The 72,089-nt window shown below is 43.4% G+C and overlaps 2 protein-coding genes and 3 pseudogenes across 7 annotated transcripts; 2 read left to right on the top strand and 3 right to left on the bottom strand.

Moving 5' to 3' along the window:
• Positions 1-24,933: 24,933 nt before the first annotated feature.
• On the top strand, positions 24,934-26,299 carry LOC109776671 (uncharacterized; annotated as a pseudogene).
• A 507-nt stretch (positions 26,300-26,806) lies between these two features.
• On the bottom strand, positions 26,807-28,217 carry LOC109776672 (uncharacterized; annotated as a pseudogene).
• A 2,549-nt stretch (positions 28,218-30,766) lies between these two features.
• On the bottom strand, positions 30,767-32,759 carry LOC109776667 (uncharacterized; annotated as a pseudogene).
• A 9,424-nt stretch (positions 32,760-42,183) lies between these two features.
• On the bottom strand, positions 42,184-51,771 carry LOC109776668 (uncharacterized). Of its 4 annotated transcripts, none has more exons than XM_045232401.2 (15): positions 51,474-51,563; positions 51,160-51,368; positions 50,774-51,029; positions 50,203-50,422; positions 49,918-50,074; positions 49,085-49,249; positions 48,558-48,596; positions 48,417-48,481; positions 47,643-47,697; positions 47,519-47,555; positions 47,070-47,416; positions 46,816-46,974; positions 46,551-46,729; positions 44,260-44,322; positions 42,184-43,688 (listed from the first exon to the last, which is right to left on the bottom strand). In XM_045232401.2, the coding sequence occupies exons 1-15, from the start codon at positions 51,520-51,522 to the stop codon at positions 43,628-43,630; spliced, it is 2,061 nt and encodes a 686-aa protein (XP_045088336.1). In that variant the 5' UTR covers positions 51,523-51,563; the 3' UTR covers positions 42,184-43,627. The 4 variants fall into 4 exon arrangements, with proteins under 4 accessions (XP_045088336.1, XP_020190918.1, XP_020190917.1 ...); XM_020335329.4 differs by lacking the exon at positions 51,474-51,563 and adding an exon at positions 51,570-51,771 and having other exon boundaries at positions 42,185-43,688; XM_020335328.4 differs by lacking the exon at positions 51,474-51,563 and adding an exon at positions 51,570-51,771 and having other exon boundaries at positions 42,186-43,688; positions 51,160-51,365.
• Positions 51,772-55,711: 3,940 nt separating this feature from the next.
• Positions 55,712-63,523, top strand: LOC109776670 (cysteine-rich receptor-like protein kinase 25). 3 transcript variants are annotated; one of them, XM_020335334.4, is made up of 9 exons: positions 55,712-55,847; positions 55,978-56,025; positions 56,161-56,291; positions 58,214-58,300; positions 58,385-58,475; positions 59,284-59,512; positions 59,634-59,784; positions 59,898-60,083; positions 63,168-63,519. In XM_020335334.4, the coding sequence occupies exons 2-8, from the start codon at positions 55,995-55,997 to the stop codon at positions 60,078-60,080; spliced, it is 903 nt and encodes a 300-aa protein (XP_020190923.1). In that variant the 5' UTR covers positions 55,712-55,847; positions 55,978-55,994; the 3' UTR covers positions 60,081-60,083; positions 63,168-63,519. The 3 variants fall into 3 exon arrangements, with proteins under 3 accessions (XP_020190923.1, XP_020190922.1, XP_020190921.1); XM_020335333.4 differs by having other exon boundaries at positions 58,214-58,475; positions 63,173-63,523; XM_020335332.4 differs by having other exon boundaries at positions 58,214-58,475; positions 63,168-63,518.
• Positions 63,524-72,089: the final 8,566 nt, after the last annotated feature.

The raw sequence follows: 72,089 nt of genomic DNA, 5'->3' as shown, positions 1-72,089 counted from the left end.
TTATGCTCGTCTATTGATTCTCTGGTGCTACTTTGTTATTCAGCCGAGTCATGCTCTGATGAACATTTCTCAGTAGGGTGTATTTAGTATCGTGATCTGTTTTGTCATATTGTCCTCCATGCTGTTTGTGTTGTTTCCTTTCTATGTTACCATTGTTTTCGCGAAAGTTCTCTGCCGCTATACTACATGGTCTCTATTTTTTATATGCACTCGGTTTAGGTGGCCTTCACTGAGCGCTCGAAGGTATGCACTCTCCCTTCATATAATTATTTCCCGGTAGTGATTTATAGGGAAAAAATCTATTGCCCATCATGGCGTCTCTGAACCTTGGCAATATTGGAGCTGAGTTTCTCAGCTCTCTCAATTCATTTTCACCCGCAAAAATAAAAAATCATTTCACCAGTCAAAACACAAGTACACAAAAGAGGACATACGGTTTTGCTTTTCTTCTTTCTATTATCTTTTTCTGAGCCAAAAAAAAAGGAATGCTTGTAACCTCCCTAAATAGCCATGCAACATGAGAACACATGGTTTTGTGCCACTCGCGCACTAAGAAATTCTGCCAACATGCAAACACATCTAGCAAGCAAAATGTCACGTGAGGTTGGAGATCATCCAAAAATTATTTACTACTCTTTCTTTATTGGTTTTCCAAGATCAGCAGCAACAGAATGAATGTTTTTTTTGCCAAAACAAACAAACAAAATGAATGTTAAAAAAAAAGAAGCACCAACAAGAAATGAGATGAAACATGAATGAAAAGGAATGCATGCATGCATGCATTTTCAAGCGGACAGAATCTTGAGGATGCATACTTTACGGCACTCTCCACTTTTGTTATTCTTTGCGCAACAGCTCTTGAAGCAATCCAAGTTTTGCTCTTGTTGGCGGGGGTGGCCTCCCTTGATGTAGCAAAATCTCTCTGGCTGTACGGTAGCATTTGATGTATGCACCCTTGCATGCCGCGTCGAGGTCCCTGATGCAGTTCTCGCCAGCAAGTTGTCCGACCATCTTCTTGCCGGGGCAGGCCCCATGCTTGTCCACGGCCGCACGGAGGGCCTCGTGCCCCCACGGCCATGCCGCGGAAGCGAAATCATTGTTGTCTCCACCGACCTTGGCGAGCTCGTCGAACATGCCCTTGATGGCCTTGACGCTGTCGCCTGTCGGCATCATCGCGACATGTCTTCTCCACCATGGCGGTGCACGCGGGGTCCTTGCCGCACAGCTTGGAGTACTCACCCACGCAAGCAGACTTGTCATCCCCCCTCACCACCGGCATGGATGATGCGGCCACCACCACCACCACCACCACGAGGGTGACGGCGAAGACAACACTAGCCTCCTTGCGCTCACCGGCCATCGATCTATCTTGTTGTCGATTTCTTCTACCTTTCTAGACTAGATGATGGCTTGGCACTGGTACGGTATTGATCGAGATGCTAGCTAGCTAGAGCTGCACTAATATCTTCTCTCCTCATATAAGTCGGGTGATGTGATTGTGAGGCCATGAGCCATTAGATAGAGCTCCATACATGCATGCCAAATTTAAATTGGTGCATGCACTTGTACTACTAGACCTTGCAAAACGCTCGCCCACCACATTTGTTGGGTGCAGATCGATGATACCAACAACAACTTTTGCAGAATCCTTTTCTCTAGCTAAAAAAAAAGAAAATGAAAATGCAATGAATGGTTCAAAGGAACCAAGGCTGATTACCCTATAGGCTTGAACAAAGAGCTCGAGCAGAAAAGCTATACTAGTTCGACGAATCAAAACGTTAGTGCAGCAAGGGCAATGTCAAGAATGGCAGCAATGGCGTTGGCAAAGACAATGACAACTACAATAGTGACACCAAATGCTCCGGCAACAAGAATGGCAACAATGGCGGCCACGGCAGCAAAGTCGAAGGGATGATGCGTGGCCTGCGTATGGTTAAGCACAAATCAAAACGTTACATGTTTAACGTGCCACAGAGTACCGATGTGGTGCTATAAATGCATGATGATGATTCAATAAGGCACGGACTGGATCCTCCGATGCATCTGTCCGTCCGTGCGTACCAAGCAAGACTCGATTGCTCACAACTGCTGCTGCAAGACAAGGCCCAAAGCCCACAATAGACCCATCCAGATCCAGCTAGGTCACAGTCAAACAACCCAGGCGCGCCCGAGATCTGCCTAGAATCCGCCTACATCTAGTCTAGGTAGAAGATGGCAAAATCTTGTGAAAATTTTGATGAAAATTTTCAAATTTGATGATTTTTTAAAGCCAATGAACGTTTTTCAAATTTGACAAACATTTTTTTCAAATTCGATGAACTTTTTTCCAATTTGATGAAAATTTTGAAGTTTGTGAACTTCTTTTAAATCCATGTACATTCTTGAATTCATGATTTTCTTGATTATTATGTGACTTTTTTTGGGGGATTTTGGATCTCTCTATTTTTTAAAGTCAACAGTTGACCGGTCAACGATTGACCGGTCAAACCGTGAACACAGACGGGTTCTACCATCATCATGGTTGCAGCATCCTCGCGTCACCGTCTCCGGCTCGTCGCCGTCATCGACTTGCACCACCATGTCCGGAAGAAAATATCTAAAGCAACAAAAACCTCCAGAGTACTCGGTTGAAACAAAAAGATTTACTGTTTCCAGCAAAACTCGATGGTGTTTCCACCAAAAATCTAAAACAACAACAGTACTCGATTGAAGCAAAAGGATTTGCCGGTTCCAACAAAACTTAATGATGGTTCCAGCAAAAATCTCAACATAGAAAATGAATTATCCAGCTCCAGCAAAAAATAACGCTGGTTCCAGCAAAACGACCTCACAACAAAAAACACCAATGCCAATTGTAGCAACAAAGAAAGCCAGTTCCAGCAAAAATAAAGGCCGGTTCCAACAAAAAATGCGTCGCGTCGCGAGGGCGGGTCCGGTTCTAGGACCAGGGAACACTGGTTCCAGCATCAGGGAAATCTGATTGCCGCTTCCTAGTCGGCCGGTTCCAGCATCGCTGCCCGAGCAGGCACCGGTCACCGCCGTCGTGTACCATGGTGACCCAGCGGGTGCGCGAGCTGGCAGCCCGGTCATCTTCGAGCACCACTGGTTATTTCTACTCCACTACAGTTATTTCAGTAGTTCATTTTCTATGCGCTTTGCCCCGATAGATAATTGTGATCATATATCTTCCTCTGTTTATTATGTGTACCATGACTATGTTGCTCGGTGTATTTCAATGTGTCGTGCTTAAGATAGTTTGTCTATATGCTTGTCTATTGATTCTCTGGCGCTGCTTTGTTATCCAACTAAGTTATGCCGTGATGAACATATGTCGGTAGGGTGTATTTAGTATTGTGATATGTTTCGTCATATTGTCCCTCCATGGTGTTTGTGTTGTTTTCTTTCTGTGTTACCATTGTTGTCGCGAAAGTTCCCTGTACTATTCTAGGAAGATTATCATCGCTTTCATCGAAAGTTTTGCCTAGTCCTACTGGTTTACCTTATTTGTCTTCATGTGCCTGTACTTACTTTTGTTTCAGTGTTCCTATTGTAGTATTACTTCCGCTGTTTTGTCCCGAGAGATTGAAATTTTGAAAAGAAATTTAAAATCTTCCATTCACCCCCGCCCCAAAATTTTGTTCAAGTTTATATGAAACCTATCAACAAACACAATACCAAATTAGTTATCCTTAAATACATCATAGAATGTAGTTTCTAAATTATATCAAATTAGCATTGTAATTTTTGGTAGTTTTTCTGCAAACATGGTCTATATTTTTTATATGCACTTGGTTTAGGTGGCCTTCACCGAGTGCTCGAAGGTATGCACTTACCCGTCATATAATCTTTCCCCGGTAGTGATTTATCTCGGAAAACAATCTATTGCCGGTCATGGCGTCTTTGAACCTTGGCAATATTGGAGCTGAGTCTCTCATGTCTCAGCTCTCTCAATTAATTTTCACCCACAAAAAAATTAAATAAACAAACCATTTCACAGGTCACAAGACAAGTACACAAAATAGGTTCAAAACGCTAATAAGGATGGGAGCGTATGTCTTAATTTGATCGCTTTGGCTATGTAGAAACGATTTGATTTTTAATGACAAAAATGCTTCTCCTCTACACGTTATTTTCCGGTGTACACACTCACTACGTACATGGTCTATGCTACAACGACCGGAGTACCAACCACTGTTCAAGGCAGTGTGTACGCGATTGGAGCAGGTGGCTACGGAGGTTTTTTCGCGACATGGATGGCAGCATAACCTACGGATTGGTCCACCACCTTCTTCGACATAGGCATAGTGTCAGTCTATAGGACTCTACTGTTGCCGATTTGTCGGTTTGTATTTCATGATTTTTTTGTCAGACTTTTGGTTTTGGCTGTGTGCATCTTAGTTATGCAGAGGCCGGGTGTTACTCATATTGTTTTGTATCCGGTTGATGCTACATTTTAAGATAATAAAATTGCCCTTTATCGAAAAAATTATCTTCTTCTGACCCCCCAAAGAAACCATGATTGTAACCTCCCTACATAGCGCGCATGCAGCAAGAGAAAACAGGCGTGCCCTGATTTTGTGCCACTCGCGCATGCACGAAGGTAAGAAACTCTGCCAACATGCAAACACATCTATAGTACGAGTAGCTAGCTAGCAAAATGTAACGTGTGAGGTTAGAGATCATCCAAAAGTTATATACCACTCTTTCTTTATTGCTTCTCCAAGAACAGCAACAACAAAATGAATTTTATTTTCGCAACAAAAAAAAAACAGACAAAATAAATGTTCAACAAAAAAACAACAACAAAATGAGATGAATACATGCGCATGTGAAACATGCATGAATGAGGCACTCTGAAATGAAGGAAACACCCTCAAGTATTTTCATTTTCATTTTTCATTTTTGAATGAGGCACTCTGAAAACGTGGAAGGAAGGAAGGAATGCATGCATTTTCATTTTTCAAGCGGCCGGACTACTCTTGTTGAGGATGCATTGATTACGGCAGTCTTCACTCTTCTTCTGTGCGCAACAGCTCTTGAAGCAATCCAAGTTTTGCTGTATGGCTTTCTTGTTGGCGGGGGTGGCCTTAATGTAGCAGAATCTCGACGCCGCACTGCCGCATTCGATGTAAGCACCGTCGCTGCAGCTGGGATCCTTGCATGCCGCGTCGAGGTCCGGGATGCAGTGCTCGCCAGCAAATTCACTCACCGTCTTGTTGCCGGGGCAGGCCCCATGCTCGTCGACGGCATCGCCGAGGGCCACGTGCCCCCACGGCCTTGCCGTAGAAGCCAAACCATAATCGTCTCCACCGACCTTGGCGAGCTCGTCGAACATGCCCTTGATGGCCTTGACGCTGTCGGCATCATCGTGGCAGGTCGTCTCGACCATGGCGGTGCACGCGGGGTCCTTCTTGCCGCAGAGCTTGGAGTACTCGCCGACGCAAGCAGACTTGTCATCCCCCTTCACCACCGGCATGGATGATGCGGCCACCACCACCACCACGAGGGTGACGGCGAGGGACGACCCGCCAGCGTTAGCCTCTTTGCGCTCACCGGCCATCGATCTTGTGGTCGATTTCTACTTTTCTAGACTAGATGATGGCTTGGCACTGGTACGTACGGATGACAAGTCTGCATTATCTTCTCTCCTCATATATAGGCGATGGATGGCCCAGAGTCGGGAGATGTGATTGTGAGGCCATGAGCCATTAGAGCTCCATACATGCATGCCAAATTTAAATTGGTGCATGCACTTCTACTACTAGACCTTGCAATACGCCCACCCACACATGTGTTGGGTGCAGATGATACCAACAACAACTTTTGCTTGAGCCTTTTCTCTATCTAAAAAAAATGGAAGGGGCAAATTTCGTTTTCTTCCTTCTTGTCTCTTTTTAATGGTCAGAAAACAAGTTGTACGTACTACTAGTTTCAGTTTCAGTTTCAAGTATTTTGTGCCGCTACATCTTTTTAGACAAATATAGAATATGATGAGTTTAATTATAGAACAAGATGGATAGACATCTACTACTAGTTTTAAGCTGACATTACACTACATTGTACTGTTGGGGGCACGGGTTGGCAGCACCTTGGCATGCGCGGCCGCCTCTTGTGCCGTCGGGTTAAAAAAAATACATGCGTCCTTTGCTGTGCATCGTACGTCCTTGATCAGATGGCGTACCACCATAGTTTTCAGTTTTTACTGAATAGGTGTTTTCACTTGATACTTTGCCCTTTTTAGAAACCCAAGTCTACGATGTTCCTTTGTATTGTCTTCCATGATGCAATTTGAGAAACCCAACAGATTTTTTTTGATATGTTCCGTTGTACTGACGTCCATGATGCATTTACTACTGTTGATCTGATCTAAAGGACTACTATTCTAGTTTTTTGGCAAAATAAAAACAAATGATTTTCTGGCACGAACCACATCTTCCTCTTGGATGCTGATGCCGGCTCCTGCCCCATGGTCACCGTGATATTTATTTGGATCTCGGGCATCTAATAGTTTCGTCATTACTTATTTGGATTTTGTTTCACAATGTTTTTCACACCAGTTGCTTGGCGTGCCACATGATATAATTAGTTGGAAAAAGTCTAAAATAAGCCTTGAATTCATGCTCTAAGTCTCAATCAAAACTCGACCTCAAAATCCCTAAAACTGGCACCTCTTGTACTATCTAATCCCGGTTGATATCTGTTAAATGCTCATTGGCGCACTGGGAAAAAGGATGATCATCACTGAGTTATGGGTCAGGAGTGTAATATACTGTACGTACGTTCATGAAATGGTTAAATGCTCGTTAAGGAAAGAAAGAAGAGTAGTCGCCACTTGCCACGGGAATCAAGAACACAACGTTTTTTACCAACACATGAACACATTCCAGGAAACAACGGGCGATTTGATTCCCACGGAAACATCTCCAAATTACTGGAAAATATTGTCACGCTAGTACATAGTACAGAATACTGCACACATCGATCAGAAATTCGGAAGCAACAGTGAGGATCCCGGTCAGACGGCTCGAAGAACCAGGCGGCCACGACGTCCATGGCCTAGTCGCTGCCACCCGTTTGCTCCCCACATCGCACATGAAGCAGCCGTTGGCACCTATGTCGCCGGGACCTGATGCGCGAACCACGACGCCGTGGCCAGGTACTTTTTTTTGAGCATCAGTACAGACACAAGTGTTCATATACATGCACATACACTCATCCGTGGCCAGGCACTGCGACAGAACAACCATGTAGGTCCCGGCCGTCGCACGCCACGACATCTACCGAGTACTCATCTCCAAGTACGTACACCGGCGCATGCACCAGGATACATGCACCGACCGCGCCCGAGTCGCTGCATGCGGCATGTAACGGCGGACGAGCACTGCCGTGACGCGCTGGTGCTGCATGCCGGATACCATCACGTCGCCCGACTTGGTCAGAAAATAGACCATCCGGTCGCCGTCGCTGTGCAATGCCTGCGCGTCGGCGGGAGAGGCCTGAGGCCCGTGGCGCCCTTCGCGGCAGCGCCACAACATCCGGGAGACAACAATATTTGATGCAATATTGCAAGACGTCTATGTATGTCTCTTGTAATGACCACATATGTACTATTTGTAACATGTTTGTTTAATCAAATATATGTGGTTATTTCCCCCTAAAAAAACATCCGGGAAACACCGGTGAGCAGGTTGATGACCCTGAGCGTGCCTGTTTCAAGAGGACTATGACATGTGGATCCACAGATCAGTGAGGGTAGTGTGTGATTACGGCGGGATCGTCCCTTTCTTGGTGCGCCAAACAAACATTTAGCAAAAATCAACCGGGATTAGATAGTAGCTGGCTTTCGGCCCCATGGTCACCGGGTTGCGGACGGCGTGCTGGCGGGTGTGGCATGTCGGCAACTGGGCGGATCTTGATGCGTCCTTCGGATCTCGCCGAGATTCAACCCTTGTCTGAGTCCTTCAGCACCGAGGGCAACTCCGGGGGAAACCCTAGATCTCGTTGGGATCGAGCGATGACGGTGCTTTTGTGTCCTAATCCCTCTTGAGGGCATCGTTTATGCAGTTTGCTCAGGTTGAAGGGACCAGCGATGCCGGCGGCGCACGGCCTGGTGGCGTGACTACCGATGAAAATCGAGCCGACTTCGGTCATGGCAGACGATGGCGGCGTCTCAGATGTCGTTTCCTTGTTGAGGCATCGTCGTTGCAGTCTGCGTCATCATGCTCAGGATGCTCCGGGGGAAACCCTAGATCTGGGTCTCCCGGATCGGACGATGACGACGCTTTTGGTGTCGTTCTCCCTCCTGGGGGCAACGTTTTGGAGCAAGTGCTAACTAGAGGGGACTAGGGGAGGAGCGGTGTCACATCTACCGCAAGGCCGAAGGCGGATCCCGGCGGCATGGCGCTGCGGAGTTTCGTCGATGGGCGCGTGTGGATGGACACGTGCAGGATGATGGCGTTGTCTGGCGCCATGGTGGCGTTGACGGCAGGCCTGGCAAGGTCGGTGCATCAGTACCTGCTCTGGAGATGGATCGGTGGAAGACGGTGACAACGGCTTCTGAGAGTGCGCCCGACCGGTGTGTGACATAGTCCCAGTATGTGGCAGGGCTGTGGCATCCGTCTTTAGATGTTAGGCCTTGATGCGATGTCTGTTTGGTATTCGGGTCGGACATTCGGCACCCCTTCATCAAGAGGATAGGAGTAGCGACAGTTGTTGCCAAGATGGTGGCTTCAGGCTTACTGATGTATTATCTTGTAAGGTCATTGTGAATAATTAATAATATGACCGCATGCATCGTACAGATGCAGAGACCGGGGGTATATCCTTCTTTTCAAAAAAAAAAGAAACAAACATTTAGCAAAAATCAACTGGAATAGACCGGGATTAGAGAGTATAGGGTGCCAGTTTCAGGAATTTTGAGTTCAGGGTTTAATTCTCAGCGCTCTCGTCGGCGGCGACACCATCTGCTTCTTAGCGCCGGCACCTACTGCTTCCACATTGCGACTCGCGAGTGGAGTGGTTGCGGGCAAGCAATTTGCCCTCTTTACCGGTATGGAGGTAGCGTACGATAACGACCGCAGCAAGGGCAATGCCAAGAATGGCAGCAATGGTGCTGGCAAAGACAATGACAACTACACTAGTGGCACCAATGACTCCGGCAACGAGAATGGCAACAACAACAACAAAGTCAAAGGGATGATGCGTGGCCTGTCGTATGGTTACACACAAATCCAAATATTACATGTTTAAGAGCATGGTTAATAATACATCTAACAATCGGCTACAAGTAGTTGCCATGTCATCTAGAGCCAACCTAATAGCCGGCATATACAATAGTAAATTTTAAATGTGTACTACTTTATTAATAGTTGGCCCACCTTATAACCTCACAAAGAGTCTTGGGGCTCGTGCTGCAGTTGACTACTAGTGAAGAGCCCGCTTCTTTTCTCTCTCCTTTTCTCTCTCCTTCAACTAAGCAAATATATAGTATTTTATTTCTTATAGCCTGCTTATGTCACCTTATTATACTTGCTCGTGCAACAGTGTATCGATGCGGTGTTGTAAATGCATGATTCAATAATGTGCAACAAGATCTTCAGCTGCAATTAATAGCTCATGTAGGGTTCCAGATTTCCTTCTTAATTTGCTTTATATACTTTATTTATTATTACTCCACATACAGATGCTCGACATGACCACTGCCAAATCTGTTTTTTGAACAATCATCGGGTGGGGGGGGGGGGGGGGGGTCCCACCTGAATATATTACTCAAATGTCCAAGGGGCGAGTTACATCATAGATTACAACGAGAGGACAGGTACATGCGCCAAGATACGGCCGCCTCCCTACTAACGGAGTCTTTAAATCTAAAGACCCAAAGAGTAAAGTCTGAAACCACATTTCGAATAGTATCAAGGGGGGAGTTAATCTCGTTACGAAAAACACGAGCATTCCTAGAGTCCCATAGCTTCCATAGTATGATGAGGGCGACGGTAGGCCAAATGTTGATGTCGAGGCCAACCGGCGTAGGAGTGTCCCAAATGTGTCCGATGCAGGTAGGAGTCTGGAGGCCCAAAATGGACCAAACCTGTGCAGCACATGGGCAAAGGATGGCGAGGTGAGTCGCATCCCCCCTTGCATGGTTGCACCAAGGGCAAGAAGAGTCAGAGGAGATAGTTTTTCGTAGCAAGTTGGGCTTCGTACTCAGCCTGTCACAACAAAGAAGCCAACCGAAGATCTTGACCTTGATGGGAGCCTTGGAGAGCCCTAGATGTGCCCAGCGTTCAGATCAAACTCGTGGTCGGAGGAGAGCAGCGAGTAGGGCACCTCAAGGAGAACGCGGAGCCATGGGTAAGGAACCTGTCATCGGGCACATCGTTGGCATGAACATCCTGCAACAGAGACAAAACGGAAGCAAGCTTGATAGAAGCAACATTGGTTAGGTGATTCTGCAGGTCAGCCAGTAAACCAAAATGCATGACCTGAGATACCAGGACGTACGACAAAGTGGAGTGGGAGAAAATGTGGGGTAAGTGACGTCGAGGGGAGTAGGAAGCAGTCAAGCATCGAGCCAGAGGAAGGTGGAAGTGCCGCAGTTAGCAAGGACAATGGAGATTTTTTGAAGTGGGTGAAGTTGGTCGTTCGCAATTTTCCAGAGAAAGGAGGGGTTGTAGGGTTTGTTTGCAAAGTCAAGAGAGAAGTGTTGGAAGAAGCAGTTAACCCAAGGCAAGTCAGGCTTTTGAAGAAGTTTGAAAGCAAATTTCATGAGGAGGCAATTGTCCTGGAGAAACAGATTTTTTATGCCTAGAACACCACTGATTTTAGGCTTGCAAACGTTTTCCCAAGCCAAATCTGTTTGTATACTCATGAACTTGTAATCTTGGTGCCTATTCATTTCTCTATCTCTCTCTATATATAGGTGAAGCTACTTATTCCACGGTCGCTCGATGAATGCGGTCAGCGGAACTTTGGTCACCGTTGAGCAATTGCGCCGCAGATTGTGTCCGCTTGAAAATGCATGCACGCATGCGTTCTACGTACTGTACTCGGTCAGGTGCATGCATGGTTCCAGGACACAAGAAAGGAGTGCGTACATGCGTGCATGCATTTTGAAGCTGCCAGAATCTTGACGCACGATGCATACCTCCACTTTCGTTATTCTGTGCGCAACAGCTCTTGAAGCAATCCAACTTTTGCTGCATGGCTTTCTTGGCCATCCTTGGCGAACATGCCCTTGATGGCCTTGACATCGCGGCAGGTCGTCTCGACCATGGCGGTGCACGCGGGGTCCTTGCCGCAGAGCTTGGAGTAGTCGCCGGGGCAGGTGATGAGATCATCCGATCCTTCTCTTCCCCCCTCACCACCGGCACCGGCATGGATGATGTGGCCGCCACCGCCACCACCACCACTAGCCTTGCGCTCAGCGGCCATCGATCGATCTTGTTGTGGATTTCTACTCTTTCTTGTAGCTAGCTAGTTGATAGGCACCGGTGGTACGGTGTTGATCCAGATGCTATCATATCTTAGAGCACTGAGCCATATATATATATATATTATATGGATGCCAAATTTGGTGCTACTAGACCGGCCGGGCAAAACGCTCACCCACACACACACACGTAGGGATGGAGCTTAATTAGCGTACATGCAGGTGTTGGGTGCCAACAACAACTTTTGCATGAGCCGTTCCTCCTTCCTCTCGTCTAGTCTAGCTAAAACAAGAAAATGGAAGGGACACAAGATGGATGGTTCAATTTACAGTGATGTAATTGTGAGGCCATGAGCCATTGGAGCTCCATAAATGCCAACGCAAATGCAATTTAATTTGGTGCATGCACATGTACGAGACCCGCACGTAAGGACGAATGATATGGTCAAAAGTACTCAAAACTGAGCCTGCAAGCTATGGAAGCTTATGGCAAAGCGACCGGACAAAGGACTCATGGAGGATCTCGTCAGAAGGGTGCGGGCAAGGTGCACTGAACGAGTTAGTTGTGCGCGAACTAAACTGTGGTTGGATGGTTAGAGGGAGTGTGGTATCCCTAGCCCATCAGGGTTCAAATCCTGGTGCTCGCATTTATTGCTGAATTAATTTCAGGATTTCCGGTGATGCACGTTCAGTGAGAGGAGACGTTCCCGTCGACGACGAGGTTACTTTATAAATTTGAAGATGATATGCCGGCTCAGTCTATCAAAGGTGCTCATAGGGGTAAGGTGTGCGTGTGTATTTATAGAGGTGAGTGTATGTGCGTGTATATGAGCACTTACGTCTGTAAAAGCTTTTTTCCACATGCAGCTAAGGTCTGATATCACAGTGCCAGAATGCCTTCAAGGACTTGAGTATTTCCAACAGAGCTAGTGCTCACATAGAGTTTTGACACCGTATAGCCTTAAAGTGAAGGGTCGACTTTTTGAGGCGCATCTCTAGCATGGCCAACGACCTGTACCAAGTCAAACCTCAAGATATATCACAACGAATTTTGTTGGATAATTTTCTTTAGAGCCCTTTCATTTGTAGTAATATATTCATATTTATATGTACATTTTCAAGGATAAAAACATTAACCTAGCCTCTGTTAGAATATTAATCCGAGGCCACCGTCGATCATCCGAGAACCAAGCAACCACACAAGCACGACACCGAGATTTGTTAACGAGGTTCACCGATATGGTTACATCTCCGGGGCCTGACTATGGGCGCTCCTCCCCATGACACCGCTACAATACAGCACCCGGTCGCCCTGGCGCCGGCACACACCGCCGGCTCCCCCGCGTGCCTGTGCTATTATGTTGGCATATGTTATATCGTGTGTCTACCCCCTCATATATAAGAGGCCTAGGATATAAGTGTCCTACTTGAACACGACTCCATATCCTATCTAAAGGCAATACAACTACAAGTCCAACTGTAACCTAACTTGTACAATAGTATTCGACACAACTCTAACAGCCTCGATGAAAATAAATCCCTATCCTATGAATAAAATGAAATCTATTTTTGAGATACATGCCATCTCACTGCCTATGATGTTTCTATTTCTATGATATTCCTACATCCTATATGAACCAAAGGAAGCCTTGGTAGGTTCTTTCTTTGGTAATAATAATTGTGCGCATTTTCATTTTTCAAGCGGTTGGACTCTTGAGGATGCATTCTTTACGGCACTCTTCACTTTTCTTCTTCTGCGCGCAACAGCTCTTGAAGCAATCCAAGTTTTGCTCTATGGCTTTCTTATCAGCGGGGGTGGCCTTGATGTAGCAAAATCTCGCGGCTGTACGGTAGCATTCGATGCGAGCACCGTCGTGGCAGATAGGGTCCAGGCATGTCACGCTGAGGTCGTTGATGCAGTGCTCGCCAGCAAATTCTTGGACCGTCTTGTTGCCGGGGCAGGCCCCATGCTCGTTGACGGCCGCGCAGAAGGCCACGTGCCCCCACGGCCATTCCGTGAAAGCAAAACCCTTGCTGTCTCCACCGACCTTGTCGAGCTCGGCGAACATGCCCTTGATGGACTCGACGCTGTCGGCGTCGGTGCGGCAGGCCGTCTCGACCATGGCGGTGCACGCGGGGTCCTCCCCGCAGAGCTTGGAGTACTCGCCTGGGCAGCTGGTGGAAGCATCATCCTTCTCTAGATCTTCCCCCCTCGCCACCGGCATGGATGATGTGGCCACCACCACCACCACCGCCGCCACCATGACTAGGGTGACGGCCATCGATCAATCTTGTTGTCGATTTCTACTCTCCTAGCTAGCTAGTTGATGGGCGGTGGTGTTGATCGAGATGCTAGCTAGAGCTGCAGCATTATCTTCTGTCCTCATATATATATATATAGGAATAGGCGATCGATGGCCGAGAGTCGCCCTGGGTTGATGTGATTGTGAGGCCATGAGCCATTGGGGCTCCACACATGCCAAATTTGGCGCATGCACTTTCTACTACTAGCGTACACGTGTTGGGTGCAGATACAACAACTTCTGCTTGAGCCTTTTCTCCGGTCTAGTCTAGCTAGCTAAAAAAAGAAGAAGGGAGGGACAATTTACAGTATGTTTTCATCATACCACAAGTGGGATGAATGGTTCAAAGGGAGTTAGACCTGACACTAGAGTCTAGAGTGGAGCAAATTATGCCTTCAAAATGTCTGTTTACTGAATTATCCTCTGTTGCACGTTAACATGTAACTGACGAGCTGGATTTGTGCTTAGTCATACGGAGGCCGTGCATCACCTCTTTGCCTTTGCTGCCATTGTTGTTGTTGGTGCTGCTGCTTTTGCCATTGTTACCTTTGCCTTTGTTGCCTAGCCTGCTTCCATACCGGTGAAGAGGGCAAATTGCTTGCAAACGGATACCATGGCATCCAACAAGTCCACGACGAGGAACCAAAGGCTGACAACCCTAGCTAGGCTTCAACTAAAGCGCTCGGCCAAAAAAATTATACTGCCCCTTGCTTTCTTCCTTCTTGTTTCTTTTTAATGGTCAGAAAACAAGTTGTACTGCTGAGTAGATTAGTTTCAGTTTTAGGTATTTTGTGCCGTTACATCTTTTCAGGCAAATATAAAAAAGTGATGAGTTTACGTTGTTCCTCAAGTTCTGACGCTACATATGGTCAAAAAGGTCAAATTTAATAACAAATTAGAACCTGCATTCCGGTTACCACTCTCATACTCATACCTCAAGTGAAAGGAATGATTTTGATCTTTAAATGCAAGTGTAGTTGATCAACAATGTCAGTGACTTCAGGATGAAGAGCTTGTATTTGACCAATCTGCTATTTTTGTTCATGACCAAACTGTAGTTGCTTGAAATCAACTCCGGAAACTGAACTGGTATTACTATATACTAGCAAAAGGGCCCGTGCGTTGCAACGGGAGAAAAACAAAATCATAATCTCGAATGGCTATGACCATATTTTGTTCACATCTCATCGCATGATTTTGAAAATTTGTTCAGAAATGCAAGAAAATATTTCATTTTTAAAATTTATTCACAAATTGAAGCAATGTTCACATTTTAAAAAAATCATGGTGTTAAAAAAATTTGGTAATTCAAAGAAGTATTCTGAATTTCAAGAAATGTTTTTTAAAACATACTATGATATTCCAATCTACGCCCCAGTAAGTTATTCAAAAATCACGTGGCTATATAGTCACAAAGAATCAGAAACATTACTGTTTGACTACATATCTTTGATCATTCATCAGCATTTTTTTTACAAATTTAGGAACATTATTAAAAATCGTGAAAAGTGTTTTACTATTTGCAAACATTTTTTTAAGAATTGTGAACATTTTTTAAGCATTTTCTTTTGAATCGACGAACAATTCTAAAATAGACGAACATTGTTTTTGAAATTGATCATTTTTTCTGAAATTCACGGACATTTTTTGAAATGCATGAACCTTTTTTGAATCAGCAAACACTTTATGAATCAATAAACTCTTTTGTAACTCACAAACTGTTTTTAGTTTTTAGTATATTTTTTAAAATTCATGAACATTTTTTGAATTAGCAAACACTTTGTTCAATTTCATTAACAATTTTTAATACATGGACTTTTCTGATTTTATGAACATTGTTTTCAAAATTGCGAACATATTTTGAATATGCGAACATTTTTAGAAAAATCCCGAGCATTTTTTGAATTTACAGATATTTTATGTTTTCTTGAACATTTAATTTTAAAATTCGGAGTTTTTTAAATGACACAAATTTTTTGAAGTCCCAATTATTTAAAGTAGAAAAAAGGAAAACAGAAAAGAAAACTAAAAAAACAGGCCACCCGCACATGGGCTGGCCCAAACGGGTGCGCTCCATCTTCTCCCGCGTGCAAAGCGCAGTATAGGAGGTCCCTACTGCGTGGGTTGGCCTAGTCGGGGGGCACCCTGCAAAACGTTTTTTGTCACTTATATGTGGCATTGTTGGTTAATATTTTGCAACTTATAGCCCATTTGTTATTAGGTATTGATAGATACTAGCATATATGCCCGTGCATTGCAACGGTAGATATAATTAATGTGTCAACTGAACGATGATGCACATATAATACTCTTGGTACGGTTTTTGTACGACGATTCTGATCTTAAAAGAGTCTAATTTTCAAATCTTTCGTATCAAGAAATTATTTTTAAGTTGAAGCAATGTTTGAAATTTGCACCAAATGATGAAAAAAAAATCTCAATATAAGGGTTCTGATAAATGGGTTTTAGGCCATCTCTTGATACACTTGAAGATCAATAAAAAATGTCCGCGTCTGAGCAAAACGACCCTAGTTCGTTGCATGCAACTCATGTTTGAGCTTACATAGCGCCTCTCACCTTCTTGATTGCTCTATTTTGGTTGCACATCATGGTCGCACAATTAACCTTCATTTTTGTAAATTAATATATAGGTCAGCTCAACTGTTTGCAACTTTCTAAACGGTGGTTGAGGTCTCGGGTTCGAGACCATATGAATCAATTAAATTTTTCTATGACAGAATTCTTTATTGCACAATGACCATGGGTTGGCCCCTCTAGGAAAATGCTCAATCGCACTGGGGCGGAGGGCCGGGCTCATTGCCTATGCGCGAGACGTTCCACCAATGATCGGTGGAAGAAATCTAATCGTCCATTGTGCGGGCCGTGGGCAACGAAAGGAAAAACAGGGTGACGTGGGTAGTTCAGCTGAATGGAGGGAGAGACATGCGTGACCGGTCCTCAGGTAACAGATGCTGATGTGGCTGTTCTATACGTTGCTGAATCTAGGGTTGGTCCCGCCTGTAAGCCTGTTACACTCTGCTGACATGGTAGACTGCTGATGTGGATAGGTTGCATGTCAAGAGAAATATGGTAGTGGGGATGAACTATTTAGGTATTATAGATAAACCTAAAAAATCGAAGCCAAATGAAGAACATTTTTTGTTTTTATTTATATACAGAGGGAGAAACCAAATGACAGATGAAAATCTGGTAATAAGCTATGTACGAAAAAACGAGAGTAAGAAACGTACGTTATATATATTGTGTTATTATAGAAAAGAAAAAAAATACTAATTAAAGGTTCAACATAAACATAATCTTAAAAATATTAACATGCTAGATAATATCATATTTAGAATCTACACATCTTTCTGAGCAATTTTTATATATAATATGCTAAATTTGGAGTTAGTGTTTTAAAAGATATGAATATTTAAAAAGTACTTGAATCCGCGAAAAAAATATAGCTAGGCCGAAATTGAATTAAAATTCGGGGGAGAAAAGGCGCGAGAAGCTAGTATCAAGCGCTAGTATCGAACCTTGGTCTCGACGATGGGGAAGTGACCCCCTAGCCACTTGGATGGAGGTGGGCTTGTGGGAATCTTAGGGCATAGTTGTAGATGAACGGCAGTGGGTCCAAGCTCCGGGACGTAATCCGCCTTTCCATCGAATGGCATGAGCCAGTCGCCAACTTTGCTCCACTCACGAGTCGCGATGTGGAAGCAGTAGGTGCCGATGTCCTTGGCGCCAACGATGGAGAAGCAGATGGTGTTGCCGCCAATCAGGGCATGGCCATAGACCATGGCGTGCCTGTCGTGGTTGATCCACGATGACAGCGGGAGGATGTCGCAGTGCCAGAACCTGTGAGATGTGCGGACGGGCTGAGGCCCCTCCACACCAAGGCCTCAAACTGCGGCCGCCCCTTCGTCTTGTCCGGATGGAGAACGCTATCAATGATGTAGAGGTCGTCGGTGTCTTCTCCATCATGCAGCTGTAAGTCCATCGGAGGGACAGAGATGGCCAGCGGGGAGTGCTTGTACCCGTGAAGGCTAGGCATGGTATCGATGTAGCTGCAGCCGCCGATGGCGTCGAAGCGTAGCATGCGGTTCGCGCGGTCGGCCAAGATGACCTTGCTCTCCGAGGCGATGGGTAGGAAATGAACACCGCGAGGGCTCCTCATGGAGCGGCGGCAGTGTTTGTTATCTGTTCGAGGGAGCGTCGGCATGCATGGTTGGTTTGTTGGCGCCAGACCATATGATGGATCAATGAGCCCAACCCAGCAGCGGTGGGGAAGATGTCTTCCTTGCTCAGGCCCGTTTACTCCCAAGTCTACTAATATGATCCTTTGTACCGACGTAAAAAAACTAATCTTGATCTATTTCAAAAAAAAAAAAATCTTTATCCGATCCTTTAAAAAATATTGATATTTTTTGAACATAGTATAGACGCAGACGCTCGTGCATAAGCACATAAACTCATGCCTATCCCTACGAGCACCTCCGAGGGACTGAGCCGACACATCATCTTGAGATTGACGAAGTCGTCACAGACATCTTCATAGTCGACGGAAATATCTTCTCCCACTAAATGCACATCACTGGAGGGCCTGAAATGATCCTAGAAAAAATACGAGCATCAGTGTCAAGTTTATGACTTGAACTCTGGTGGGCTGGGGATACCATTGTCCTACTAATCATCCAATAGTTGCCACAAAAAACTAATCATCCAATCACAGATCGGTTCAAAAAAAATATTGATCTGAATTTTCTGGCAAAAAAAGAAACTTTACACTGATCCAAAAGATGATTGCATTACCGCCATGCTTTGCCTCCCTCCTTAAAGAAACTAGATGATACCCTGCCCGTTATTGCGGGAATATTTTAAAAGATATTTCAATGTGATTTGTTGTATTAAACATGAATATTTTAAGTAATAATATAAAAAGCTAAAACTGAAAATACATATAATTTCACTGTCAAAAAATACATATAATTTATTATGTTCTATTACTATATAATTGTCAAATGTCTATTAAATATAAATAGCATAATAGAATAAAAATTCTTATGTATGTTTGCATGTTGAGATGAGTCTTTTTTTCCATGCATGTTGAGATTAGTCTTTTTTCATGCATGTTTAATGATGAAGTGACATGCTTGCATGTTGACAGACATATGACAGTGAGGGTGGGCCTTTTCTCATGCATGTTGGGGGATGATGTGGCATGCTTGCATGTTGAGAGAAATAATTTAGTGGGGGCTAATTATTTAAATATTGAACATATAAGAGCGTTTAGATCACTACTTTACAGAGGGAGTACTTGTGTTATTTGATTATTCCCATTTCCGTTATTGCAATATATCAGATTCAATGTGTGAATCGTGATGGATTGTGTTGGATGTGGTTGAGTCACATACCACTAGTATAAAACTAATTGGACCAACGAAGGAGTCACATACCAAGGAGTAATCCCTCAAAATAGTTTTGAAAACGGAGCTTCGAGCAAGAATATCGAAAATCGCACGAAAATGAGCAGGACCCCGGGTTTGAATGCAATGATGATTTTTTCTGGAGGAAGGAGAAGGCAATGGGCTGATGGAATAACTTGTGTTATTGGGTTATTCTCATTTCTGTTATTTCAATATCACGGATTCAATGCTTGAATCATAATGGCTTGTGTTGGATGTGGTTGATGCTGATAATCTCCTACAAAGTCGCCCTTTGTTTTTTGTGTGTCGAAAAAATAACCTTAGTTTTCTGTAGAACAGCAAAAGCACCTACAAACTAAGCTGCATGTTGGGACCAGATCGGATTGGAGCACCGCAGACAAGCAATTACTCTCATTTTCACTCTGTTTCATTGAATGTGCGTACAAGTGTACTGAACCAAAATCTCAACACACATATAAACCAGTAGCCCCATTCTGTAGATCTCAACCATGTTAAAACTTCCAAAACTGTCCAGTGTCATCCGGTTAGCTGGTTAAAACCATCATCATGTTTTGGGCAACCATGTGACAAAAGAAAACAGGTATGTCTACTTCAAGATCCACACAGATGGTTCCAACTATGCTTTTGTTTGCCCTGTAGTTAATTCAGGTGTTCTCACTTTTGCTGTCCAGTAAGAACCACCAGCTGGAGTGCAGCAAGTGTATTCTGTTTGAGAATTACCATGTATGTTATCAGGATATAATTAATGACATGGCCAGTTTCATATTATTTGTTTGTGTCATGATTGAATGCAGGAAGAAGATGTGTAATACACAAATAATTCATCACTTATCAAATTTAGCAGTAATACCTTTTGGAAGGTATCCCCCCCCCCCCCCCTATATCTTATCTGCAGTGCATCCCCTAGTAAATCGGTTTTCGTTAGTTACTAGTCGCTTGCTCAAGAGTTCCGCTTCGGTACACCACCCCTCAGAAAACGTATAAAGGGTAGTATAGACATTTCACAAATTGTATCCACTACAACGTGGTTTGTACAATTCCTGACGCACACTCCTCCCTCTCAGGCTCAGCCCGTTAAGTATCTTATTTAAGTTTTAAACTTCAAAAAATGGATTCGAACTACAGTCCTCACGCACCATGAGTAAGTGCAGAACCATCTGGGATACCTAATCTAGTGTCCCCTTTAACCTTGTTTTCTCCCTCTTGTGCGAGATAAATAACGCTAAGAAAAAACTCAGCACCCTCTTTGGTTTTTCTTTCGTTTTTTATGCACGGTTTTCGCTCGGGTTTTTATTTTCCTTTTTTGTTCATAAAATACAAATATTAGTATTTTTGATAATTGTACAGAATTTTTATAAAAATCATCTTTTTTCAAACTCGCTTAGAATGTCAAAACATGAATATTTTATAAAAAGAGCGAACAAAATTTTGAACCCAAACATTTTTAGAAAAACACTAAAAAAATTAATTCGGCAAAATATCAGAAAAATATGAACATAATTCGAAGTCTGAAAATTTTGAACATATGAGAAATTTTAAAAAATAAACTAAAAAAAAATTGAAAAGTCAAATAATACGAAAAAGGAAAAAAAGATACAGAAAAAATAAAACAGGAGAGAAGATAAAAAGAAAAATAAAAATAAAAATGCAGTTCACGACCTCCGAGAAGGTTCCCTAAACCGGGAAAAATGGCCGGGAAGCCGTTGTTCCCAAAACCGGGAACGCTTTTTTGCAACCTTTTCTTAGTGTTTGCAAAAAATTTAAAATCCATGAGTATTTTCTAAAAAATTGGATGAACTTTTTTCAAATCCGTGAGCTCTTTGGCCGGCCCAACACGCGCCCGACGGGAGCGATGTCTTTGCCTAGTTGTGCCAAGGCCTAAGAGTTTTATTTTATTTTCTATTTTTCTATTTTTTCATTAATTCATTCTTATCTTTTTGAATACCAAAATACAAGTTTTAAGTAACATTTCAATAATAATTTTATATAATTTGTTCTATAAATATTTACAATTTTATCTCTGTGTATTTATTACTTATGTTAAAAACTCAAAATAACAATTTTAATTACATGTTCAAATTATGATTTTAAATATATTTTTCCTTCAAACCTGGAATGGATGCCTACCATGGGCATGCCCACTGGCTTGCAAAAGGTGGGACCATTTTATGAATGTAAAAAAAAACACCATGTTCAACTCGAGGTAGGCCAGAAGACTCCGTTTAAGAGCACGTTGTTTCTCGACATCCGTCAAATGACCCCAAAATTTTTATTTACTTTTATGACCATCTCAAGGCACCATGCGAAGTTTTTTTGGTTTTCTACAATTTTTTGCATCTTTCTGGACTTTTCTCGGTCAAAAAGGATGATAAATGGTATCAACTTCCTACTCGCGACCCGCGCGCCCATAACCGACCGCCCGCATCCTCCCGCTCCCATGTGCGCACTACTGGGCCGGGACTCCCCTTGTTATTTCCTTTTGGCCCCCCCTCCTCTTTCAATAATTCGGGATATCAAAAAGTTGTGAATTTTGAAATTTTTCATGAATTCAAAAAGTGTCTGGGAATTCGAAAATGTTCAGGAATTTGTCAAAAATGTTCATGAATTTAAAATTTGTTAATGAATGTAAAAATTGTTTCATGATTTTAAACATTGTTCATGATTATAAAAAATGTTCGCGAACTCGGAAAATGTGCAAGATTTAAGAGAATGTTCACGAATTCGTATAAAATGTTCACAAATTTACAAAAATATTAAAAAAATTGAAAATTATTAATGAATTTAAAAATATTCACAATTTTAAAAATAATGTTCGTGAACTCGGTAAATGCTCACGATTTGAGAGAATGTTCAGGAGTTTGTTAAAAATGCCAGGAATTTTAAAAATGTTCACAATTCAAAAAATTGTTCATGAATTTAAAAAATGATCACGATTTCAAAAAAAATCTTCAAGATTATCAAAAAGGTTCATGACTTAATAGAACGTTCATGAATTTGTAAAACAACGTAAGCAGTAGACACAACTGGATCAACATTATAACTGATTGTTTCATCTTTAACTATGATAGGTTCCTCACGGTTGTCTTCAATAGGTGGATGAAACTTAACCATTTCTCGTTAGGAAGATCAACAAGATTGTTTTTTTGGCAAAAAAAAAAACGAAATGATTATCTGGCACGAACCACATCTTCGTCTTCGATGCTGATGCCGGCTCCTGCCCCATGGTCACCTTGATATTTATTTGGATCTCGACATCTAATCGTTACATCATTACTAATTTTGATTTTCTTTCACAATGTTTTTCACGTGCTTCTTTTTTTCGGGTGAAATAGAGATTTTATTTCATCAATCAGGACATAAGTTGTTCTTACAAATATCAGGGACGTCTCCTGGTCCCGAACCCTGCCACACCACAACGCGACCTTCTGTCCGACCAAAGGAGGCCAGATAATGGCTTACACCATTATGTTCCCTACAAACATGAGATAGCTTGAACATTCTCCCTTCCCTCAAAAGCCTTTGGATTTGATCAACCAACATGGAATAGCGAGACCGGCCCACCATTGATCATGTTAAGAGCGACATCATATATGTGGTCATAATTAGTGGGTTCGTTGGTACTTGCGATTTGTGTTTTGCACTATGTCATATCCTACTCAACTCCCTTAATTAGTATTGACTTTGAGCATTGTACATTTGCATGGTCACGCTAACTTGTGGGCACTGATTCATAAAAGAAGACGATTGCATTTTCTGCGCGAAAAAAAGGATGGTTGCATTTTTACTGACATTCTTTGCATGTTAATAGTACATGCATCATTGGATTTTTCGCATTTCCGTTATTTTAATATCTCAGATAACTTGGTTATGCTGGATGTGGTTGTTTTTGATAATCTCCTCCAAAGTCACCCTTTCTTCTCTGTTTTGTGTCAGAAAATGACCTTAGTTTTCTGTAGTAATGTTTCCTACTTTTTTGTTCTGTAGCAACACACAAACAATTGGCTAGCTTTTCTTATTTCTGAATTGATGCCGTGAATGAAGAATGAATATAAAATATCAGTATTTTTTTAGAACTATATATAAAATATCAGTAGAGTTTTTTTGACAACTAAAGTTCCCTCTTTATTCATTGGTGATAACACTTGCATCTTTATGTAAAAGAGGAAGAAGCTCATGAGGAGCAATTTCAATCCACTCACTGCAGAATTTAGATCTAGCTACACTGGCTAATTCATGAGGAACAGCGTTTGCTTCTCTAGGACATAATTCAAACCGAATTGAACTAAACTCACATGCCAAGTGGTAACAATCATCAATGATGGCTGCTGAATTGCCCGCATACTGACCGTCCTTGGTCATAATCTCCATTAGTTCTAGGCTGTAGGAATTAACGACAAGCCTGTTACACCCTGCCGAAGAAGAGAGTTGTAAACCAAATTTAAGAGCCAATGCCTCTGCAGAAAGAGGATCATAACATGACTCTATTAGTTTGTTCCCAGAAACAATAAAATGACCTCTGTCGTCTCGTATGACTGCTCCCATAGCTCCATGTAGCGCGTCATAGTCGAAGGAAGCATCTACGTTCAGCTTAACAAAGCCATTAGGTGGTTTTCTCCATCCGTCCTTCTTTAGTACTGCCTTTGGGTCACATGCAATAACAACATTTTCTGCCATCGCTCTCACAGATTGTGAAATTCTTTTCGCATCTTGCACATGCTCCTTGTGAACTAGTTTTCGTCTTTCCCACCAAAGATACCAGCAAGTGATAGACATGAGCTCATAGAAATTTTTAACGCCTAGAACGACCGCCTCCTGTGCGGGAAAATTCAGCAAATAAGCAAGTATTGCTTCCCCCGCTCGATCCACTTCGCATGCATGCGCTATAACATCTTCTAGTCCTAGGAGGCGCCACACTTGCTTGGCTTTTTTGCATCGAAACAACACATGCAAAACATCTTCCGCACTTTGGCCACATGCTGGACACGCCGGTCTAACAGGTATATGACGATTTGCAAGAACAACATTACAAGGCATAGTTCCATGTAGTGTTCGCCAGAGAAAGATTTTTACCTTTGCTGGACAGTTAAGTTTCCAAACTTTTTGCCGTGTTGGGTTAGCGCCTGAGGCGCCCAAACCATCAATTTTCCGTAGTTTACGTCCATGTTGGTAATCCCAGACAGTATGGTAAGCCGATTTGATAGTAAAGTTTCCATGCTTATTCAGACTCCAAGCAATAAAATCAGTCATATCGTTTGTCGATAATGGTATAGCAAGAACTCTTACCGCATCAATGGGCCAAAAGGTTTGCTCAACAAGGTCGACATCCCACTGACCCGTTGATGGATCAATTAAGTCACTCACCTTAGAAATCAAATGGCCTCCCCTAGGTGTGATAATCATTCTGGATGGAGATTTTGAGATCCAAGCATCCCTCCAGATATTAATGTTTCCACCATCTCCTACTCTCCAAATATATCCATGTCTCAAAGTATTCACACCTTGCATTATGCTTTGCCATGCAAATATCAGTAGAGTTGGATGTAAACGGGCCCTAGTTTTACCGTATTTGAGCATCACGAGCAAACCACATTTATTTATTTATAACGAAGAAAAAAATGGACGTGTCCTCTGGCCCATCCCATACCATGGCCTCGTGTGGTGTGACTGATCGATCGATCGATCATGCAGCTAGAGATTGACAGCCGCCGCCGCCGCTCTAATCTAGGTTCCAGGCAGATCGACCACGACGACGATGAGCGGCGGCATCCGGCGGTTGGTGAACCTGGGAGTGTATGATGGGCGCAACAGCGTGTATTCGCTCCGACGCTTGGACCTCTCCAAGATGGACTTGTTTCGCCGGACGGCAGAAGAGGCGGCCGCGGATGGCAAGCTGCTGCCAACACTCACGCCTGCCAAGGCCTGGGCGTCCAACGACAGGAGAAGGATCTGCAAGGCTGACCTCTCGGCGGCGGAGGCGGCGGCGCCCAGCATCCAGACGCCGGCAAGCGAGCTGGTCATTAAGCCACCGGAAGTATCATGCAGCCTGCCGACCCATCACCGTGTTCATTTCCTCCCCACCTCCTCGGAGGACAAGGTCGTCTTGGGTGACCGCACGAACCGCATGTTCCGCTTCGACGGAGGCGAGGGCCGCCGCTGGATCGAGAGCCTGCCAAGCCTCCACGAGCACAAACACTCACCACTGTCCATCGCCGTCCCTCCGTCGGACTTGCACCTCCATGACGGCCAAGACGGCGGCGACATGTACATCATCGATAGGATCCTCCATCCAGACAAGTCGGAGGCGAAGCCACAGTTCGAGGCCCTGGTGTGGAGGGCGGAGCACCCCGCGCTCCTTTTGTAGCAGGACCTGGCACTGCGACATCCTTCCGCTACCATCGTGGATCATCCACCAGAAGCACGCCTACGTTTGTAGTCACGCTCTCGTCGGCAGCGACACCATCTGCTTCTCCATGGCCGGTGCCCTCGGTGCCGAGGGCACCGGCACCTACTGCTTCCACATCAATACTCGCGAGTGGATTAAGGCTGGCGACTGGGTCATGCCGTTCCAGGGCAAGGCAGAGTATGTTCCAGAGCTCGGGCTGTGGTTTGGCGAATCAAGCGGCCTCCCCTGCGCCGCCGACATTTCTGGCGTAGTCAGAGGAGAGGAGCCGCCACAGGAGAAGTTGCGGATCTGGGTGGATGATGACCTGCCAGAGGAGTGGCAGCCGAGTGAATTGTGCAGCTCCAAGATCATCAGCCTTGGTTCGGGCAGATTCATCGTTGTAGACTTCTTGGATGCCATGGTATTCGACAAGGACTGCAATGAGATGGTTACGGGCAAGCAATTTGCCCTCTTCACTGGTATGAAGGCAGTGTACGATAACGGCCGCAGCAAGGGCAGTGTCAAGAATGGCAGCAATGGTGCTGGCAAAGACAACAATGACAACTACAATAGTGGTACCAATGGCTCCGGCAACGAGAATGGCAACAACCGCGGCAAAGTCAAAGGCCTGCTTATGGTTAAGCACAAATCCAAACGTTACATGTTTAACGTGCAACAAAGTATCGATGCGGTGCAGTATGCATGCAGTACTGACTTTAGTGTTAAGTTTACTTAGTACCTTTAATGATCTGCCCCTAAAAATCACCATTAAGTGCTGCTTTAATTCCTGAGTTGAAAGCAGAGTCTGTTGTGTGAAAACATGACCAACGATGTTTAATTTGGTCGGTTATTTGTGAATTAGTAATTCATTCACACTTGAGCACTAGTGTTTCACGTACATGTACTACTCCCTCCATCCAAATCTGTTGGAATTTGAGCTCAACTTTCACTATAAATTTTGCTACTACCAATATGAGATAGTTTGCTACTACAAATACAAGATATATATGTCATGAAAAATATAAGTTGGAATTTTTTTGTAAATAGTACTTTTTGGGTGGCACGTACAAAACTCATATTTATGTAAGCAAAAAAGTATTATGACCAAAGCTGGGTTCAAATTTCAAGGGGGCATACATGTTGCCGAATTGGGATCCATCGCAAAATAAAATAAATCAATAGCTCGATAGCACAACAGTTCAAACTCGGGGAAACTAGCAGTACACAATCTTTCTTTCTTTTTTGTATATGTGGGTTCTTCATCAATTAGCTTAACACAATAGCTCAACAGTTCAAACTTGCCATCAAATCCAAGCATGCATGCATAAATATATATAGTCAAACACTAGAGTTCAGTAAATCCAAGCATGCATGCATAATCTGAATCATTCAGAGCACCTCCTCGATCCTCTGTTGATTGTTAAACATGCAACGACCCGATTTGTGCTTAATCATACGGAGGCCACGCACCAGCCCTTTGCCTTTGCTGCCATTGTTGTTGTTGTTGCTGTTGTTTTTGCCATCATCACTTTTGCCTTTATTGCCGTACGCTGCTTCCATACCGGTGAAGAGGGCGAATTGCTTGCCCATCTCATTGCAGTCCTTGTCGATCCATGGCATCCAAGAAGTCCACGACAACGAACCTGCCAGAACCAAGGCTGATGACCCTGGGCTTGAACAATTGGGTGGGCTGCCACTCCTCTGGCAGGTCATCATGCGCCCAGATCCGCATGCATCTTCTCCGCCGGCGGCTCCTCCCCTCTAACCACACCGGAGAGGTCAGCAACACAAGTGAGGTTTTTTGAGACGCCGAACCAGAGTCCAAGCTCCGGGGCGTAATCCGCCTTGCCATCGAAAGGCATGAGCCAGTCACCGGCTTTGCTCCACTCACGAGTCGCCATGTGGAAGCAGTAGGTGCCATCGCCCTCTGAGCCAGAGATGGAGAAGCAGATGGTGTCGCCGACGAGGGCGTGACCGTAGACGAAGGCATTCCTGTGGTGGGTGATCCACGGGGGCACCGGGAGGATGTCGCAGTGCCAGAACCTGTGAGACGCGAGGGACGTGGTGAACCCCCTCCACACCAGGGCCTCAAACTGTGGGCGTACCTCCGCCTTATCCGGATGGAGGACGCTATCAATGATGTAGAGGTCACCGGTGTCTTCGCCGTGAAGGAGGTGTAAGTCCGTCGGAGGGACAGAGATGGCCAGCGGCGAGTGCTTGTACCCGTGGAGGCTAGGCATTGTATCGATGCAGCTGCAACCGTCGATGGTGTCGAAGCGTAACATGCGGTTCGCGTGGTCGTCCAAGATGACCTTGCTATCCAAGGCCGTGGGCAAGAAATGAAGACAACGAGGAGACCGTATGGAGTAGGAGACTTCCGGTGGCCTCACGAGCAGCTCGCTTTTTGGCGGATTGATCTTGGGTGTCGCCGCCTCTGTAGTCGCCAAGTCGGTGCTGCAGATCCTTCTCCTGTTGGGCGCACAGGCCTTGGCGGGCGTCAGTGTTGGCACCACCTTGCGATGCGTGGCCGCCTCTTGTGCGGTGGGGTGAAAAAAGTCCATCTTGGAGAGGTCCAAGCGGCGCAGAGAATACGCACGTTTGCGCCCGTCAAACAACCCAAGGTTTAGGAACCGGCGCCCGATGCCACCGCTCATGTCCGACGATCCTTCTCTCCTGGAAGGGACAAAAATTCGACCGATTGAACTTCCTATGTTAGTATATATGAAGCTTAAAAAAACAATTCCACATATGTCGGTGCATCAAGTGAGGTTTGAGTGGATGTGTAGATTCCCCCAAAATCATAGAAAATGAATAGTATTTCTATGAAAATCCTATATGTGTTTCCTACGAACCAAATACATCTATAGGAAATTTTTCTCTGGAATCTTTGTTCCTATACTTTTTCTGTAAAAATCCTTCAAACCAAATCAGGCCTAAAACACTTGCATAAACCAGGTTAGTATCAAGCTTCAGAAAAATAAACCACGATGCAGTCAGCGCATCACCACGTGAACTTCCTAAATTGAGCAACACCTAAATCACTTCCGATTAGAGGAGATGCATCCGGGGAAGGAAACTGAGATGGAGAAAGCATTGGGCACCTTGATGCAGAGCGGACGGCGGTGATGACGGTGCCGGCGACGTTCGAGGCAGAGGCGGCGGTGATGAAATCGGCGGCGACGTTCGGTTGACGAGAGATTGGAGGCATTTGAGGAGGTCCACGGAGCCCAACGGGCTAATCCTCTGGGCCGAGCGCGGATTATTGGACGACTGGACGGCCTATTGGCGGCTCCAGCTTTACTGTTGGTTGCATCGCGTCCATAACTGTAGCACAATGTTTACTGAAGCGCCAAGTTAAAACAATTTTGACCCCTGAAAAAATGTTAAAAAAATTGTGAAATAATTTTATGTTTCCGGGAAAAGTTGAAGACGATAAACTATTTGAATTTGTGATATTTTTTACAAGTTCAAATTTTTTTCAAATTGGAAAACAAATTCAGGATACAATTTTTTAAGAAAAATTATGAACAAATTGGGGGAAAAGGATTTTTTTTAAATCCCAAAAAACTTTTGAAAGCGCAACTTGTTTTAATTTGTGAACAATAACAAGTACTCCGAAAACCATGAACAAATTTAAACTGAATCCATGTCTCTTATTTTTGGACGAGGAAGTAACATTTTGAAATTCCAAACATTTTTTGAAAACCCAACGTTTTTTAAATTTGTGAACAAAATTTGTAATTTCTGAAAGAAGTTAAAAAAAGGTAAAAGAAACAACCATATCTGAACCTTCTTGAAAGGTTTCTAAAACCGGTGAACCGTATAACATCAACTGGACGGTCCACTAAGGCGCTTCCCCTGTGCAATATAATGGCATTTTGCCGCTCAATGCGGCGAATAGGAAATTCGAGGGCACATGATAAGTGATGTATTTATTGCGTAGAGTTTCTGGCGATGTCCCTCGGTAGGAATAATGTTTTCCACGTTTTATTGAAGAAAATATGCCCTAGAGGCAATAATAAAGTTGTTATTTTATATTTTCTTAATTCATGATAAATGTTTATTATTCATGCTAGAATTGTATTAACCGGAAACTTGATACATGTGTGGATACATTGACAAAACAAGTGTCCCTAGTAAGCCTCTACTAGACTAGCTCGTTAATCAAAGATGGTTAAGTTTCCTAGCCATAGACATGTGTTGTCATTTGATGAACGGGATCACATCATTAGGAGAATGATGTGATGGACAAGACCCATCCGTTAGCTTAGCATAATGACCGCTTAGTTTTATTGCTACTGCTTTCTTCATGACTTATACATGTTACTCTGACTATGAGATTATGCAACTCCCGAATACCGGAGGAACACCTTGTGTGCAATTAAACGTCACAACGTAACTGGGTGATTATAAAGATGCTCTACAGGTGTCTCCGAAGGTGTTTGTTGAGTTGGCATAGATCGAGATTAGTATTTGTCAGTCCGAGTTTCGGAGAGGTATCTCTGGGCCCTCTCGGTAATGCACATCACTATAAGCCTTGCAAGCAATGTGACTAATGAGTTAGTTGCGGAATGATGCATTACGGAACGAGTAAAGAGACTTGCCGGTAACGAGATTGAACTAGGTATGATGATACAGACGATCGAATCTCGGGCAAGTAACATACCGATGACAAAGGGAACAATGTATGTTGTTATGCGCTTTGACCGATAAAGATCTTCGAAGAATATGTAGGAGCCAATATGAGCATCCAGGTTACGCTATTCGTTATTGATCGGAGATGTGTCTCGGTCATGTCTACATAGTTGTCGAACCCGTAGGGTCCGCACGCTTAACGGTGGAGTCAAATCTTCCGGTGGCTTTATCATTTTTCCTTTGAACTCTAGTATCTTATATCTCGAAACTCTAGTTTCCGCAAAAAATAGTATTTTATATCTCATTTTTTTCCCCAAAAGTTATAAAAAGAAGTGGGATCACTCATGCTCCAGCAAGCTTATAATCTTACACGGAAATAACAAGACTTATAAGTTACAATACAAAGAACAAAGAGATGTGCTTGGTAGCACTTTGCAACGATCTGGAAAGCTAAGTAAACATATGCTAATCAAGATTTGTGCTAGCTAGTCACCCGTGTGTACAAATCACATCTCAAAGCAGGCAGATGAAAATGTCAACAAAAGGAGACATGGAAAAGGAAACACTCTGGGGCGAGAAATAGAATTAGATTGCCATGCAATTTTGACGGATGAGTACACTCTGGGGTGATCTGTTTTACAAAGACAATATCTTGAGCTGCAATTAATAGCTCACGCACGGTTCTACATTTCCTTGTTTGCTTTATATACTACACTTTATTAGAAGATAGATAGAAAAATCATATCGTTCGTTCCCATGGTACCTATTCCCTTTTTCTCTATCTCTCTATATATATAGGACAAGCGACTTATTCCTAAGATAAGCCACCGGTGAATTCATTGTTGGAAAAATCAAGGTGCGTCAGCGATGGAAGCAACGCGAGGCTGTCAAATGGAATTGCGCCAGACAACTTGTTGCTGCTTAGGTAGAGATTACTGAGCCTCTTCAACAAACTGATTGATGTCGGTATGCCACCGGTGAATTCATTCCTAGATAAATCAAGGAACCTCAGCGATGGAAGCAATGCGAGGCTGTCAAATGGAATTGCGCCAGATAACCTGTTGTTCTCCGCCTTGAACACATACAGCCCGGTTGCCGATGTTGGCAAGGACCCAGAGAACTTGTTGTTCCCCATCTCAATCCGTGACTATTTTGTCCGGTAAAGTCCCGGTAAAACCATTATTCTGTATCATCACAGTGGTCAACTTGGGTAATGACCATATCTTCGCCGGGAACTCTCCGGAGAAGCAGTTGTTGTAGAGCATTATGTTGTTCAGCAGGACACAGTCGCCGAGGTTCTCCGGGAGCTCGCCGGACAAGCTGTTGTCGAAGACGACGAGGTCATAGAGCTTCCCGTTGGCGCAAAGTGATTCCGGGAGTGGACCAGAGAGGTTGTTGTTGCAGACCTCGAGGATGCCTAGGGGCGAGTGCTTCCGGAGCTCCCGTGGTATCTCACCGGAGAGCTTGTTTTCAAATAGCCTGATGTCCCTGAGATTGGGGAGCATCGCTATGCTTGCTGGAATGGTGGCCGTGAGCTGGTTGGCATACATGAACAATAGGCTCAGGTTCTTGAGGTTACCAAAGTCTTCCGGTATTTCTCCAGTAAGGTTGTTCGACGACACATCAATCTCTATCAAATTCACTGACGTCACTTTGCGCGGCAGTTTACCGGTGAGTCCATTGTTGAGCAGGTACAAGAACTCGAGTTTTGGGTGCTGCCATATCCACGCCGGGATCTGGCCGGCGAGCTTGTTATCCGTCATAGCGATCAGTTGGAGGTTCACGAGGCTCGAATAAGCCTTCGGGATCTCGCCGGTCATGTTCATGTCAGACATCCAGAGGTAGCTCAAGTTGGTCAGTTTGGCAAACTCTAGTGGCGCTGGCGCCGGCGTGAACGGGTTCGAGGCAAGCGTGAGCTGCTCGAGCCCCGTGAGCTTGCTTATCTCGGCAGCTGGGTACGCCCCGGTGAACTGGTTAGTGTCAAGTACCAGCGACCTCAGCGCTGATAGCCCGGCCACGGCAGTCGGCACCATGCCTTGGAAGTGATTGCCCGACAGGTTGAGGTGCTCCAACGCCGGCGACAGTCGGCTGATGTCATCCGGAAGGACTCCATGGAAGTAGTTGTTGGAGAGGTCGAGGAAGCGGAGGTGGAAGCAGGCGTAGAGCGGGACGCCGGGGAAGCCGCTGGTAAGATTGTTGTAGGAGAGGTCGAGGTGGGCGAGGCTCGGTAGGTCGCACACCGACTCTGGCACCTTGCCAGTGATGTTTAGATTCGGCAATGATATCCCTATCACCGCACGTCCGTCGTCGCCACCGCAGACCACGCCGGTCCAGTCACAGTGGTCGGCGTTGGAGATAGGGTCCCACGACGCAAGCTGCATGGGGTTTCCCCACTGGGTCTTGATAGCTAGGAGGGTGGCTTGGTCGCCAGAGGTGGGCTGCGAGCTCGATGCGCCGGCCAACAGGAGGACGCCGAGGAGCACAACAAGGTGGGTGGTCGACATGGTTTTTGTGACAAGACGTGTTGTCCGTGAGGTGGGGAGTGGGTACTGGCGAGTGGAGCTATTGCCGCAGGCCTCATATACCCAAGCAGACCCAAGACTGGAGTCGTGGGTCGTCTGCTAGATGAGGTACACATATGCAAATATCTTTGTTGGAATGAAGCAGGATACTCCAGTTCTCGGTGGGAATTTCTACAACCACGTACGCAATAGAAGTAAATATCAGACAGCAACCACAATGCATGCATGGTTCACGATAGCACAAAAATCACATCATCATCAATGTACGCGCATTATTTAGATAGCAAATGCGTAGCACTTCTTCAGTTTTTATTTACGAGTGAAGCTCGTCTAGTCAAGCAGATTCTAGAGTCGTCGGTCGGGTCCGTCGTCGGCGACAACACCACTAGACGTTAACTAAGCGAGGTAGACGTATGCTAATATCTTGAAAGGTACAACTTATCCTCCTTTAGAGCTTATTATACATTTTTGGTGGCAATTTCGACTATCACGCAATAAAACTGACTTGAGATTTGAGATTGATCGGACGGCCGTCTTTCATTGATTAATCAAGAGAGGCAGAATACAAAGTCTGAGAGACAAAAACAAGTTGGAGCTGGCATCCAGAAAGAAAACACCCGGCAACAAACAAGGGGAAAATCTAGGTGGTTCAAATATTCTGTCGACAGCCGCTGACCAACATCTTGCCTCATTCATGATTCGTCCCATGAGTTGTGGAGCGGAGCATATGTCAGCATTGAACACACGGTTGTTTCGTTCCTTCCATATCATCCAGGAGACCAAACAAATGACCGACTTCCATTCTTTCATCCAATTGTTTTTGAGAGGAAGGCATTGCTGATGGGAGTTCACCATTGGCGCTAGGTTGAGAAACATCAATGGATGGCCCCCAAGCTTGCTGATGACCATCATCCAGAGCTGCCTGGAGAAACTGCAATCTGCGAGCAAATGGGTGGCCGTCTCCAGCGCAGCGCAGCGCAGCAGAGCGAGCAAACTGGGTCAGCCGTGAGGCAGGTAGCAAGCAAGCCAAAGGAACGTCTTGGCTCGTGGCGCCGCCCTGGCGGACCATATGAGTGCTTTATCGTCCTTCGAATTGGCATAGGTACGCCGACTTGGCGGTGTAGTTGCCATCCGCGGTCCTCCACTGCATCATTGAAACTGATACCCGCCGCTATCTCTGATAGGCAACAGAGCTGTCTGAGCACCAGCGCAGATGGATTGGGCTTAACAAGGCGCATCCATCGGTTGCCTGTTATGGCTTCTCGCAAAGAGAGATGTCGCTTGGTGCAGTGCCGCAATAGCTCTGGCCATCTGCCCAGTGCGAGTCCCTGAAGGAGGTGGACTTGCCATCCCCAATGGAGATTTTGGTTGATGCTCATCGGCAGAGTTGTCCGCAGGCAGGGGAAGTCCATGCCATGGCTTGGAGCGGTCTGTCCAGCAGAGCCATTGCTAGCGGCATCGCAGCGCTCTCCCTTGCTTCTGTAAGTCTGGAATGCCAAGGCCACCGAATTCCTGTGGGCGGCAATTCACCAGGCACTTGCCAGCCGTCGCCTCTTCGTCCTGCGCCCAGAGAAAACCACGGCGTAATTTCTTCACCTTTTTTAAGAGCCACACCGGAGGATCCAACACCATCAGCTGGAAGCTTACCATGGCTGAGAGCGTGGCGCGCACGAGCTCGACCCGACCCGGCAGCGCGATGTGTCTGGCCTTCCATCCACCCATGCGTTTGGCCAACTTGTCAATGACCGGCTGTTGATCCACGCGCCGCAACCGAGAGTCCGAGAGTGGCATACCGAGGTAGGTTATTGGAAACTTTGCCACCGGGCAGCCAGAGTCATGAACCAGGTTGGCAATGGCATGCTCATCCGTGCCTCCCATGGGAATGGCCGCGCTCTTGCTCCAGTTAGCGTGCAACCCCGTCGCATCGCCCAACAGACGCAGCAGCTCCATGGCTCCCCAGAATTCAGTTTCCCGTGCGTTGAGGAAGAAGACTACGTCATCGGCATAAAGCGATGCCCGCAAGCCGGAGCAGTTCTTGCAGCATAATTCACCATTGATGCCAAAGTATCCATAGCAATCACAAATAGGAGCGGAGACAGTGGATCCCCCTGGCGCAGCCCTTTCGCATTATCGATGACATCAGTGAGCTGTCCATTGATCAATACCCGAGTAGTCGACGTCGCTAGCAGCCCCGCAATCCAACCGGCCCACCGGGTGCTGAAGCCGCGCTGTCTAAGAAGTTGCAGCAAGAATTCCCAGGATAAGCTGTTAAAGGCCTTTGCAATGTCAACTTTGTGCACCACTGGAGTCTTCGCAAGTTTCAGAGATTTGATCTGCCCGCACACAAAAACAAAATTGTCCATAATCGATCTGTCCTTAATAAATGCACTTTGACACTGGGCGACCAGCTTATCCATCTTCGGTTGCAGGTGGCGTGCAAGGAGTTTAGTAAAAATCTTTGCAATAGCATGCACCAAACTGATCGGCCTAAATTCAGTTAGTTTCTTTGTGCCCTCGACCTTCGGCAGTAGGATCATGCAGGCAGTGTTTAGGAGCTGGAAGTTTGTGAAGTTGAGGTTCTGGAGCTTCCTCATGGCAGTTGAAATAGTTTGTCCCTCCAACAAAGTCGGCAGTACACTCTTTAAAGGATGGAGGAAGTATCACACATCTTACAGCTAGCATATGAATTTAAAAACTCCAAGTTGCTTCGGTGTTTGCCCCCTTCAAGAAGCCTGAGAAGTGAATGAGATTGGTACATCAAAACGGTAAGCTCCAAAGTTAGACAAGAAGAGAAGACAAATTAAACACAGTAAGCTACTAAGGTAGGAGAGAGATCTAGCTAGCTTAGCTAGTGAGAGGGAGCCATGGCGGACCTTGTGGTTGGCATGGCCAAGTCGGTGGTGGATGGGGCGCTGAGCAAGGCCCAAGCGGCCATGGAGGAGGATGCGAAGCTGCGGCAGAGCGCGGCGCGGAACCTTGTGTTCATCACTGGCGAGTTCCAGATGATGAAGTCCTTTCTCAACGTCGCCGAGAGCGAGCGCCTGAAGAACCCGGTGGTGAGGACGTGGGTGCTGCAGATCCGCGAGCTGGCCTACGACGTGGAGGACTGCATCGAGTTCGTCGTCCACCTCGACAAGAAGAGCCGCTGGTGGCTCCGCCTGATCAAGCCCGTGAGCTGGCTCACGCCCTGCGTCAATGCGGAGCCGCCGCTCGACGAGGCGGTTGACGAGCTTGACCGGCTCAAAGCCAGGGTGGAGGACGTGAGCAGCAGGAATGCACGCTCCCGCGTCCAGCAAAACGTTTTGATGTAACGGTGTGAGAAATTGATGCCACGTCAGCCTGACTGGCGGGCCCTACCTGTCATAAACTCACTTAACATGGTCAAATCCGCCGATCAGTGGTTTTTGCAAAACCATTACGCAAGATGTGATGTTTTCTGCAGAGAAACTGTATCCTAGTGTTTTTCGCAAACCGAGCCTTCAAAGTGGTGGTTTTATGCAATTTACTCGGCACAGCAAGGACCAAGGGAACACACTAGTGGCGTCATCAAGTTCCTAAGCTAGATGTGTCGATCATCTTCAGGATAATCAGCTAGATGTGTCTATCATTTATAATGACCTAGAGTTAGACTCTTTCGAGAAATTGAAGATCTTCGAGATTGCTTGCAGTTGCAGCTTCAGCTCAAAGGTTACTTTTGGAGAGAAAACAATGAAAAAACTTGAGCCGCTGAAGGTTGAATGCTGCAGTGGGTCGACTTTCTTTGGCCTTGAGCATCTAGGTGAACTCAAGGGTGCAAGGGACGAAGTACTGATGTCTGAAATCAACACAAAACTTGAGAACCACCCAAAGGTAAAGAAACCTGTGGTGAAGCTGGAGGAACAAACCCCGTCGTCCTGATCAATCCATAGTTCAAGGTGGTCATTATTTTTGTTTTGTTTAATCTTGTTACAATTCATGTATTTGTGCCGTGGTGTACTGCTACGATTGAGCTGGACCATGTCGAATCACTTCTTAATTATTCCTACCTTTTTTTTTTGATACATCAAGGAGGGGTGGAATGGTGCCGTGGATCTTCGAATCCATGGATGCATTGTAAGTTTGTGATATAATTTTAAGATTAGAGATACAATTAACAGGCTGTATCAATGCGGTATAGTATATGCTAAGAGGTAAAATATGTGTAGAAATGACATCGGAACTGAACTTGAATCGTGCATTGTGCCCAGCATTATTTCATTAGTTCCGTCTGAATATCGTTGATCATTAATTAATTGCAGAGGCACTCAGTGCTGTCCACCAAGAAAATGTTATTGTAGATACCTCGCAGAGGCTTACCTGCTTGCGGTGTAGTCTATGGAAAGATCGGCATCAACCAGTAATCCTGTACTACAGGTTCCACAATGCAAAATGCAGCTAAAATTTGGTCGGCCATGTGGAGCCGATGGGGTGACCATGTGGTTCGGCGGGAACATAGTATTGTAAGCGGCGGTGGACTCGGCGGCGGTCTCCGGAGCCGCAATGGGCAGGTGAGGCAGCATGGGTCCCGGGCGCGGAATGCGCCGGCTGTGGCGGCGGAGCGCGCAGGATTTGGTAGGGCAAAGAGGTGATTCAGGTGGCCGGGCAGCCACGATTTTCTAATTAGAGCATCTCCAGCTCTAGCAGATCTCGTATTACTCCGGCGAACTGGGTTATACGGGACGGCCCAAAATAATCTGCCCGTGCAGATATCGTAAATGAAGCCCAGCCTGTAAATTTTTTAGAGGAGGCCCATACACCGTCCTCGGTTCCTCATATATGCGGGCGCTGACGGGATCCGGTGACAAATCCGCTCGGCTCCAACCACGTTTTCTGTCCCATTTCTTTGTCCTTTCTCACCGGAAATGTCATCTGCGGGCTTCGATCATGGCGGCAGTAGGGGTTTCGGCCGCGGCGGGTTCGTCGGCCGCAAGTGCCTCCACGACGACGAGGTCAGCGGCTTCGGCCTCCGCTCTGCCGTGTCGGACATGCAAAGGGAGGCAGCATGCACGCGCGGCGTGAGGTCCCGTAGCGCCGGAGCGAGGTCGCAGGCATGGACGACCATCCGCCCCCTCGGCCGGCTCTTCGACCCGGCAATCTAGTGGCTCCGGACGGCGAGAGGGCGTTCTTTGCGGCAAGGGCCGCCACCGCTAAAGATGCAGCTGCGCAGCTGCCAGCGTTTTGGGAGGAGTACCAGCTCCAATGCCGGCTCTCCGGTTCGCTGATCTACAATCTGCCGCACGGAGGCGAGCCGCTGGCCGTCGAGGTCATCTCCAACAACGAGGGCCATGACACCGGCTCCGTCGACAGCAAGTTTATCTAGTTTTAGCTAGTTCAATAAATGTTTTATCTAGTTTGTGTGTATTGTTTGTACGAACTCTGGTGAACTATGTGGCGCGAACTATCTAGTTTATTTAGTTTAAATTTGAAGTATGTTTTATAACAGATCTGTTCTGCACGAGCTTGCACGTTCCTGCAAATTGGTTTTAGAGGATCCCGCAACTGAAAATTGGGGGACGGAGAGATACGGGATCGGCTAGAGATGCTCCTAGCACCAAAAATATCGTTCTGCCTTTTATTTTTCATTCTATTTTCTCTCATTAGGACATCTCCAACACGGACCCTTAAACTGCCCGCATACGTCCGGACCACGCAGTCCGGGCGTGTTGTGCCATCCAACGCGGCCCGTTAACGGTCTGCCGACCGAACGGACCATGTTTTTCGCGCAAATCGGGATCAAATGTTGGGGTTTACGAGAGTTCGGACACAACAAACGTTGGACTCTTGCACCCATGGCCCGCCCAAAAGGATGGCGGATCCTGCGCTTTTGCAGTTGACCGCCTGTTTCCACGGCAAAATCCCCACTCTCTTCCTCCATCCCGCTGCTCTCCACCCAATTCTCGTCCTTTTCTCCCACCCTCTTCCTCCCTCCCGTCGCCGACACATGGAACTGGAAGAGATCATGCCAGAGTTGGAGGTGGTGGAGGTGCAGGACGATCCCAGCATCACCCTCGCCCGGAAGATCAACTCGGTGACGCGGAAAAATCGTCACGTCAAACCGAAGGCCGCAAATGCGGAGATGCTCGAGCCAAAGGCTGGCGAAGGACAGGCATCCACATGCTTGTCGTCGGCGTGGTGGAGGTTGTGGCCAGGGCCGCGGAGCCAAGATGGTGTCGCCCGCCGTCCAGACGTTGCTATGGCCAGAGCATTACAAGGCTCCGTACTACTACGCCGTCAAGCAGCCCGGTAGACAGTCCACGACAACCGTTTGTGGGCAACTGCCTTAGATCGTCGAGGTCAACGTGGCATCGTCATACGTCGGATAATTTTTGATTGTTCCATGCTATTATAGTATCAACCTTGGATGTTTTATACACTTTTACAAGCAACTTTATATCATTTTTTGGACTAACCTACTAACTTAGTGTCGAGTGTCGGTTGCTGTGTTTTGCTTGTTTTTTACTTTGCAGAAAATCAATACCAAACGAAGTCCAAATGCCACGAAACTTTATGGAGATTTTTTTCTAGCGATAAGACACCTTGAAAGCTTCGGGAGGCCACGAGAAGACGAAGGAGTGGCCCACTAGGCATCAGGGTGCGCCAGCGGCCTCTGGCGCGCCCTGGTACCTAGTGGGGCCCATGAGCCTCCGTTTGACCTAACTCTGCCTCAATAAATATTGTAAAATCAGGAAACCTACCGGGGAGTCCACGAAATACTTTTTCCACCGCCGCAAGCCTCTGTTCTCGAGAGATCCCATCTGGGGACACTTTCTAGCACTCTGCCGGAGGGGGAAACGATCACAGAGGGGTTCTTCATCATCCTTGCTTCCCTTCCGATGATGCGTGAATAGTTTCCCACAGACCTACGGGTCCATCTCAATACAATGTTCTCCTTGTTGTTCTTGGGGATCTATTTGATGTAATGCCTTTTTGCGGTATATTTGTTGAGATGTGAGTTTATGATAAGATGTATCCATGAATATTATTTGAGTTTTCTCTGACCTCTTTAATGCATGATTAATATACCTTCATATTTTTTCTCTGATTTATTGGTTTGGTTTGACCAACTAGATTGATTTATCTGTCCATGGAAAGAGGTGCTTTGTAATGGGTTCGATCTTGCGGTGCTCAATCCCAGTGACAGAAGGGGAAATGACACGTATGTATCGTTGCTATTAAGGGTAAAAAGATGGGGTTTATTCATACGTGAGTTTATCTTGTCAACATCATGTCATCTTGCTTAATGCATTACTCCGTTTTTCGATGAATTTAATACACTAGATACATGTTGGATAGCGGTCGATGTGTGGAGTAATAGTGGTAGATGCAGAATTGTTTTGGTCTACTAATCTCGGACGTGATATCTATATGTTTGGTCATTGCCTTGGATATCTTCATAATTATTTGTTTTTCTATCAATTGCTCAACAGTAATTTGTTTACCCACTGTATGCTATTTTCTCGAGAGAAGCCTTTAGTGAAAACGGTACCTTGAATTGTTCATACATGACTATAAAAATCCGGTGCCATTTAAAGGATGTCAAGAAACGAGGTACTCCCAAATGGACCCTTTTGGCCAACCCGAACACATTCCGTTGAACATGATATTTTTCTTGGAAATCTCACAACTTTTGCAAGCAGGCGGGCATGCCCATGTTAGTCATACATGCCCGGTTTGTGTGTCTTCCGACACCGTATGCATGTTGCGACATCTCTCACCATTTATCGGCCTTTTTCACTAGGAAACCTCTAGAACATGCAAAACTTGTCAAAAACCAAAACAACTTACCATGGTGCATTCAATTGGTCATACAAGGCCATGATAAAATATTGAGGCCATTTCAAGGATGTCGAGAAACAACATCCTCTCAGATGAAGCCTTCTGGCCTAACTGAACATCCTTGGTTAAACATGGTCTATTTTTGTACATCCTTCAAATAGCCCCAAGTTTTCCACTAGGTGGGCATGTCCATGGTACGCATACGAGTCAGGTTTGAACGATTTCTGATACCGTATGCAAGTTGCGACACGTCCAGCCATTTATGGGCCTTTAATGACCGAGAAAACTTTGGAAAATGAAAAAATTGTCCCAAAAAACTTGGTATTGTGCCTTGAATTGGTCATACAAGTCCATGGAAAAAATTGGGGCTATTTCAAGGATGTCGAGAAACAACGTGCATTTGGACGGAGCATTCTGGCCTACCCGGACACCCTCCATTGATCATGGTCTATTTTTTATCATTCTTGAAATGATACCACTTTTGCAAGAAAGTAGAAATGCCCATGGTAGACATCAATGCAAGGTATGATCGAATTCTGACACAGTTTGCATGTTGCCAGACGTTCGACCATTTATTGCACCTTTTTGACCGAGAAACTCCAAAAAAAAGTAAAAATTTTCAAAAACCAAAATAACTTGGCATGGTTCCTTGAGTTGGTCATAAAATAATATGAAAATTTTGCAGCCATTTCAAGGATACCAAGAAACAGCGTGCTCTCAGAAGGAGCGTTTTTTCTTACCCGAACACCCTCCATTTAACATGGTCTATTTTTGTACATCCTTAAAATAACATCAATTTTGCCACCAGATGGGCATGCCAATGGTAGGCATCTATGTCCGATTCTGAATGCTTTCTGTCATCGTATGCAAGTTGCGACACGTCTGACCATGTATGAGCCATTTTTGACCGAGAAAACTCAAGAAAATGCAAAATTTGTTGAAACCAAAACAACTAGGCATGGTTTCTTGAAGTGCTCATACAAAACACCAATAGAAATTGGGGAATTTCAAGGATATCAAGAAACAACATGCTGTCAGATGGAGCCTTCTAGCCTACCCAAACAACCTTCGTTGAACATGACCTATTTTTGAACAAATTCCGACATCTTATGCATGTTGTGACACTTCCGGCCATTTCATGACCTTTTTTCAAAAAAAAAAAACTTGAAATTCCAAATTTGTTAGAGTTTTTTCGATGAATGTTCAAAAAAATTAAAAAGTTGATTTTCAAATATACGTTCTTTTCAGAAATGTTCATTTTTGACATTCTGAGCAATTTTGAAAGTCACGCTCATTTGTTTGAAATTCCTATACAATTTCTTAAAACACAAATATTTGTATTTTATAAACAATATTTGAACAAGCACAAATTAGAACAAAATGTTCAAAAGTGCAAACTGGTTTGGAGACCTTCTAGAAGGTCCATGAATAATTTTTTGTTTCTTTTTCTCTTTCTTTTCTGTTACTTTTTTTAAATACCAAAGTTGAAAAAATGTCCAAGATATTTTTTCCATTTTTGTCGATTTTTCAAAAATCAGAATTCCAAACTTGTTCATGTTGTTCAAAAAATGTCGGACTTTTAGAATTTTATTCATCTTTTAAAGAACTGTTCTCAATAAAAATATATTCATATTTTAGAAATAATTCAGAGTTTCAAACTCTGTTCGTGTTTTCAAAATTTTCTCAATTTTTCCAAAATTCTTTAGAATTTCAATTTTTGTTCTCTTTTTTCAAAATTTCATTGCAATTTCAAAATATTTGTCCCATAATATAAGTGCATGAATTAAAGAAATGTCTTTGGTTCGGGTTTGTTGATTGCCTATCTTGTTTGTTACTGATGTCCATTTTATTTTAGAAAAGAAGGTTAAACCCTCGCCTCTCCATCAATCGATGCATGCAACCATCTTTATTAATTATTTCACAAAGGTCTGACAAGAAAATACATGAAGCCACCCGAAGCCACCACTCACACCTATAAACTCGATAATGTGGAGTGTTGTCACCCCCCATATCTAAAATCGGTGTCATCGACGATCCGTCCACCTAACGTATCTGGACCAACAGCCGGTGCAACTGTCTTAAAGCGCGCACCACATGCACACGTTTTAGAAGCTAGAAGCCGTCATCATCCTCAGACCGCTGACCCATCTTCAGGATAGAGATCCGCATCATCCTTGACAGTCCAGACATCCGTCGACGCGACCACGGCGCCAACGGCACCACCGCCCTGCGCGCATTCATCCAGACACAAAGACTCTGAAAGATCTGCCATGCGTAGCACCTGCCGACCAGGCATGACACAGCGTAGCACCTGTCGGCCATGCATGACTTGACATCTCCGCCGAAGCTCCGTCCAAGACTTAGCCGCTCCACCTCCTCCCTCTATCTTCCAGCGCTGCTCCCCAAACGATGCTCCCAAGAGAGTAACGACACTGCAGTACCGCCATCGTCCGATCTGGATGACCAGATCTTAGGGTTTCCCCCGAAGTAGCACGAGTGGGTTGACAGAAGTTACAAGACAATGCCTTCATCAAGGTAACGATGCAAGACGCCGCCATCACCCATCATCGGCTTGGTTTTCACCGGCAACACTGTCTCCCCAACTCGCAGCCAGGACTAGACGACGGATCTGGAGATCTGACCACCCAGCCTCAGGCTGACCATCTTTGATGAAGGAGGTGGCCACCACCGCCACGTCCAGGGCCGGAGCCCCGGACGTCCTCGTGATGCGGGTCGATTCCAGGGGCAGCCTACCGTTGACGGGACGGTACACGACATCGGCAAGTGTGGCCCGCTCGAAGCCCATTTGGACCCAAATCGGGTGCCCAAGCCGCCGCCACTGGACCAGTCGCCGAACGCTGCCGCCTGCCTGGCCGCCGCCGTCCCGCACCACTGCTGTATATCCGGCCATCGCGGACCGCCGCCGTCCTGACCGAGTCTTTGGCGAGGAGAAACGCCACCACCGCTGCTGCGGAGCACCGGCTTTGCCGGCGACGCCCCCGACGACGGCGGCGGGGAGAGGGTGCGCGCTGGTGTGAACGGAAGACGGCCGGCGGCGACGCACGGGAGCGGGTGTTGTCCATACCAGCAGCTTGATGCCTCTCCATTTAATTTCATAGCTGTTGCAGACCAATATCTACCAGTACCAGTCCATGCTCATGTCCGATGAATATCCTACAGAAAAATTAGTAACACATGTGAACAAGCATGTGTGAAGTCGTAAATTTAGTATGATCCATACATAAAGATGTCATAACAAGTCAAAAATGAACACCTGTAGCTCACTCTCGAGAATCCAAAAAACAAGCATGTGTAAAATATGCAATAGAGCAGGTTAAGTAGCACGCCGAACACATATAGTAGGATTAGATGTTCGTTCAAGGAATAATACAAGCTAGCAACATAGTCCTGCGCATGTCTCCAAAACGGAAATGAACCGGGAGGCAACATTACAAGGTGTAAGGCTGTGAGTGTGATATATGGCAACATGTACTCTTGTTTTATAAAACAGCAAAAGACTAGAGGCGGTATTGCACACCTGGTGGACCTCTAAATTTTTTTAGTATACACTTTCCATCATTAACCTAACCCTCTACCTACTTTAAAGCATAAATTGCCCTGCTAGACATACATAATCAAGGACATTGTCGACAAGCCAACAAAAATATATTTTTTAGGGTCACAGAAACAAGAATTTTTTTTTTCAACATCACAAAAACAAGAATTGATAACACAATTTAGTTACCTTCTTCCCGTTGAATATGCTAGACTGTGAACTCGTCCGAGACCAAAGCATAGGTATCTCCAGCTAGGAAAATGTCAAGAAATATATTACTATTATTTCTTAAAAATTAATGTATAAGAAATGAAGCATCCATATTATTATAGAAAAAACAATAAGTACAATGACGCCCGACTTCCACTGCTGAAAAGTAATGATATTTTTCAGTAATGACATCCTTTTATTCTCCTGTTGTCTTTTCCTTGTCGGCCAACTCCTTTGAACTCTGGATTTGGACTTGTAAGGGCTTCAGCTTGCTAAAGCCGGGCAACATGCCTCTTCTCTAAAAAAATCTTCGGGGCCTAGGGGCTCGACGGCTAATTGCAAAATTTGGACGTTGCTTGGTTAATCCCGACGACACGTAGTGATTTAGAGCTGATTTAGTCTTTTAATCAACGTGTTTTTCAGTGGAAGCAGCTGCAGCCGGCAAAGAAAAACGAAGCTGCACGGTCTGTAAGATTCACATCATTCTCTGCTCTGCTAAGAGGGATGTGGAAGATGCCGGATACGTCGCTGGCTGAGCTTGTTTTGGCTGACCTTGCTCTTGCCCTATGAGCAATTTAACATGGTCCATCTTACTTTGCTTTCAAGATTTGTTTTTTGAAAAAAAGGCCATGAAATGGTCGGATGTGTTGTACAACGTAAGGAAGATTATGTTACGACAGTATTACAGTCGGTCCTCCTTAATATCCAATTCAGGAGGTCTTTGGTGGGGGAATGTTGAAATTCATGGCTGCACTTGGTCCGTAGGTTGATGGAGGTTCAACTCTGTGACCTGTCAGATAACATTCATTGGAAATTATCAACGAGTGATCGTTTCTCAGCGAAGTCTATGTACTCGGATTTAATTGATACTGGGCCAATTCCGCGATTCCTTCATATCTGGAACATTAAAGTTCCGCTTAGAATTAAAATCTTCATGTGGTTTGTCCACAAGGGAGTGATCTTGACAAAAGACAATTTGATTAAGAGAAATTGGGTAGGTAGTTCTCGTTGTTGCTATTGTGCAAGATGAAACTATACAACACCTCTTTCTCGATTGCCCGTTGGCAAAGCTACTGTGGCGCACGATACTTATAGCCCTCCACGTTAATCCTCCAACTTGCATTAACACGTTATTTGGGATGTGGCTAAACGAAGTGGAATCAAACATAGCGAGAAATATTCGGATAGGAATATGTGCATTACTTTGGGCTATATAGAATAACAGGAACGACATTATCTTTACCGGAAAAACTTTATCAACTTTTTGCAGATTATTTACAGAACTACTGCTTGGATCCGTACGTGGTCGTTACACATTCATGCGGACTCCAGAGAGCTTTTGGTTACTGGGTGCAACCAATGGGAGATGGTAGCACGGGGTATCTTCAACCGATTTGGATGGCGAGCTACTAATATGCTAGGTGTATAGGCATCGTAGCATGTTGCTAACTTCGCCGGTTGTGGCACCTTATTATTTCATTTTGTTTGCTCCGGTTGTGAGCCAGATTTGAACTTTAGACCTTTTTATACACTTATTTTAGTAAGATGGCTGCATGCATCATTTTGATACAAAGGCTGGGGGCTATTCTCCTTTTTTCTAAAAAGGAAAAATAAACTTCTCTTTTCACAGGGAGGTAAGATGGTAAGAGTTACCCGGACCCATTACTTAATAAAATCAATGACTCAGATCTATTATATACTCTTACCTCTCATGTGAAAAGGGAAGGTAAGAGGACCATGTTTATTATTGGAGAGCATGCATTCTGATTATAACAATGTTTGCTATATTGCAAATATTCTAATGTTTGACGATATCACTAGTACAGAAATAATTCAAATATATTGCTAAATTCTGATGATAGTGGCTGTGTGCATCAACCACTCGATGTGGAGGCCAGAGGCACTCCATCCTCTAGGCTGCTAAATTCTGATGATAGTGGCTGTTTTGGAAGAACAAAATTGGAACTAAAAGCTTGAGCCAATAATAAGAGAAACTCAAAGAAAGTGATAGAGTTTTCCAGAACATTGAGGTTGGGTTTGGTATATTGGTACATTATGATTACAATGCAGTTTTGCAAACCAACTTTTACAATTTAAAAACTTATGAAACGAACATTCAGAAAATGCAAACTATTTAGTGAGTGAGAAACAATTTATGTGCCCAGAAGGTATCCTAATGTGTATTCCCAAAATATTATACGGAGGGTAGGCATAAAATTGGTAAGAAGAGCAAACTTAAATGTTAGTCCAACACAACAATTAGTGTGTACCTGTATGTTACTGCGCACCACACCGTGACAACCCCTTTATCTGTTCCACTTAATATTATTTTCAACTCCGGGACATAGCAGGTCGCAGTTACACCATCAGCATGTTTAAGCGTGGCTTCTGGTTCTGTAACAGATGCAACCCCAAGATAATCCTTGGGCTTATCATCATACTTCCACACCTATTTGATTCATCCAACATTAATTTTATTACACGTCGTACACCAATCGTTCTGAGTATACAAGGCCTAGTGCTTAGTGCACATACCTTGGCAGTCTTATCCATAGATCCAGTAACTAGAAACCTTGCAGGAGCAGAATTGCCGATGATGTAATCAACTGAGCATACTTGTTCTGAATGACCATCCAGCACAACGTAAGGCTCCGGATTGTCTGCTGAAGCTATCGGAGGAGCATGACTCCACAGCTGTGTGTAGAGTTGCTCTTTGTCAGATTTGAGTGGGAAACAATAGTGATAGAGACATATGTAAATATATATTTCCAAGATGAAAATATATATACCTTCACTGTTCCATCACAGCAACCAACACCAAACAATTCATCTTGGTCAGTGTTAAAAGAGGCATGCGTCACTGTCCTGAAGTGGCTTGGTTCCTGATACATGCTCATACACGTCCAGTCCTCTGTGTTCCAGATCATAATGCTGGAGCCAGTAGATAGTAGCACATAATGCTGGGATGGATGGACATCCAGAGATATGATACCCTTACCCTCACTAACAATGATAGTTTTAACCATTACGAACCCCTGTTCAACCCAATCGAAGTTGCACACATGCAGCATCCCATGATCATCACCGGCAACAATGTTCCAATTGCGGTTCCCTTCCACAAATTTAGCTGAATGAACTGCATGCAGAGGCAACAAACAGGCGTGTATTATGATCGGTTAAAATGCTGCAAAGTTAACATCAATGGAGAAGTTGTAAGCGCTGGACGTAGTAAACATGCCTGGCTTGTCGCTCAGTTTAAAAGGTGTCAGAGATACCTGCAAAGAAATTCATAGCTTAAATAATACACACCACATCTTATAAACTGGGTTGCCTCTGTTTATTCACAGTAAACAGTAACTTGCCTTGGTGTCGTAGTTCAACATTACAATGTATCCCGACAAGAGACTTAACAGAATCCTGCATCACACAAGTGGCTATTCATCAACATTACAATGGAAAGAATGAACAATTTTTCTAGTAACTCTGCTTTGAAAAAAATAATTAAATTAGCTTACTCAACATTATATTGCATTAAAACACCTGGACTGAAATAAAATGCGGGCTTGTGTTTACTAGGAGACGTGCTGACCATTGCATGCTGTCTCAAGATCTGTACGTGCTTTATTAAGATTTTAAGACATTTTATTCTCATCTATAACCAACGGGCAACAGTGATGAGCTTTTGAGAAGCTGCCTCAGGTTACATATATCCGAGTTGTCATCTCTCCCAACAGAGCACGTGTCACCGGTTAAGAATTTAAGATGCACATGAGATGGCCAACACACCCCTCACTGCCAAAGAAGCTCAGTGTGGAGCTAGAGTGGTTGATGACATCTTCCCCTCTTTTTCATTTTGGTTCTGTAATAATTAAGTAGATGGAGTTGGTTTAGGACTATGGTTTTGCTTTCTACACCCTTAGCTGTTTCAGTGTTTTGGCCTTTTGTTCTGGTATAAGGAAGTAAAATAGTTGCAGACTTCACGATGCTGTGGTCTCATTTTGATGGAAACAATGTGCGTGCATAAAATCAAATACTCCCTCCGTCCCAAAATAAGTGACTCAATCTTAGTACAATTTTGTACTAATGTTGATACAAAGTTGAGACACTTATTTTGGGATTGAGGGAGTATAACTTACCAGGGTTGACTTGGATGCAAATCCATGTCTTTCAGTGACGTGAAGTTCTCCACGTGCACAGCTTCCTGCATAAAATGAACATTAAGGAGACCATAACCTCTCAATTTAACCAGATTTTTGCAAAGGGAAGCACCAAATCACCTCGGGTTTATCCGGGTCCAGAATATATGGGTCCAAGGTCTGCAGAAGGTTATATCATACAACATCAGCACCATGACTCCAAAGGGATTTGGAAGAACATTATAAGTATCACCAGTAAAAGAATGAATTGCATTTCTATTGAACACACACACACACACACACACACACACACACACACACTCTCAATCTAATATTATATCAATAGGTGCGCTATATAAATTTTAATGTTATTTCTAAGGAAACATGCAACTTCATCTTTCGAAGGGGTCAAGCGAGCAACGCCCTGAACCCGAGGGACAATAGCAAACCTATGCAGAATAAGAGTAAACTGAAGTGATTCAAGAAGGGAAACAACAAAAGAAGCCCGGTTTGAGGCTTTGCGGAGGTCTCGACTGCAGGTGCAGTGGCGGGCTGCCTGCTATTAAAGGCAAAAGGTCGAGCAACCCACTTTGTTTCTCGTCAGACAGAGAGGTGGACAGAGTCCTGTCCTCTCTGTTTTGCAGTTCTGAAAAGTACAGGCTTCTTACCAGATAAAGAATTTGTGATATTTGCTTTGCCGTACGCCTCCGATCCCGATCGTGGTCCTTACAATTCAGTGCAATCTTAAGGCACGTTTCAACCTCTTTAGAAGCAATCTCCAATGCACGCCCTTGATGTGTTTTTGTCAATGCCTCAGTCCACTTTACTAGTTCCTTCAGTTGGAAAGGCATAGTTAGCCGAATGTGAAAAAACATACCAAGGCATCAAATTTTGGAAAAAAAAACATGTTAGTCCTAACCATAATTACCCCAGTTCGAAAATTTTGGTATTGTTTCGAGCAAAGGACTTTAAACTTTTACACAAAATTGTATTTACTTTGAGTATACTCTGAGTCTTTTTTTTAAATAGTAATATCATGGTAAAAGAAATTTCCAAAGTTTCAACAAAAGTTTAAACAAGAAAGTAGCACAACAGTTTCTGTGTTCTTATCATATGAGGAAACCATGCATTTGAGAAGAATGCCTATTTTTTAAGTTGAACAGTAAGGGAAACTCCCCACTGTAGTTCTTATTGCAAAACAAAAATTGGTCAAGAAAAAATCCCGCAGTTTGGCATGCATAAGGAAAGCATACATCACATCATTGTACCCCTCTAATGGGTCTGCACAATTATGTGCTGGAAACAATTATAATAGTTTTTTTTGCAACGATCTAATAGTTTTTTCTTTGCAGGGAGAAGTTAAGCCCAAATATTTATTGGTTTGCGATGTGGTAATGTTTAGTTGATGGAAATAGCAAAGTTAGCAAACATGGTAAAGTGTTTATCGCATTAAAATCTCTTCTGAATAACGAGCCACAAAGTGCAACCGCTTCCAACTGACCTGTTGTACGAAACTGTTCTTGTCCTTTTGTGTCTCTTGATAAACTTTAGGTCCTTTCGATTCTGTCAGAAGTTCAAATATTACAGTCCCAAGACTGAATATATCTGCCTTGTTTGACACAACGCCATCGTCTATGAACTCTGGTGCCGTGTATCCCCTGTGAGCACCACAATACGACGTAGTACATTAATATAAGGATAATTTACAACAAGATATCAAAAGAAACAATTTATGTTAAATAGACTTGTTAGTTGCATAAAAAATTAAATAGGATTGTTTGCTTACCTCGTTCCAGCAAAGTTGCCGGCGTTGCTTGTGTTTTCATCACCAAAGAACCGTGAGATACCAAAATCAGCGATCTTCGGTACCATGCTGTCATCCAACAATATATTGTCGGGTTTCAAGTCCAAATGAATTAACCCTTTTCCATGAATGTAATCCAAACCATTACAGATCCCCTTTATTATCCGATGGCGCTCTGGCCATTCGGCTCCACGAGGTGGACCTACGCAGGGAAACAGGTAGCACAATTTATATTTTGTTTGCATGTTGCAACAGCAATTAAGTAATTAATACTTGGTCCGGAATGAAACTGTGTTATACTTATCCCAGATTCTCATATGTGTGTGAATGAAAGAAAACAAAATACTAGCAGAGCATCGAGTAGCACTAGTTGATGGCTAATCTCTTGGAATTAGAATGGGTTAACAGTCCAGATGTAGAAGAGTGCATCTAACAATGTACAGTAGGAGGCTAGGAAGTAGGTGGAAGAAAAATAGTTTGTTGGGTATATGCTGGAATGAAATTGAAAACCAAACGAGGAAGTAAATGGTGTTTCCTGTGGATCATATCATACCACCCTTTTTGACGGGGCCGTTGGGTACAAACTCCATGCAGAGCAGCCTTTCTCGCTTTTGTGCAACAATTTTCTCTCCTTTATACAGGATTTCCTGTTCCTCCATGTGAATGCAGTAGCTTAGCAGGCGTACAACGTTCTTGTGCCTCAGCTTCTTCATACTAGCCACCTCAGCATCAAATGCGTTATCATCGACAACCCGTCGATTGATGTGAAGCCTCTTAACGGCAACCACTTGGTCATTTGGAAGCAACCCCTGTTATATGTGTAGGAGAGACATGTGTTACTATTCAGATTTCAGTATCAGTTATGCATAAGAACTAGTATTACTTACGGCTATTAGTAGTTGAGAAGAAATGGAGCCATGAAGAATTAATTAAGCATACCTTGTAAACCGTACCAGACCCTCCACTCCCAACTACACGGTAATCTGAAAAATTATCCGTGATATACTCAAAAAGTGGCAGGGGTAGCTGTTTGGCATCCAGAATTGGATCCTGTAGTATGCTCACAAGAGTATTCCGTTGGTTGTCGATGTCATCCATGCCGAATCGAATAGCCTTCCCTTCAAGTAAATAAGCGCTTGTTTTCCCTGCTATATATAAGAAGTAAAATAAGTGCTGGTTTGGGAACACAAAAAAATTACTTAAAGAGCCAGAAACAGAGCAATAGAACAAATTAAACCACTTGTGATGCGAACCTTTGATCTCCACCCAAATTTTGAATGTAAAGGAAACTAAGATCCGCATATAGGTACTCCAAGCAAATGAGCCTTTGGAAAGTCAAACGGGCTAACCTTAAGATCTACGGCGGCCGGCCAGCCTTTCTTCTTCGCTCGCCGCCGAACGGAGGAGCCCTGGCGTGGCAAGAAACAAGATGCGTCAAGCTAAGCTATGGCCGGAGTTTCAATCCAGCTTAGAAGATGCGTCAAGCTAATCTAGGCCAGAGTTTCAAGCTAGGAATTAAATAAAATACGTAAGCGCGGCCCTTTCTAGATCTGCGCCTTGCAGTACATGGCAAGCTGTCACAACAATTAAGTAATAGTATTTGTTATTATAAAATATATAATACCTGTCGGCCTCGTCTTGAGCGACGCCAGCCTTGATACAGACCACTACATGGCCTGGCCTGTGTCTTTACTATCTCGAATAGAACGATTTTTTTTTTTTTTTTGCGGTGATCTCGAATAGAACAATTAAAAGATGTGGTGGGTGGCAAAGAGCATCTCTTTACAATCCCTTATAATTTGGCATATTTCATCATTATTTCTTACTAGAATTTAGCATGTATCTTAAGATGTCCATGTCAATAATGATGATTTTAAGTAATATTTTACATCGTTATTTCTTACTAGAATTTAGCATATTTGAATGATATATTTCATATTATGGTGTAATTATAATGCATTTTCTGTCTTAAAAGTCAAGTTATATCAACAAAGGGGGATTACTTACCTACTTCTGGAATTCTAGACATGACAAAGCAACCATAGAGATAACGATAATTCGAAGCCTCAAAACAAAACATACATTTTTGGAGAATTAGTCTGAGATATATGAGGAATATTAGAGCAAAGAAATGCCAGAGGGGGCCCACCCCTAGGCGTGCCCCTGCCCTTGTGTTCTCCTCGTGGCTCATCTCCTGATGCCCCTTTGCCATAAAATCCCATTTACCCTAGAAAAGATCACAGAAAAAGTTTCGGGACTTTCCACCACCGTCTGCAAGGCGGCACATGGACGGAGCACTTTTGCTCTCTGGCGGAGTGATTCCACCAGAGAAACATTCCCCTGGGAGGGGGAAATCAAAATCTTCATGATCATCAACACTCCAATCATCGTGGGGGTCATCATCTTCATCAACATCTTCGCCAGCATCGTCTCATCTCAAAACCCCAGTTCATCTCTTGTGCTTAATCTTTGTATCAAACCTCAGATTGATACCGGGGTGCTAGTAGTGTTGATTATATCTTGTAGTTGATACTAGTTGGCTTAATTTGTTAGGATATTGTTATTTTCATATTGTTAAACATATATTTATACCCACACATCATGATCAATATGATGAATTGTGAGTAGTTCCGTAAGTTCTTGAAGTCATGAGAGAGATCATGTTACTAGTAAGCATGTGAAGTTGATCATCATTCAATGTTTTGATATTATGTTGTGTTATTCTTCCTCTAGTGGTGTCATGTGAACGTCGACTACATGAAACTTCACCATCTGTGGGCCTAGTAGAAGGTATCGTGGAATTAGTTTGTAGATGATGGGTTGTGGTAGTGATATTACAAATCTAAACACCAGTTTATGAATTGTTCCGTGAGGGGTTATTTTGGACTCACATGTATAATTACATGGTTAGATTTATCTTACTTACTTCTTATGTATATTTGTGTATGTTTGCATGGAGGGTATAATCATAAGTAGGTATTTATTCAAGTTAGGACAGTACCTTAGCTCCGTTCCACCGACATAACACTTATCAAGAAATTGAACATTAAAACAATGAATCATGGTGAAAGTAACTTGGCGATATTCTCGTGTGCCCTCAAGAGCGTTTTAATCACTATAAGAAGTATCACTGGCTTGTCCTTCCCACAACTAAAGATTGAGCCACTTGCTCCACCTTGCTATTTTTTACTTGTTATTTGTTAACAATTATCTTGCAATCAAACTATTTTACCAAAACTATGAAAAGTGCATATCAATTTCTTCCGCTCCTTGTTGGAGTCGACACTCTTCTCTACCGAAAGGACTACAATCGATCAACTATACATGTGGGTCATCACAACGCCACACTCAAACCCATTAAGGGAGAAAGAAAGGGCCAATGCTGAGCTGTGTGCCAAGTGGTGCTCACTGGTTGGCTACCGTCAGAATCTTTTTTTTCTTCTTCTTTTAGATGGAGGTGAGGTTTTTTTTGAGATTTTTTTCTTTTTAAGATGAAGGTGAGGTTGTTTTTTTCCTAAGATGGAGGTGAGGACCCACATATTCATTTAGATGAAAACGGGCGTACAGCTTGCCAAGTGGCACTTGCTGGTTGGCTCAAGACAGAGATGAATATCCACGTATTTTTTTAAGATGGAAAAGGGTGCACAACTTTTTTTTCAAGCGGCGCCACAGATTCATGACCCAACCGCTAGTTACAATGATGTGGTGGTGCTTTACAAATACAAGATTGAGCGGCGACTTGTATATATTCGTACTTGCACTGAGGGAATATATTGATTCATCCACGTAGATTATGTACAATAGATGTGAACTTCGTGAATGAGCCAACAGTTTACAACAGTCTAGATTATTTAGGGCCAGTTATTTTGGGCAATTCTCCCAGAATTGACCCCCTCCACAGCTTCTTCCAGAATTGCCACTTCATCTTTTTTTACAATTCCTAGCTAGTTAAGGTCTAATTAGCTAGGAATTGTAAAAAAAAATTGGAGTGGCAATTCAGGAAGAAGCTGGGGAGGGGGTCAATTCTCGGAGAATTGCCCAAAAGAACTGGCCCTTAACCGTTGGAGCAGGGATGCAAGTGGGAGCCTGCCAACACTCGCATGCAAGTACATTAAAAATCAATTTAATGCAACTTTTCATTTCAAATGAAAACTACTCTCTTCGTTTCAAAATATAAGTCTTTCAGAGTAGGGCGTTTCGGTGCCCAGGCTCATCTGCACCCAGTTAGAAAAAAATCATAAACAATTCAAACAAAATTCAAAAACTTCCAATTTTTTGTGCGGTAGACAATTTTATGTGTGAGGCCCGTTCCAAATTTCAAGTCATTTGGACATCTGAGAAGCTCTCAGCAAACAAGAAAAATCAGGCAAAAACAGTACATGAACAGTAAACAATTGTACAGACCCCAATTTATCTTTTTTACTGAGAGCTCCTCAGATGTCCAAATGATTTGAAAATTGAAGCGGACCTCACGCATCAAATTGTCTACCGCACAAAAAAAATTAGAAATATTTGAATTTTTCTAGTATTTTTTTTATTTTTTTCGTGAGCGTGGGTGCAGAGATGGATTTTCGTTTCACTGTAGACTATATACGAATGTATATAGACATAGTTTAGAGTGTATATTCATTCATTTTGCTCCGTGTGTACTCTATATTGGCATCTCTAAAGAGTTATATTTAGGAATGGAGGGAGTACAATGGAATCTTCATAACATCACGTTAATTATGTACTAATTGAGGTAACTTGCATCTAGATGATTTCCCTTGTCAACTAACATGCACATATTCTCTAATCAAGTTCATGCATGTGACACAACCCTGTTTGTCATCTGCGAACGAAGCTGCCTCAAAATAAATTCAGATCAAACTTTGGGCCCGCCCAAGGCAATGTTTATTTCTGGTGGGCCAAGGTGAAATAATTTCTTAGAGCAAGCATAATAAGGGGACATGTGTCAGAAAGTTTTTTGTGTGCTTTTTTTTCGAAAAGAGGGGACATCCCTCGGCCTCTGCATCGAGTGATACACACAGCCTTTTATTTAGGTGATGACAGTGATTTTACCTTTTTCATGTAGCTCGCATTTAAATGTATTTCATCACGAAATCTTACATACATGTTGGATACATCCATGTGAACAAGTAGGTTGTTTTTCATAATTTTTTAAACATTGAAATACAAAATTCATTTTTTTAAGGGCTCACTCCAGCCCGAGCACAAAATGGTGTCATCGACATAATCATGCTATATATAGTAATTGTTACATCAGATTTTTGATGAGCTGGAGAAGAGTGAAGATGAAAAGTAAGAGCCGTAGGCTTTAGATTTACAGTGAGCTGCGGCCTGCAGCATTTGCTAGATCAAACATTGTGAAAGGATGAGGCGGGCCAAGTATTATTGCAGATGATGTGGCAATGAGACGACAGAGCCCGCAACCCACTCTATTATTAACCATGCTTTAGCCTACTGACAGCGAAATCAACTAATAATAATAAAATTTTCTTTGGTTGCTTTATATATGTACCAAGAGGCACCAGCAACAAGCAACCCATTCATCTCAGATCTTCAGTACATCCCACCTCGGTGATTTCTTCCCAGCTTGGATCCCTAACCAAGTGCTTATCTCAAAGGTCAGTGCACTTGATAGACTGCTTAATTATTTTCAGATACACATTCCTTGTGCATATATATGGATGAAGAAGAGACTACTCTATAGGCAGTCAAGTCAACTGATGACAAATATCTCCTTGTTTTGCAAAGGTGTTCCTCTTCCTAGCATGGATCGCAGATCAAGTGTTCCTGTTCAAGGTCAGTGCCCTTGAGACGCTTGTTTCCAGATACAGCTTCCTTGTACATACTTAGTCTGATGCTGTTCAATAAGTTCCTTGCTTCGGTCAACTAGAAGTTACACTTGCTCACAGCAGTACCTTGTTCTATTTTCAGGAAAGGCCACTGGAGATATAACTCTAGAAACCTTACCCAAGGAGCTTACATTAGACTTTTTGAAGAAAATTACAAATGACTTCTCCACTGATTATATCAAAGGTTCTGGTGCATTCGGGACAATTTATAAGGTATGATTTTGCCACAACAGTTCCTGTCTTTTCAGAGGTTGATATATAAATTGAAGTTGCTTATATAACCAGAAATCCTATATGGCTTCCATATCTTGACACCGAGCAGTGGTAAGGTTGATGAAAGCTTGTGTATATTAGTTTTTGTGTGTGTGGGATTTTTAGTTTGTTCCTTTCCTTTCCTCCACTGTGGAGATAAGCTCGTCCTGGATCACCAAAACGACTCATACAAAGTCAGCTGCGAGCACTCTGAGATGGGGATGTTGTGACGCCCTGGAAAACTCCCTCCTGCCGACGGAGGTTTTCAGGGAAGTAGTGGAAGTTTGGCAGTGCTGAGCGAATCATCTTAGGCGAGCCGCAGTGAACAAATCCAAAGTCACCTTGCTTGGATCTGTATGTCCTCTGCTGAGCTCGCCATGACCGGATCGAAGACAGTCGAGAAGTTTGGATGTGTGGAATGGGAGCTCGGAGAACCCAAACGGGACAGTGGAAATTTCACTTCCTCCTTACGGGTTCATATGGCGCAGATTTATTTTACGTTGTCAATTTGACCAACCAAATATACATTCACTATCCATAAAACGGAAATTACTAATGATATAACTTTACTTGCAGTTGAACTCATTTTTATAGCAATAAACCAAAAGTTTGTTCATTAATTTGTTGCCCTAGTAGTATGTGTAGTTCTTAAAACAGGGACAGAGGAAGGAGTATGCAACATGGGTTGTCTTTGAGCTCGTCCACGGCATGCCAGAGTCTACCAGAGAGGAATGATCTAGGATGGGAAGCTCGGCGAAAATTATAATAGGACAGCCTTTTTGACATACACAACGGCAGACACCAGGTGCACGTCAGTCGAGGTTTCGAAAGAAACCATAGGGAAAAGAGAGAGTTTATGTCCAATAATTCTACACCAACGAACGAGTTACGGAATAAATAAGTTTCCCACACAAATCTACCCCCCCCCCCCCCCCCCCCCCCCATTGAATTTTAGGGGGGTGGACCCCTCCTTTCCCCTACTCCCAATCACAATTCGACAACTGGCTAATCACTTAAAAAGTTACGTAACTTTCTTCGTAGGTGTAGTCTTGCTCTTTTATGTCATGCATCTGTGGTTTGTGCTCGGAACCAAAACGCCGAATATGTTTTGTGTGACGACAGGGATGATGGCGGGGTGGTTGCTGTGTTCTGGTTCCTCTCAATCTGGCCCCCAAACACGAGAATGGAGCAGCGGCTTGTTTTAGCGATAGCCACGTCCGTTCACGTGATGTTGATTTGTGTTCCTGGGCATGGGCTGGCCGAGATCTTGCCGGTAGATTATTTTTCTTTCATGGGCATAGGGTGCCGGTAGAATCTTCGTGGCAGCACATGCAAAAAGTTTGTCTCACTGCCCGCTCCCTCGTGAACAGCGTATGAATTTTCTAACGAGAAAGTTTTATTTTGAACTGTACAGAGAATCCTCTTAATTTACACGTCTAAAGAGCAATTCAGAAAAAGAATTTTCTAAAGAGCGATATAACAAATACAGCACCATACAGCACGATACAGCCCCATGTAACGAAACCGACTTTATATGTACTCGGCTGCCGTTTTGAATGTTCGGAAAAGGGGTAGTCTTTTCTTTTTGACAATCCGAAAAGTGGTAGTCGTCTTTGACATCAATGTACTCTTTTATTGCAAGGTGATCACCATACCATCGTATGTATGTCGTACATCTGTCACAAAAATTTGTGGGGTTACAATATATGCCTTTTTGAATATTCAGAAAAGTGGTCGGGTCTCTGTTCTGGCATTAGTTACTGTATATATGCATAACAACATTATATGGCACAAATCTTCATACGATCTGGACCATCCAGATTCCGGGAGCATCTGAGCTCGGGACCAAAACCCCTAATATACAATACTTTTGTGTGAGACAGGGGATTCTGGGTGATGGCGAAGTGATTGCTGTGCAGAGACTCGAAGAAAACTCACCTGTGCCACGTGAAAAAATATTTACAAATGAGGTTAAAAATATTATGGTGCTCGAACATAAAAATATTGTGAAGTTGATTGCATACTGCCGTGAGACACAAAATGCATTGGTGCAGAGCAATGGAACAAACATAATTGCGGAGATCACCGAAACATTACTCTGCTATGAATACTTACCCAAGGGGAGCCTTCACCAGAATCTTTTTGGTATGCCATATGCTTCACTATTCAAGCTATAATTTATAATTAATTTTGTTCTTACTTTTTACATGGTTTGGTTTTTTAATATTTTCTGAAAGTTGATCTAGTTTTCGTGGTGGAATAGCATGCAACACAAAAAGAGAACACCACAATATCAATTAACATGGCCCATCTAACCTCCTCCTTTCACACGGGAGGTAAGAGTGAGTATATAATAGATCTGAGCCACGATTTAATAAAGTAGTGGGTCTGAGTAACAAAAAATGACATCTGGGCAAAGGGGGCATTGGAACCCGGTGTTTGAAGTAAAAGAAAACAGATTCTTATAGCTTGAAAATTTCTAATTTTTCTGTACATGCATGTATAGCAGTGCAATGTAACGAGACAAGATTTCACCAATATAGGTGATTGCATATGAGAAATACTTTTGGGCCAAAAGTTTGTCTTTTTTGTGCAGCATACTACACAATGTATTATTTTATGGAATTTTGCATGTACTTACGCCACATGCTTGCGTATTCGTCTAAAATAAATCAATTTTTTTCAAAAGTTTTGAGCACTTGTTTTGAAGTGGTTAAACAAACGTGCTCCAATTCCCCCATGTTCCGAAAGTCCGCTTTAATCTGAGTAACTCTTACCTGCTTACCTCCCATGTGAAAAGAGGAGGTAAGAGAGATCATGTAAAAATAACCTCACGACACTGTTTTGATGGAGGATTTTCACTTACAAGATCTTATTTGTCGCTATTATTCGAAGAAAAAAGTATTATTTGAATCATTATATTAAAATAATACTAAAATCCTATGTTCCTTAGGTGAATCAAGTAGCATTGATTGGGACACACGCTTTGGTATAATAAAAGGGATTTGTGAAGGTATACTTTTTCTACATACCTTGCCTAATCCCATTCTCCATTTGGGTCTGACGCCTCAAAATATATTGCTGGACAACAACATGGCACCGAAAATTTCGGAGTTTGGCTTTTCCAGAATATTTGGGGCAGAAAAAACCCGAACAAACACACAAAGTGATGTGGGATCTATGTAAGCTACCCTGTAATTTTTATGATATATATAAGCTACCTTGTTTCTCTAATATAATCTAAAAATAAAAAATTTCACATCTCCAATAATGCTAATTTAGTTGCTGATGTTAATGTATTAGTGGATACATGGCTCCGGAGTATCTGTATAATGGTGAAATATCAGCCCGCTCAGACATATATAGTTTAGGCCTAATCATAATGGAGATCTGCACGAGAGAGAAGAATAGTTCCAGCATCGACCAGAAGCATGCAAGGAAATATATTGATGGAGTAAGAATAAATATCAGATCATTATTGCAAAACTTATAATTGAGATTATTCTAATAAAGTTAATTTGCTTACACTCACACATGCTAAGGAGGGTAATTTCTAAATTTATGCAGGTAAAAGATAATTGGATCCGAATAGATCAAATAATGTCCAAATATAAAGATTTAGAAGAAAATTGTTTCGAACAAATAGAAGGGTGCATCAAGATTGCTCTACAATGTGTGGAGATTGATGGTGAGAAGAGACCTTCCATAGAAGAAATTCTCAATAGTCTCAGTAAGCTACCAGATAGCTAGAAGGTACGGAATTTCCTCTTGAGAAAATTCAATTTCATTTAATTGCAAAGGAAATTTTTTCTGGGCCAACCATGTAAGACAAGTTGCTATACTTGGATAGATTAACAAGTGCCTAAGTACAACACGGTCGATTGGAAATGCCCCAGCCATGTTCATTTTTTAAGTTCTAAGAATGAATTACATTTATTCATGAGTTGTTAGAACACAATTAAACAATATTGCAAATATATAACGGACACTCATGAAGAAAAGGTGTTTCCATTACCCAAATTTCCATATTTTTCTACTTGAACCAAGAAATGTATGTAAGACTGTTTACAACATAGTTGAAGCCAATAGACCAATTCTAATTGGAACATTATGAATAGTCATGAAAATTCTTAGGACTTCCAGAAAGCGAGTTATTACATACAAATAAATTGTCCTATCTATAATATAGAAATTACCCAAGAAAAAAACTTCCTTAGTAGTTTAGAGCACGCTATTTGAATGGCTCACGTGGTATATTGCAACACCCATCTCTGGAAAAAACTTCCTTAGTAGTTTACAACACCTTGTTTGCTAACATATCCATATGCAAAGTGTCTACTACATATATGAATTTTATCCATTCCCCAAATGTCATCAATTTTCTTCTGGATTTTTCATTTTTCTATCTGCTAGATAAAGTGATCATTATGTTAAAACTGATATTACTCAAAACATCAACTTGGATGCATGCCTATGCATAGATATCTTGTGCTTTATTGGGTTCACCCTTCACACCTTCAAGTCAATAGAAAGTTCAAGAAATAATGAAGGTATTTCAATAAAATAGTGCACACAATATGTGCAAACTAAAAGAGATTAAATTTTGTAGTTAATCCATGCATTAAAAAGTTGATCCAACACATCTTGTGACAGTAAGAAAAATAGACCATAATAAATTATTTTATGTTGGCGCGTATGGATACCCATTTTAATAGAGATATGATACGACACACCCTAGACTTATCACCAGCCTGGGTGTCTATGGTTTCCCGAGTTTTGCGTCCCACTATGCCATACTAGGCACTCGGAAAGGACAAAGATCCTGATGATTTCTTTACAAATTCATTGGTTGTGGGATATGTGGGTCTCATAACTGTAGGATCGCCTGATCGCATCGGATCCCTCGGAGATTGGAATGGACCTACTTACATAGGAGTGACTATATACGGGCAGTACCGACTTCTGCTAAAGATAGAACACACACACGGGAGCTCATTTCCGTACCCTAGTTCATTACATAGGAAAACACTAGTGTAATCCTCCATTATTCAATATGATTGTCAATAGAGATATGTAGGTAGGACATAGGGCTGTTACCCATGGAGGGGCCTGAACATAGGTAAAATCATGATGCCAACATAAACTTACGTGATCACTTTGGGAGCCACCCCTTCTCTTCTTTCTTCCATGACAAACCTAAGATCATAAGATCGGTAGACCATTATTCGTTGGCATTGTAGACATGGAACAAAGGGTAAATTTCAAATAGTAAACATAACTTATCAACCATTTCGTAAGTAGGCCGAATTAGCAAGGATTTTCTTAATATGTGACCTACTCGCATTCTAATTATCACGCGTTATGACACTAGTGCATATATGCTTTCGAGAAACTATGTGGGATGAGACCATGGTACATAGTTGAAAAGGACAACCATATGAGTGTAGCACTGATTACATCGATCTGGTTTGGATTGTAGTAAATGGCCATCTAACTTAGAGACCTTAGTTTATTGAACAAGGAAGTTGTGGTGTAGATAGGGGGCATTTCTTGCAATCCTACGTTGTCGCTTAATGACCTCATTCCCAAACTAATGCACTGCAATATTAGCTTGTGCAGACACATAGACGGAAATACTAATGGTTGTAAACAATAAGAGAATATAGGCATGAGCAGCGGTTTCACCTCCAGCTATGCACTTGTGCTTAGGATCATAAATTAGAAAATAAATTAATAATTGCTTTGTAACTAGATAGGTGTGTGATGCCTGTTTGTGAGCCCACGACAAACTGTTGTCGAATGGAGGATTGAATCATCCAAGCTTGGTCCTAACCCATCTCAAGGGTTTACCTTGGTTGTTAAAATATTATTAGATGAACACAATTGCATTTAGTGATAGCATCAATTTTTTCACCCTGTGGATTTTTTTTGGCTACCGTACTAGCCTTACTGTCATTGGTGTTCTGTATAACCCTCGATTCTCCCTTGTGTGTTGCATCTCCTTGTATCGATCATCGACGCATCGGGTACCGATGAGTCCTAGGATCGAGGACGATACCAGAGAAAATCATTGTATAATTATAAATATATAAAGGAAAACCTACTATCAATCCCATAGGTGTACGTAAATGGGGATTTCGAGGTTGTGCCCTGGTACTGAGCCACAGAGATTACTTATACTTCGCAATAGAAAAACAAAAAAGAGATAATGTCGATGGGTTTACTCAAAGATGAATGATTAACCATCTTACAATGGCATGGGATCTGGATTACAAGAATTGATTGGGATATGGAGATGATGACTATGGTGGCTATGGCAGAGATGATGGAGTTTGCAAAGAGAGAGGTATCCTCCTTCTCCTTTATATAGTGCAAAGGTGCGAAATGGGGTTTTAGGGAAGATTTGATGTGAATTGGACTTCAATCACAATATGAAAGAATATTTTGTTGACGCCATGGAGCCGGCGGCAGGTGGTATGACCGTTGTATGAGTGGTTGCGTCCTCTCCTAGTTTGTACACATCCAATAGATCATATCCACGTATGTTTGGGCCTTTGTTCCTCGTGTGTACTATGATGGTTCACATGCAAGGACGGTTCACATGCGAAACATATTGCATATTGAGCGGTATACAAACGAGCTAGAGCTAGACGACACCATCACAGTTGCATGGCATCCTTTCTGCTCGATCATGGCAGAGCGACGGTATCCGTTTCACCATCTTCTAACTAGTTCCAATGATGAGAGAAATAGTATGGTATAGATAGATCTAATTTTCTTCAAAATGCAACATTTCCCCCTTCTTATGTGGTGTTTTTTTTTGCATAAAATTCCTAGAGAAGTGGTTGGTTAGTGGGAAGTCCACAACTCTGTTATTCTACCAGTCAGAGGTAGAGTACAAGTGTGGGAAGGATAGACAGATCTACCAGAACTCTGGGTGGAAGGAATTCGTCACTGGGACCTGTCTTCAGCTATGCCATTATGATGCTCCACTTCCTTACGGTGGTGAATTGTAACATGATGATTGTCGTCAATGTACTTTACTTTTTCTCCTACGAACAAATGCATGTACACTCAAGACTATATGCTTGTGGAATGTGTGTGATGACCTTCATGAATGTTTGAAATTTATTTATTTTAGTCCATATTTGCCGCTCGAAGATGCTTCACTTACAAAGCAATGTACACTGCAACTTTTTTGAGATTGGGTGAAAAATTTAAAACAGCCTCAGGAGGTCGTGTAATTTCCCTACAAAAATTCATTTTTTTCGACCACACTTAGATTTTTTAAACTAAAATTCGAGAAATGGGAAATTTGTGATTTAGATGTCTCATCCACCTCCCCCCTCCCCCCACCCACCCCACCTCCAGCCAAAAAAAATATATCCGTTTTCAACGTAAATGTAGCTTAAACTTCAATTATGCACCAAAAAACTCCAGAAATTCATTTGATGCCTTCAAAATGGAAAATTAGTTCTGAAAAATGTGTGCATTTTACATTACACGTTTGCTGCTATGATCCCCTCAGAATAGGTTTGGAGCAATTCACTGCAATATTTCGGGAATTCTACACACATGGTACCTCAAACAGTTAGTTCAAAAAATAGGAAGCGGAAAGTAAAAGATGAGATGATGGGACATAAGGGTAAATCACTGTCCAATTGTGTAATACTAACGTGTATTCCAATTTCCGAGCTAAAAAAGTGAAGATAATGTGACGTGCCATTCAAATATCATACTGCCCCTGAACTATCAAACTAAATATTTTTTGTCGAAGTAAAAGTTATTCCTGTAGTGCTAGATCCAAATTGGTTCAGCAGACAAACTGACGAGGCTCCATGTTCGATTGAAGTGATGGCTCAGCTAAATTAAATTTGCTTGAGATCCCCAAGTCTACCCGAAGGTCTTTGGATAATTAAGCATCCAATGTTGTTTAGCAATGTCCAAATGACCTGTTTCATGTCTTGCCATGCTCTAATCACTCCTTAAGCATATGGTGTTAATGCCCAATGGGTCGTCAGCTGTTCAATATATCCATTTGCATGGTTGTGAAACTATTCTCGACTTAAACTTTGAGAGTGCGGTGCTAGTATGCGATTCTGGGAGGATACTTGGCTCGGAGAGACATCCCTAGCCATTCAATACCCGTCTTTGTATCGTATTGTTCACCGACGTGAGGTGTTCGTTGCAACGGTATTTCAATCTATCCTCCTTAATATTCAGTTCAGAAGGGCGCTAGTGGGCAATCGTTGGGAAGAATGGCTCCGTCTAGTAAGTAGACTGATGGAGGTTCAGCTTTCTCAACAACCCGATGAATTACGCTGGAAGCTTACTAGGTCTGGAGTATTTTCAGTTAAATCAATGTATGTTGATGTTATCAATTCAAGCTCGATTCCTAGTTCCAAACATGTTTGGGCTGTCAAAGTTCCTTTGAAAATCAAAGTGTTTATGTGGTTTGTCCATAAACAAGTTATTTTAACCAAGGACAACTTGACAAAGCGTAATAGGACAGGACCTACTAGGTGTAGTTTCTGTGATCGGGATGAGACGATCAAACACTTTTTTCTTGATTGCCCGCTAGCCAAAGTTTTATGGCGGACGGTCCATATTGCTTTTAATAATACTTCACCGAATTCTGTCAACACGTTATTTGCAACGTGGCTTAACGGGATAGAGCCCGATTTAGTGAGACATATTCGCGTAGGAGTCTGCGCCTTGTTGTGGGCTCTCTGGAATTACAGAAATGATTTGGTTTTTAACAGGACAACGCGCATTCATTTTTTGTAGGTTATTTTTCGAGCCACGGCGTTGATCCGTTCGTGGTCGCTACTCACTCCGATGGAGGCCAGGGAGCGTTTGGTTACTGGATCTATCCGCTGGGAGATGGTAGCTCGGGGTATCTTTAACCGGTTTGGATGGCGGTCATGTAATAGGATAGGCAATTAGTTTACCTATCTCTCTTTTTGCCAGCCGGTTGTGGTGTCCTTTATTTGGCTAGTCTGTCTTCTAGCCTTTTTGGCTCTATGTGAGCTTTTTTTTTTATTTTTATTTGAAGACTTTAAGACCTTGTTGGAACCTATTTATTTGTTTAATAAGAGGGCCGTATGCATCATTCTGATGCAGAGGCCGGGGAGTCCCCCATTTTCGAAAAAAAGAAAAAAAAACATTGAGAGTGGACCTACAAAACTCCGACTGCTGATCTCTACTATCAGTTTACGAGTATATAGATGAAAGTTTCTCGATGGGCCTGTACATTTTTATGCGAGGAGAAAAAATTCCGGTAGACATTGAGAGTGGACCTACAAAACTCGGACTGCTGATCTCTACTATCAGTTTACGAGTATATAGATGAAAGTTTCTCGATGGGCCTATACATTTTTATGCGAGGAGAAAAAATTCCGCTAGCTGCTCACAACATAGACACAAAATGCAGTTCGTAATAATTTAAGCCGCATTTCAAAGAAGACTACGTGAAGCTCAAATGTGCTCAGAGTCATAACAAATTAACTTGGACGGCTGAATAGTTTATAGAGTACCACCATAGACAATGTTTTGTCAAGTGGGCAGATCACAACAAAATAACTTGGATGTGTCAACTATACCCAGAAGACACAAGGTATGCTGTACTAGTATACCCACTAGAGTCCTCGATTACATCACACCATTTTTTTAATATTATCACTAGTACAGAAAAGCCTAGCTATGGCGTGCCCAAAACAGTCATGCTGGTGTGTACACACGACGCCACAAATATGGCGCGAGTGAAAATATCTAGTGGTGGCATTGGCACACACGTCAGCAGTATTGTGAGTACTGATGGCGTGCCACGTGTCTAATGCCAGCAATATATTCGTGCTAATTAAATATATATACCCAACAATTAGTGTATATGCAGCCATTTAAACTTCTAGTGATAACTTCAAATCCAAAAACAGTAGTATACTAGGTAGCTACAAGCAACAGTGATCAACTTCGACAATATTTCCGAACTACCTACATATGCTTTACATCTCTCTATGAAGAATGATCTTCATCTCACGCAACTTGTTCCTGTTGCTCTCTCCCTCCTTTCTGTAATGGAGTTTGGGTCTTCAATTGCACCCTCTGATCCTTCATGATTCGTATCTCCTTCTTCAGAGAATCAAACTAAGTGACCAGTTTGTCCTTCTGGTTGATGAGCTTCAGTTTCTTATGGTTGTAATCCGAGTTCTCGTCGATGATCTGGTCCCTCTCATTCCCCAGGGAGTTATTCAACTCACTACTAGGGAAAAGCCTAGCAGTAGCGCGAGTTTTTGGCCTATCAGTAGCGTGGGGTGCCACGCTACTGATACAGCGCTACAGCTAAAGGTTAGCATTAGCGCGGGCTTACACACGCTACTGCTATATGTACTTAGTAGTAGAGCGTTCTGTAGGAAGCGCTACTAGTAAGTACTAGCAGCGCGCCTTTGTGCCCGCGCTACTACTATTATTGTGTATTCTATTTCTTTTTCTTTTTATGCCGTATTCATACACCATTATACAAGTTTTCATACAGTAGCAATTTAGAGATTGTTTTTACATCATAATCATCATATCATCATCATCATCATATCATTAACAACTTATCATCATCATACATCATTGTCATATAACAACTCCTCATGATCATCATTGTCATATAACAACTCCTCATTGTCATATAACAACTCCTCATGATCATCATCATCAACTCAAGCTAACACATTGTAGCACATAATAACACATTGTACCTAGGACCTACTCCTCTTTTACTACTACCTTCTCTTAGGTAAAATAGCATAAAACAAGATAGGCCCCGACTCTCCATTATGGAGAATGAAGATTATCCTGTCTCCAATTCTTGCGCTTCGCAAAATGTTGCTTCCAAGTAGCTCCCTACGAGTGACCATACATTTTTTTTCAAATCTTTGATTGTCATGTGTTCATCGGCTTTAGAAATTCGGTATGAACAGCTGTGATGCGTAGGATGACCTAGCCGTAAGTTCATAACATCAAGGCGAGCTTTCGGAAACATCAGATGAGGCACACAATCATTCGGGATTTTCTGTTGAAAAACATTGTAATAACTTCGTAGTTAGTAATGTAGTTGAGTTTTAGAAGAATTTATGCAAAAGATGTACGGATGTCGTAATAGTAAAAAATCTTACCATGACTTCTCCATGGACGTTAACGTAGTTCAACACGTGCACTAGTGACACGTATTGACCGTAATGTGGAGGAGTTTGATAATAGATATTGCAATTCTCAAGATTAGTAATAAATGAGATCAGATGATTTTTCTCCTGAGAAGTTAATTCTGAGTCATCGGTGTAGTACGTTCTGTCTACCATCTTCTGCACATTCTTTGAAGAATGAAAATAAGCTATCAATGGAAATAAGCTGTCAACTATTTTGAAATAAAAAATATAAATTACTTAATAACTAGGGCGCGGTAGAATTGGAAGCGTATCAACAAGGACCCAAATGTCCATATTGTCTTGGGCGATGTCAGGATCGCCAAGATCCATGGTGACAAGCATACCCTCATGAAAATCATACATCTTGCAAAGTGCTTCCCAATTCGGGTAACCAAAATGGGTTACGCTCTCAGAATTGTATAGATATACATCTAAATCCATACCATGATGGGTCTTTAGGTGAATTATCTTTGTTTCCATACTTTCATGATCTTCAAAATCCATCCTCTCTAAGACATAGCATCTTTCATGGCATGAGATAATCTAGTCAAACTGTAAAAGACGAAAATTACACGTTGAAGTAGCAGAAGTCGTGCTTAATTATGAAAAAAAACACTTGTCGTCGTTGCGTACCGTTTCAACATCAAAGGTCTCCTGCAGCTTAATGCTGAAGCGCCGACCTTCTACCAGGTGAGGCCTATCGCACAGACCCCGGTCGTCGCCGCGCTAGTCGCACTCCGCCGGGAGACTTTCCTCCTTCGACGACGACATCGACGACATTTCCTATGTTCATAATTCAAAGATTAAACTTGTACAATTAAATATATGTACTACAAAAACTAAATTAGATCATTATTATTCATCACGGGTTGACTATCGGTCTGTCGAGTCTTTTCTCGAAAACTCTCAGCTCACGTGGTGTATACATTCGATCGTTGGTGATGGTCGCTCCTCCTTTCGTCCCCAAGTGCATTACACTAAAATGATCTAGCACAAGGGGACGAAGGAGAAGCGACCCTCACGACAACAGTCGGGATTCTTTGTCCTCTCATATATGGTGGAGACTCTCCCTCACTGATTCCTCTCTGACATTTGCGATCATCGGTGATGGTCATTCCTCCCTTCCTTCCCGTGCATTACCAAAAGGTCTATCACGAGAAAGAAGAGGAGGAATGACCCCCACAATAATAGTCGACATTCTTCTTCTCTCATGTATGGTGCAGTCCCGACAGACTTAAAGTCAACCCGAAATGTCGTTCAATTATCTCCAATTTGAGTATTCAATTATCTTCAATTTTAGTATTCAAATTAGCATGAATTCAATAAGAAAAACTAAATCATCTCTTGCATCCATACATCGTCGAATATTATCACTAATACATCTCGAATAGTATCATACATATAACTTCACTAATACAGCTAGAACCCTAGCGAACGACGGGTATCGGCGCGGGCGGTGGACACCCAAAGAGAAGGAACCATCACAGGATCATAGCTCCAGTGAGATCCCTGAAGAACCTGCCAGGTATTGTCGAACCTTCCCTCCAACGCAACCATGTATCAACGGACGTTCTCGTCCTCCTTGCTGACACGGTAACGTACCACCTCTACAGTGGACGAAAGCTCTGCACTATCACTGGCCCACGCGACCGCCACCAAAGTAGGCCTGGGTCGACGATGGGCTGCCTCCTCACCAAGCTGCGCGCCCCGGAAGGTAGCACCTCCCAGTACTAGCCCGGCGGAGCCGAGTCCCGGATATGGCCCCTCTGATCAAGAAGGCCTCCTCCGCCGAGTCGACAACGAGGATGCGAGATAGGCATCGTCGACGTCGAGAACAAATGCTTAATTATAAAAACAAAATTCATAAACACTTTGCGATATATCGGGCAATGACATAGATAAAACGCCCTATGTTTTGCCGGAATATCATTGAATTCCCTTTCTGGCAAATCACAAGCACTTGATATGTCCTACATTGTAGCACAAGTCGTGCTAAAATTCATGAAAAAAATTCGGCATGACCTTTGCTAAAACCAGGACATATCGAGCGCCTGAAATATGCTGGAATGGAAACGAATCAACATTCCGGCAAAACATAGGCCACTCGGAGGTACATTGCAAACAAGAACACCAAGACATCCTCTATATTCAGAATGCATCATCATCGACATAAATGACATGCCGACTAGCACTGGCATTTTCATCATCGACATTTACAACACATTATCATCTATATCAACATCATGGGGATTTGGCTATTCTCACCTAGAGGTCTTAGGGGGTCGGCGATGAGGACGACTACGGGGACGAGGCAGGGGCAAATACTTGATTTTTGCATAAACAAAATATATTCTATCAACATGTATCTGAGTAGTATTAACAAATATGAAATGTTCATTCTAGCAAATGAGTAAATAGTTTCAGTATCACTAGAAACTATCAACTATGTCTAAAAATAATATACTAAAACCCTAGTAATAATTCAGTTAAGAAGAAACTATCAACTGAACACTAGAAACTTTCCTAAATCAAAGTGTTATATATGACCAGAGGCTTATATCAACTATGTCTAAATTTCTACTAATCAGTTAATCATACTAAATCAAAATTGTTATATATCAAACTACAAAATATTAAGTAAATCAAAATGTATCAGGGAGGAGGGGTTGTGGTTGGAGGAGGGAGGAGGAGAAGGAGGGGCGACTGGAGGAGGGAGGAGGGAGGACGGAGGAGGAAGGCGGAGCGAGAAGGGGCTGGCCGGCGGCGAATGGACGAATGGAGGGAGGACGGAGGAGGAGGGGCGGGGAGGAGGGAGGACAGAGGAGGAGGGAGGAGGGGGAGGTTTACCGAGTCCAGGGAGGAGGGCGAGGTGACGGCGGTGCAGAGGGAGGAGGGGTAGGGGACGGCGGCCGGCGGGGGCGAGGGCGGCCGGCGGGGGAGGATCGGCGCAGGGGGATTGAGGGAGGAGAGTGAGTGAGTGTGAGTGTGAGTGGAGAGAGGAGAGTGAGGGGCGGCTGGTTGGGGAAGACAGGATGGCTTAGCAGTAGCGCGCTTTAGGGAAACGTGCTGCTGCTAAACGCCCTAGCAGTAGCGCCTTTCAGTCAAGAAGCACTACTGCTACTCCCGTAGCAGTAGCTCCTTCTGCTAAAACGCGCTACTGCTAAGTCTAAGCATCTACAAATAGACATCAAAAATACATTGGTCATCAATGATCTTTTTGTGTACAATCTGAATTATTAATATGAGTCCTCACCGGTTTAGAAACCGGAGAAGAATCATATTGCGGCCACAAATTCTAAACATAGAGTTCAATGAAGACCAAGTGGTTGTGATAGTTTCAGAAGTAACATATTTAAGGTGGTAAAAACCCTGTTCGCGGAGCGAGGTGGGACTAAATTTAGCTGCAAGCAGTGGAGTAAACTTAGCAGTAGCGAGCTTTGTCAAAAGGCGCTACTGCTAAGATCAATAGAAGTAGCGCGGTTTGGAATAAGGTGTTACTGCTATAACTAGATTGGCAGCAAGGTCGTGGCAATTATAGCAGTAGCACGGCTTAGTATAGGCGCGTTACTGCTACTTTTATTTCAGCAGCGCGTTTTGTTGACACGCGCTACTGCTAGATAGCATCACCGCTTTATTTCAAAGCGCGCTGCTGATTAGATTTTGTGTATACGGTTTTCCCTAGTAGTGACTCCCTCGGGGCCTTCACTTTACTCTCCTTTGACATGACAAGCTCATCGCTGAGCATTCCCATGTCGCATAGCTGCTGCTCGACGGGTGTTGGAGATGGGTTTCGTGCATACGCCAAGCAAGTCAAATATTTGAAATCATCAATAATGAATGGTTAGATATATGTATATATGCATGTGTTTGCAATACTCATGGATGTTTTTGTAATCTTACCTTGCTGGTGCTCGTTTCGCCTTTGTCAACTTCGTCATAGGCTGTGATAGCCTGGCTTATTAGGGATGATAGACTACTCATATCAATAAGGAATTCCTTCTTTTCCGGGAGCCCATTCGGACAGAACTCCAAAGTTAACCGTGCTCAGCTTGGAGTAGTTTCAGGATGGGTGAACTACCGGGAAGTTGCTCCCGCGTGCGCACGAGTGAGGACAAAGTGCGCAGAAAAGACTAGTATTGATCTATGGGGCCAGTCTAGATCCCGCCAGGTGTAACGACCACCGGCGGGTGTGTCCAGGGCGTTACAAGTTGGTATCAAAGCCGACCTCGCGGTTACACGGATGTTTGCAGACAGGTGCGCGGTCATGTTGTTCATGACGTTTGTGACCCGTCATGGCACACGGCATGTCACATGTGCCGATCTGGAAGCACAGACGTATGTGCCAAGAGGGAATGTTCCTGCGGCCCAACGAGGACGTCGGTTCCTCTGAGTGGGGTGTATGTGATAGCCTGGCTTATTAGGGATGATAGACTACTCATATCAATAAGGAATTCCTTCTTTTCCGGGAGCCCATTCGGAAAGAACTCCAAAGTTAAGTGTGCTCAGCTTGGAGTAGTTTCAAGATGGGTGACCGACTGGGAAGTTGCTCCCGGGTGTGCACGAG

This window comes from Aegilops tauschii, chromosome 2, assembly GCF_002575655.3.
Source record: "Aegilops tauschii subsp. strangulata cultivar AL8/78 chromosome 2, Aet v6.0, whole genome shotgun sequence".
NCBI classification, from domain to species: domain Eukaryota; kingdom Viridiplantae; phylum Streptophyta; class Magnoliopsida; order Poales; family Poaceae; genus Aegilops; species Aegilops tauschii.
This window is presented reverse-complemented; position numbering and strand designations above follow the sequence as displayed.

Coding starts and splice junctions, on each gene's coding strand:
- LOC109776668 (XM_045232401.2), bottom strand. CDS start 51,522: ATGCGGATCTTAGTTTCCTTTACATTCAAAATTTGGGTGGAGATCAAA. Junction 50,075..50,202: donor GGCAACTTTGCTGGAACGAG/GTAAGCAAACAA, acceptor TGGTGCTCACAG/GGGATACACGGCACCAGAGT. Junction 49,250..49,917: donor AGAACAGTTTCGTACAACAG/GTCAGTTGGAAG, acceptor TTCCAACTGAAG/GAACTAGTAAAGTGGACTGA.
- LOC109776670 (XM_020335333.4), top strand. CDS start 55,995: ATGGATCGCAGATCAAGTGTTCCTGTTCAAG. Junction 56,026..56,160: donor ATCAAGTGTTCCTGTTCAAG/GTCAGTGCCCTT, acceptor TTCTATTTTCAG/GAAAGGCCACTGGAGATATA. Junction 59,785..59,897: donor CAAGGAAATATATTGATGGA/GTAAGAATAAAT, acceptor AAATTTATGCAG/GTAAAAGATAATTGGATCCG.